The sequence below is a fragment of the Prunus persica genome, chromosome G3 (genome assembly GCF_000346465.2).
Source record: "Prunus persica cultivar Lovell chromosome G3, Prunus_persica_NCBIv2, whole genome shotgun sequence".
NCBI lineage: Eukaryota > Viridiplantae > Streptophyta > Magnoliopsida > Rosales > Rosaceae > Prunus > Prunus persica.
Window position 1 is genome coordinate 14,116,558 of NC_034011.1, and position 58,376 is coordinate 14,174,933.

General features: G+C 39.0%; 1 protein-coding gene across 1 annotated transcript; it reads right to left on the reverse strand.

Moving 5' to 3' along the window:
* LOC18765979 (26S proteasome non-ATPase regulatory subunit 2 homolog A) lies at positions 24,714-34,324 on the reverse strand. The gene is made up of 25 exons (XM_007198866.2): positions 34,131-34,324; positions 33,688-33,788; positions 32,650-32,770; positions 32,455-32,514; positions 32,224-32,291; positions 31,977-32,019; positions 31,495-31,560; positions 31,063-31,101; positions 30,886-30,968; positions 30,316-30,430; positions 30,031-30,105; positions 29,317-29,475; positions 28,437-28,544; positions 28,247-28,351; positions 28,017-28,157; positions 27,838-27,942; positions 27,331-27,552; positions 27,069-27,182; positions 26,777-26,992; positions 26,350-26,409; positions 26,152-26,265; positions 25,981-26,066; positions 25,755-25,863; positions 25,255-25,433; positions 24,714-25,174 (listed from the first exon to the last, which is right to left on the reverse strand). Exons 1-25 carry the CDS (start codon positions 34,242-34,244, stop codon positions 25,099-25,101), a joined length of 2,679 nt encoding a protein of 892 aa, XP_007198928.1. The 5' UTR covers positions 34,245-34,324; the 3' UTR covers positions 24,714-25,098.

Here is a 58,376-nt window from a genome sequence, read left to right on the forward strand (position 1 = left end):
TATTACCGTCGCTTCGTGGAAGGGTTCTCCACCATAGCGACACCTCTCACCTATTTGACACGGAAAGGAGTTAAGTTGTGTGGTCAGATAAGTGTGAGGAGAGTTTCATTGAACTCAAGACCAGGCTGACCACTGCTCCGGTTTTAGCACTTCCGGATGATAGTGGGAACTTTGTGATCTACAGTGATGCGTCTCAACACGGACTTGGGTGTGTACTGATGCAGCATGGTAGGGTGATCGCCTATGCTTCTAGACAACTGAAGAAGCATGAGCTGAATTATCCTGTTCATGATTTGGAACTTGCTGCAGTAGTGTTTGCCTTAAAGATTTGGCGGCATTATCTTTATGGGGAAACATGCCAAATCTTTACAGATCACAAAAGCTTAAAGTATTTATTCACCCAGAAGGAATTAAATTTGAGGCAAAGAAGATGGTTAGAGCTGATAAAAGATTATGACTGTACCATCGAGCATCACCCAGGAAGAGCTAATGTTGTTGCAAATGGCGACAGAACTGATTGTTCTGTAAGAAATGATGAAGCGTTAATGGTAGGTAACAGGTTATATGTCCCTAATGATGAAGCTTTAAAAAGGGAGATTCTTGAGGAGGCCCATGAATCAGCATTTGCAATGCACCCTGGAAGCACAAAAATGTACCATACTCTGCGAGAGCACTACTGGTGGCCTTTTATGAAGAAAGAAATAGCAGAGTATGTCAGAAGATGCTTAATTTGTCAGCAAGTGAAAGCTGAGCGACAGAAACCATCAGGGCTATTGCAACCACTTCCAATTCCTGAATGGAAGTGGGAGCGGATTACGATGGATTTTGTGTTCAAGCTGCCCCGAACACACAGTAAGCATGATGGAGTATGGGTCATCGTGGATCGACTCACCAAGTCCGCTCATTTTCTGCCGGTGAGAGCAAATTATAGTTTGAACAAACTGGCGAAGATTTTTATAGATGAGATCGTGAGACTTCATGGAGTACCAGTATCCATTGTGTCAGATCGAGACCCACGATTTACATCCCGGTTTTGGACAAAGTTAAATGAAGCTTTTGGAACCCAATTGCAGTTTAGTACTGCATTTCACCCCCAGACAGATGGTCAGTCTGAGAGGACCATTCAGACACTAGAAGATATGTTAAGAGCTTGTGCACTTCAGTTTCGGGGTGATTGGGACGAGAAGTTACCACTTATGGAGTTTGCATATAATAACAGTTATCAAGTAAGTATTGGAATGTCTCCATTTGATGCTTTGTATGGGAGACAGTGTAGAACTCCATTCTATTGGGATGCAGTGGGTGAACACAGATTGGTCGTATCTGAGGATGTTGAACTAACCAAGAAACAGGTGCAAATCATTAGAGAACGACTCAAGACAGCCCAGGACCGACAAAAGAGCTATGCGGACAATAGAAGAAAAGATCTTCAGTTTGAAGTTGGAGACTGGGTATTTTTGAAATTATCACCTTGGAAAGGTGTAGTGAGATTTGGGAAGCGGGGGAAATTAAGTCCTCGCTACATTGGACCCTATGAGATTATAAAGCGTGTGGGTCCAGTAGCGTACAGGCTTGCCTTGCCTTCAGATCTAGCTTGATTGCATGATGTTTTCCATATCTCCATGCTCCGAAAGTATATTTATGACCCTTCCCATGTATTAGAGGAGCAACCAGTAGAATTGGAGGTTGATTTCACCTATGTGGAGCAACCAGTTCAGATTTTGGATTGGAAGACGCAAGTGTTGCGATCGAGAGAGATTCCACTTGTGAAAGTTTTATGGAGGAGTCATACTGTAGAAGAGGCTACATGGGAACCTGAAGACCAAATGCGGGAGCAGTACCTTCACCTCTTCGAGTGACAGGTGTGTAAATTTCGAGGACGAAATTTGTATAAGAGGGGTAGGTTGTAATGACCCAAACCTAAAATTCATATTTAATTAGTAATTAATTATGTGGAAAGACAATTTTGCTCTTTGACTAAATTATGAACTCAAAGTTGACTTTTTGACCAAAAAGGAATATGACAATTTCACATACACCGTTGCGTAGAGCACGACGACACGAGTTCATAGACATGAAGTGAGCTCGAATCGGAGTTGTAGCGAGAGAGTTATGGTCAAAAGAGTCTTAGTGGCACAATCGTAAATATTTTGAAGTTGGATTTATAAAAACCAGCTCAGCCTTCTCTCTCCTCGCGCCGACCTCCCTCCCTCTCCCGCGTCCGTCCCTTCTCTCCTTCGTATCTCCGGCCACCGACCACGGCTGTGGACGGGGCCGGTACCAAAACGACCGGGACGACGTCCTCTTCCTTCCCCGACCGTTCCCCGCCGGCGACGTGACCTGTGCTGGCCGGAAATCGCGCTGGAACCGACGGTGCTCACCGGATCTTCAAGTCACTCGTTCTCCCTCAATTCTCCTCCAAATTTGTCGAGTAAGGTATGAATTTCTACCTATTTTCCGTGCTCTAGCTGATGGTTGGGTAGGTTTGGGTTGATTTTCACCGTCGCAAGCTCAGTTTTCGAATTGGGAATTCGGCCGGTTTTCGGCCTCCGTGTTCGGCCACTTCCAGTCAGTTTTTGGGGTAGGTTCAAGAACAAAAGTGACTCCAAATTGGGTGTTTTACCTAGGGTAGGAGTTTGGAGTCTTGGTTCCGAGATTTTTCGGCCACTCGGTATCGCTTTAGACACCCGAATCTGCCCACGCGTGCTGGGGCGCGTGGGCGAGGGTGGTGGAGTAACTCTGGGCAGCTTTGAGATCCTCGTGTCATCATGAGCGCGTAGGATTTCGCGGATCTCGATTCGGAGTCCGTTTGAGCCCCGAACGGATTTTCCATATCGCGCGATCCTTGGGTGCAGTGTCTTCAAATCGTCGGATCGCGCTGAATTTCGGATATGTCGGTCTACATGATTTCAGGATCGTGTAGGATTCGACGGATTGTGAATCGGAGTCCCGGATACTCCGAAATCGCGAACCCTGGGGCTAGGGTTTGGATTTTAAGCGATAACGCGATTTTGGCTAATCCGACCGTCCGTTTCGGACCAAACTCGCAGAACATGGTTCCTTCTCTGTAAGGAACCTTCAGAGGAGCCCAGATTGGCCATCGAAGACCGTGGACCCACGGGGTCCGGGATCAGCCGATCTGGCAGTATATCGCTTAGTAAGGCTTCGGGTCTCTTAAGGTCGTTCTAACTGTCTAAAAAGCTAATGTGGGCATAAGAGTAACTTTAAAATGAGTGCACGTATTTCTAGGAGCCGGGGGCAGGGTGTTTAATTTGATTCTTTTTATTCAGCAGTTTATTGATTTATTATTCATGGATAATCAGGCACCAAAGGTCCAGTCGACTTGCAGGAAGGTAATAAATGAATTTAAGCAGTTCAGTTTCAGTTATAAGCTGTTTTATGCTGTTAACTATTTTATGTTGCATGCAGCCGAGTGCAATTTCCTTTAAAGCTTGTATGAACAGATATTCTCGTTAATTATCAGATAAATGGCAGCAGAATTTTAAAGGTTACAGAAAGTTAATTATTCAACAAATTTTCTTCAGAAACTTTATATTTTCTCAAATCACCTTGTACCCAGTTATTAAATGTTGCCTTCGGTACCAGTTATTGAATGTTGCCTTCGGTTTATATTTGTTACCTTCGGTTTAGTCAGCATGCTTGACAGTTGCCCCACGAGTTCCTTGGTACTCGAACTCGTGTGGAGCGAGTAATGCGGATAAAGGTGGACTACGGTCCCCTGAATCCTGCGAGTTGCGGCTCGGACTGACTTCGTGTCACTGAGACCTGCGAGTATGTGTCATCCATGATGATGCAAGGAATTGACGGATATAAGGATTTGACGGAAATAGGGGTACACCTAGGTGATAGTTTTCAAATGTATAGTTATATACATGCATTGATTTCAGAAATAAAGAAAATAAGTTAGTTTGTATAACTGTTTTTACAGTGGGGTTAGTATGTTCATATATTATTTTCTACGCTTTGTTTTGGGTCCACTCACCCTTCTTGTTGTTTTGCGCCCCCAGGCAGTAGACGTGCACAGGAATCCACCACCGGGCCACTTCCCATCTTCCGCGCCTTTCTTTGATGTAGGATTTGTATTTTGTACAAAGATTCACTCTTTTGTAAATTCTTAGCAGTCGCTCTGATGTTTTGCCCTAGACTGAGTTTTGATCTCTTGGAATGTATATATACATATGCTGGCAGTTGGTTGTATATATGTATACTTGTTTGGCAGGTGTGAATGTTTTGGTATTGAGCCAGTTACAAGGGAAACTCTGCCGATTTTTCGGTAGAAGTCAACCTTGTCGTTTTATCGTGTTTTGTTTGGAAGGGCAAATAGGTCTTTTGTGCCCGACATTTGCCAGGTGTCGGACACGCACATGGTCTGACTCGGATTCCAAAGCGGAATTTGGATCGGGTCCTGTCACACATGGTCTATTGAGGATTCTTTCATGTGGTCTAGTCAAATAATCCCCTAGTTGGATTGCTTCCCCGGTACAAGTTTGGTAGTGGTTATATATATATGTATATTAAATATATTATATACACGTATCTATACTTTCATTCTTGTTTATCAGTGAGGATACTTCTTCACTCACCGTGCCAATGGGCACGCATTTCGAGAGAGTAGTACGGGGAAATTGGGAAAGGTTTTGAATGGGATGGTTTTGGTATACTATTACGAAATATGGGTTTCACTTTGGTTTTGACTTAACTATATATACATATCTATCACTACGTCGGTTTCGAATGCATGTCGTTTTCAGCATCGTTTTCTAAATGGTAGGGGTTATATTATGTTGTTTTCAAATCTAACGAAACTTTGTTTTTCTCCACTCACAATTTTCTGTTTTACGCCCTCCCCCCCCCAAGTAATAGATTAGTCTTGAATTGAGCCATCGTATCAAGTCGTGAACTCCGAGCCGAGCTTGTGTAGGGCAAACTTTCATCTATTCTTAATTATGTCAAACTTCATTTCGTTGTAAACTGAATTCCATGAGATATGCTCTATTATCGCCCATGTTAGGGTTAATTCTATGGTCGGAGGCCTATTATGTAAAGTGCATGTTATTATCCTGTGCATGTTGCTATTAAGTGTTAGTAAGTGGGATTGACATCAGATTAATGTCGAAAATACCACATGATTCGTCCTGAATTTTGAGAAATTCGGGGCTGATCCTGTCAGCTTAGTAACAGAGCCTTAGGTTCATTGTTCTTCGAATTTCACGCTTCCTTTGCATTTTTGAAACTAATGGCTCCTCTGTTTTCTTTCATATAGAACTATGCCTCCTCGACGTGGTAGACCGAGAACCTATTTTCCCGAGCCTGGGGAGCCCATTCCACCTCCACCACCATCTCCACCTCTACCACTACCTCCACCGGTCGGTGAGGAAGCCGGAGAGAATGAGCTAGACTTGCGTCATGTACTCAACCAGTTCAACAGAACTGTGACTACAGCTCTGCAAGGGAGGTGTAACACTGAAGCTACATATATAAAAAAGGTCAAGGAGTTGGAAGCTCATGAATTCTTTGGCAGTGCGACTGAAGTCGAGAATTGGCTCACCGATATTGAAAGAGTGTTTGAAGTCATGCAGCGTCTTGATGAAGACCGAGTATGGTTGGCGGCTTTCCTCTTGAAGGGGAATGCATATCACTAGTGGAAGACTATCCGTAGAGGTTATGTTGATCCTATTTCCGTCACTTGGGCGAAGTTTCAGCGTGTCTTCTACAAACAGTTCTATTTGCACTCATAGCAGAATGTGAAGAAATCTAAGTTCCTTCATCTGAAACAAGGGTCAATGTCCGTGCTTGAATATGAGCACAAGTTCAATGAATTATCCCGGTTTTCTCCTGAACTGATTCCCACTGACGAAGAGAACTACAGACGCTTTGAGGAGGGTTTATGGTTGGATATTCAGGCAGTGGTCAAGCAGCGGACAGAGTGTTGAAGAAGCTTAGTGCGGGTTCTGCTATGCGTTGTAGGGTCCAGTGGAGGTCCATCAAAGAGGGGCGGATCCAGCTCCAGTTCAGTAGGCAGTGGATGGTTTAGAGGTTGGGGATCCAATTCTGGTAGCGGGAGATCTGGGCCTAGGCCAGCTTGGAGTCAGCATTCTGGGCAACAGTCAATGGCCAGTACTGCTAGGGATCATTCTCATCATTAGTATGATTCCTATTTTTGGGTATTTTGCATGCATTTTGATAGATCCCAGGGCCACACACTCATTCATTGCAAGTAGCTTCGTACCCTGTGCAAGTGTCAGACCCACACCCATTGCCGGAAGCTTTAGTATTTCCTCACCTACGAGGATGTCTTTTTTGCAAACATGGTGTTAAGGGATAGTTTTGTTCAAGTGGGTGATGTAGTGTTGGAAGCCGATTTGATTCCCTTGGATTTGGTTAACTTCAATATCATCTTGGGAATGGATTGGTTGGAGAAGCATCATGCATTCGTGGATTATTTCCAAAAGGAAGTTATGCTTCGAAGTCCAAGACAACCCGAAGTCTCTTTCTGTGAAGAGTGTAGAGTTCTCCCATCATGCCTAATCTCAGCCATAACGGCTAGACGGTTACTCAAGAAGGGATGTGTGGGATACTTAGCCCATATCATCGATACTCGTGAGGTCATCCTAAATATGGAGGATGTTCTTGTTGTTCGAGAATTCCCGGATGTCTTTCTAGATGATCTTCCTAGCTTACCTCCCCAAAGAGAAACTGAGCTTACTATTGAACTCCTTTCAGGCATGAATCCCATCTATCAAGCACCTTATAGAATGGCACCAGTTGAATTACGGGAGTTGAAGACTCAATTACAAGAACTGATTGATCTTGGATTCATCCGAGCTAGTGTTTCCCTTTGGGGTGCACCAGTGTTGTTTGTGAAGAAGAAGGACAGTACTATGAGGCTGTGTATCGATTACAGATAGCTGAATAAGGTGATAATGCCTAATCGATATCCTTTGCCTCGTATAGATGACCTGTTCGATCAGTTAAAGGGTGCCAAATACTTTTCCATGATTGATTTCAGATCGGGATACCACCAACTTAGAATCCAAGAAGAAGATATTCCTAAGAAGGCATTCAGGACTCGTTACGGCCGGTACGAGTTCTTGGTGATGCCTTTCGGATTGACAAATGCTACATCAACGTTTATGAATTTCATGAACAAAGTGTTCCGACCTTACTTGGATCGCTTTGTGATTGTGTTCATAGACGACATCCTTATAAACTCACAGAGTTTGGAGGGTCATAAGAAGCATTTGAGGTTGGTATTGAAGACTTTGAGGAGAAAGCAGCTTTACGCCAAGTTCAGTAAATGTCAGTTTTGGTTGGATAGAGTGGACTTCCTTGGACATGTGATTTCGGCGGAAGGAATCTATGTGGACCCTCAGAAGGGGGAAGCAGTAGTGAATTGGGTACAACCCACTAGTGTGACGGAAGTATGGAGTTTTCTGGGGTTAGCAGGCTACTATCGTTGTTTTGTAAAGGTTTCTCTACGATAGCTGCACCTCTCACTTGGCTAACAAGAAAAAGGAGTCAAATTTATGTGGATTGAGGAGTGCGAAAAGAGGTTTCAGGAGTTGAAGAAGCGGTTAACTACCGCACCTCTTTTGGCCCTTCCGGATAACACGGAGAATTTTGTGATCTACAGTAATGCGTCATTACAAGGTTTAGGATGTGTATTGATGCAACATGATCGGGTGATTGCTTATGCCTCGAGGCAACTCAAGCAGCACGAGCAGACTTAGCCCACCCATTACTTGGAACTTGCTGCAGTGGTGTTGGCCCTTAAAATAGAGGCTACTTGTATGGTGAGACATGTTAGATCTTCACTGATCACAAAAGCCTCAAGTACTTTTTCACTCAGAAAGAGTTGTACATGAGACAAAGGCGTTGACTGGAGTTGATTAAGGACTATGATTGTACGATTGAGTATCATCCTGGCCAAGCTAATGTTGTGGCAGATGCCTTGAGTAGGACGTCTAGTGGAAGCCTAGCTCATCTTAGAATGGCCTATCTTTCATTACTGGTGGAATTGCTGAAAGATGGAGTTGAATTGGGAATGAGTCAATAGGGTGGATTACTTGCTAGTTTGCATGTGAGACCTATTCTGGTGGAGCTGGTGATTGCCACTCAATTGGAAGATCCCACACTATGTATGATAAGACTAGAAGTAGAGAATGGTACACTGATGGATTATGCAGTGAGAGAAGACGGAGCCTTGATAACTGGAACTCGTCTATGTGTACCCAAGAACGAAGACTTAAAGAGGGAAATCATGGAGGAGGCTCATTGTTCAGCCTATTCTATGCATCCAGGTAGTACTAAGATGTATTAGGCACTACGTGAGTATTACTTGTGGCCGCATATGAAGGGTGACATTGCTAGATACGTGAGCAGGTGTTTGATTTGCTAACAGGTGAAGGTGAAGCGACAGAGACCATCTGGACTTATGCAATCAATTCTGATCCTTGAATGGAAGTGGGAACATATTACAATGGATTTCATTTTCAAACTTCCACGCACTTCGAGGGGGCATGACGGAATCTGGGTGATAGTTGACCGACTCACCAAATCCACTCACTTCCTACCTATTAAAGAAACTTATTCATTGTGAAGCTTGTTAAGCTTTTTGCAGATGAGATAGTAAGGTTGCATGGAGCAACCGTGTCCATTATGTCAGACAGGGATGCTAGGTTCACATCTCGCTTTTGGAAGTGTTTACAAGATGCTATGGGTACTAAGTTACTATTTAGTACTCTTTCCACCAACAAACTAACAGACAGTCGGAAAGAACTATCATTTGAGCATTGAAATGGCCCCGTATGAAGCTTTGTATAGGAGGCAGTGTAGAACTCCTAAATGTTAGAATGAGGTGGGTGAGAGAAAACTGGAGAAAGTAGAAAGTATTCAAGAAACAACAGAGAAGGTGAAGATAATGAGGGAAAAGCTTAAGATTGCGTAAGACCGACAGAAGAGTTATGCAGAAAACAGGAACAAAGATCTTGAATTTCCATTTGGGGATTGGGTGTTCTTAAAGCTATCCCCTTGGAAGGGTGTGATGAGGTTCGGGAAATGTGGGAAGTTAAGCCCCCATTATATCGAACCTTATGAGATCACAGAACGCATCGGACCTATTGCCTACAGACTTGCCTTACCTCCAGAACTATCTCGAATTCATGACGTATTCTCGTATCTATGCTTACCGAAGTACGTGCCCGATCCTTCCCATATCCTGCAACATCAATCCGTGGAGTGTTGAGGCCCAAAAAATCCAGGGTTGGGCACGAATAAATTCCTGGCCCATCGCAATGCCTTATTAAGAAAAGACCCGATTTAGAGCACGCGAAAGTTCGTCATTCACGCTCGCACGAGTAATGATCCACGTGCCGTGCCAAATAAATATGCAATTTGTCATGCGAAGAGTTGAAATAAGCACTGGCTTTATGAGCCCAAGATAATTATCCCGTCAAGCGTCATATCCCTCTTCAAAGCGACAAAATTCAAGCACACCAAGCGACATGTAATGCCAAGAGAAAAATTATTATTATTACACCTAGCCACGCTACAAGTTTAAGTGGGCCCAAGCCAAGCAAAATGCACGGGGCTTGCTAAGTGGGTTGTGGTATGGATGGTAACGAGCTTTCATGAGGCCCATTGATGAGCCGAGAAATGGAAGTTTTGGGCTGCTTGGGAGCCTCAAAACTCAAGCCCATTTCTTGAGCCCAAATATGTGGGTAAGCATAAAGGAGAGAAATAGTCCAATACTTTAGGAAAAATTAGCCCATCATCTCAATAAAATAGCCTATCACTTTAGGACATTAACCCATTCCCTTAATGGGTTAACCCATCACCTTAAGAAGGCCCAAGCAACCAAGCAAAATATCAGCAATCTCCATCACTTAGCTCGAGACAAAAGCCACGACAAAAGCCAAAGTTGCCCATGTATGTGAACTGTTAGGAGGCTCCAGCACTTGGGCAAAACAAACCTCAAGGTAGATCGCTCAAAAAACCAGAGGATATTGGCACGCGCAAGAGAAAAGGCAGCCTTCAGACCAGCCAAAGTTACCTATCTCCTTCCTTTACTAGATCTTGCCCTGATAGCCAAAGATAGGAAATCACCACTGGAATGGCTGCGGGAAAACTCCTGAATTCCCAAAAATCTAGTCTCTATTTATTGGGCAGAGGAGAATTTCACAAAATGGGTTGGATCGAAGAGAGAGAAGAGAAATGAAATGGGAGACTTGGCAAAATTGGAGAGAGCCCATTAGGGTTTCTTGGGAAGGGGGAGCTTCCAGGGGCTATAAAAGGAGGTGCCTCCTACCCATTAAACTCAACTAGAGCAGTCGAGCAAGCTTATTCTCTAACTGCTAGAAACATCAAGCCCAAGTGCCTCACCTTCTATCTCCTTCTTCTTTATCCTAAGCAACACACATCCAAAGAGCAAGCTTCATCTCTTATCTCTGAAACCTCTGCAATTTCGAGCCCCTTTCCAACATCTCTTCCCATTTTCTCTTCTGGTAAAATCATTCCAGAGCTTGACAGAGTTTTCATCAACCTACCGGAAACTACTCAACATACTCATTGTTATCCCCACATCTCTCTCTTCAATGAACCCTCATAGAATTCCTTCTCCTCTACTTTGAAATCCCTGTTTCTCATAGGAACTCACAACACACTCTCTCTCTTTAATGCTAAACTCATGACTGCTTTGCTTCCATGGCACAAGCTTCTCATGCCAAGCTAAGAATCTATATGTAAGCAGCCATTGTTTTTATTGGTGAAGATAACTAGGGTGCTTCCTAAGGCCTCACTACCCCTTCGTAGCATTCTTGGGGTCTGATTCTTGAACTCAAACACAGGGGGTACTTTCACCTATTTGCTCCTTACGGCAGCCCAGCCCATTTGTAGCTGCCGAAATGAAAAAGCCCCTACATAAATTGGTACTTCATTGGGGATTAGGCCATTATCTTCACCGATGCCTCCAAAGAAGAAAACCAGAAGCAATACCATGGCTTCCCAAAAAGAGCTGGACCATGGTGACTCGGAGTCAAGGCAAAATGCCTCGACATAGAGAAGAAAAACATGCAAGTTAGGGAGTTTTCACCCTCACAGACCTCTTTGTAGCCATCCATGCTATGGGAGAAACCTAGAGGGAGATTGTGGACAGAATCAAAGAGCTAAAAGGCTCAGTCTCCAAGCCGAGCAAAGAAAATTAAAGACCACCTCAAGAAGAGTCTGCCGCTGCCGGAAGGGGTTCTAAACAAAAAGGGCCACTTTTTGCCACCCAAGAAGATGTCATTGCCATGCTAGAGAAAGAGCTGAACTGAAGCCAAGAGGATTGGAAGTATGTTCCTCAGCTGCCGTATCCATCAACCTTACTCCAGCAGCCGTATCCTAAAAGCTATGAGGCACCAAGCTTCGTCCTTTTTGACAGAAGGAAAGGAAGCCCGAAGGAGCATGTCAACTGCTTCATTGATGCTTTGGGACCACACGATGGTGATCATAATCTCCATCTGTGGGAGTTTCAAAAAGCCTTACCAACCGTGCTTATACGTTGTACATAACATTGGCACCAGGCTCTATTCGCTTTTGGGAAGATTTGGCAAGCATGTTCTATAAGAAATACTTCCAGCATGAGGAAAGAGTCACTACAACTCAACTCAACACACCTGCCAAAAGCATGGGGAAGACCCTGTGGACTTCGTGCCCCGATTCCGGGACCTGGCTCTAGACTGCTATGATGAGAAGGATGAGGAAGCGCTTGTTGAAATTTGTATCAGCAACATCGTGGCAGATTACAGAGTCTACTTGGAAAATAATGGTATCAGTCATTTTTCTCGGTTGTTGGAAGCAATGAGGAAAACAAGCATGTCAGTCAAACTAACTGGGCAGGAAGCTTGGAGAAGTGAAGAGACAGAAGCACACCAGACATTAGATAAGGATGCCAAATCATCCAGTGACTACAATTCATGCAAAAGGAAAGACATGGAGATGTACCCGCCACTACCATGCAAAGATGAAGAATTCCATGCCATTCTTGATACGATGTTTGCCGACGTCGCAATCAAACCCCTCAGACCCTACAAAATCCCTACCAGAGAGGAAAAGGGTGATCCTAGGTACTGCCGTTATCATCAGTTTGTGGTTCATCCAACCACTACTTGTCAAACTTTGAGGAAGATCTTGCACGCCGAGATACATGACGGAACTCTTGAGCTGCCCTCTAGGAAGCAAGCTTTTGACAAGGACCTCTTGCCAAAACGAAGGGGAAAGGAGATAGCTACTGTCATTACATGCTTTGATGACTTGCTCGACAACGACGTATTGTGCCACCCATGGAAGAATGACCCAAAGCCATCGGAGGCTATTTGGGAGCCTTGAGAAAACATGGAGAAAGCCTATTGGCATAACTATTCAAAATCCTCAAGCGATAACACCCCATGGCTTTTTGCTAATGGATGAGAGAATGGTTCCAACAGTGAAGTATTCACATTAGACATGTCCGAAGAACGCCACTCGGGGGCTTTATTTGGTCAGCGAGATAATCAGGAGACAGCTGTCGTAACCTTTCATAACCTCACAGAAGTTGAAGAAAGTGTGATGCGCTATGAGTCGTAAATCACTCTCTGATTAGTTGGGTTATGAGACGTATGCAAGGAAAGCAGCCACTGTGGCTCTGTTAAAATATCTCTGCAGACCATGACAGCCTTGTACAACACATGCCAACCTAAGCCACAAGCTTTCATGGTATTACAAGTCATGAACACCCCTTGGCCCTTTCATACTTGGGGGCTTGATTTGATTGTTGTATTCATCAATGCAAAGTGGCTCAAAGCCTTACTACTGCTGAGTTGCTTTTGCACCTATCCTTTTATTTTTTGGCTTTTCTAATTTATTTCAAAGATGAACTCCTTTTGTGTTTTCACCATATGCTTTCACAATTGTAGAATGCACCAACATTATGGCATGCCAAGGTGTAAGATGATATTTGCAATGAGAATGGAGTATTTTGGAAAAAGAAAAGAGCCTCTAGAATTCTTTCCTTGCTTTTACCTTCTTATGTTTTACAAAACATGTTCTTTTAAATATATATATATATATATATAGAGGCAATGGGGCAAACATTTTTGTGATCTTTTAAAAAAATTGGCAGCATGTACCTTGCACCTACCACAACCCAATCTTTTAAAATCGCAAGCAACTCATGCATTTCATTATTTCCAACCAAGCAAAGTGTACAAAACAAGCTGGAAATCATTATCTCAATGCATTCCAAACATCAACCAGTCATGCATTTCATTATTTCCAACCAAGTGAAGCGTACAAAACAGGCTGAAACTTAATATCTCAAGCATTCTAAATCAAAAGCTCTAGCATAAAGTATGTAACAATGCTGTGTTTCAAGGTTCCAACAACATGAGCTTTAGGCTCTCCAAAAAAAAGGGTACAACTCGAGCTCAAATGCAGTCAACCGTGCTAAAGATCGATACACCCTGCGGTCTCAAAAGGAAAAGCTACTACGCACCGAGCCAACCAGCCCCCCACAACAAAGAAATGTGACTTGCAAGGTGAAATAAGGATAGGTATTAGAGAAAGATGGTGCTGGAAGATATAGCCTTGCTAAAAAGAAATTTTATATATATCACGGTGCAAAGAATGAGAATTGGGTACCTCAACTAGATCACGGTGCATGACTAAAACAGAGCAGAAGAAGCACGGAGAGGTGATCCTTTCGATGTTTCCACCATGCGCCATTCTCAGTGGCTCATTTGTCAAGGAGTAGGTCTCGTAGCTTACGACACTGGCTCTCCAATTCGTGTTCCTTAAGGTTCAACGCATTAACGACAACTCTTTCTTAAGGGGATCGGGCATACATCTTTATGCTACAAGCAGCTCGTGCTCTAAAAACAACGTATGCTATAAATTCTTCTAAGTATCAAGCGGGAAGTCCACGCGTGTTTCTAATAAGATACATGCTCAAACCCTTTCAGTGCACTGCTGTAAGGTTGAAAACGATGTTTCATTCACGAAACATCTTCGATAGTTGGGTCTGCCAACTCCCGACCGAACCACTCTGGCCAGCCCTTAGTGATGCTACAAGGGTATTGAAAAAAAAAATCAAGAGGCCGCTGGAAACATGCATTTCTTCTATACAACATGTGAAAATGAAAGTAGCCTCCAAAGCTTACCCAGTGCCTATGATTGAGTCTTGGCAAGTTTTTCTAAGCTATGAAGGTAGTCGTCCCTTCTTCAACTCATCGTGCAAAGGGAAATAGGCCATCACTGATCACATAAGTTATTATGACTTATTACATGAATCCCTGCAAGAATTGCCAACAAAGAATATGCTGCAAAAGGGCAAAGTATAAAGCTAGTTCTTTGTGTTAAAGCCAAGCAATCTCCACACTAGCATGCAAGCAGTATGAACTTCACAAGCCAAGCAAAGCAAGCAATCTCATGCCAAGCGAAACGCATAAACAAAAAATATTTTTGAAGCATCACGCAATCCATTACTCAAGCTTATGACAAGCAAAGTTCCCATTCCATGCTCAATCAATCATTCCAACATACTTTTTTTTTTCCACAAAGTAAGTGTTACAAATTGAACACTACTTAACTCCTAGTAACCTTTTTCACCAACAACAAAAAAAAAAAAAAAAAAAAATCCCAATGAGTTACACGGCATTCTTGCAGACCCATCATACACATGTGTATATCTATCCCTATAAAGACAAAAAATAAATAGTTATCCATGTCCAAGCTCTGAGCTCATAAAAAGAAACCAAAGGTGCTTTCCTCAAGCTTTCAACAACCTCTAATCCTATGTATTAATCATGCGGTTACAAGCATACGCTCGTGACTCATATAGTTCAACAACAATAAAAAAAGGTGGTCAAGAATGTAGCACACGCAAAATATACGCCAAGCATGGCAAGTCAAACTCACACAAAAGGGAACGCTTAAGCAAATGTCCAAGCAGCATGCAATTTACCCATGGCAAGCAAAATTCTCGTTCCATGATCGACAAGCAATTGCCATGGAAAGCAAAATTCTTTCCCAATAATACAAAATTCAAGCATTGCAAAACATGCATTCTGTCAATTTCTTAACCGCCCTTTTCTCGCGACATAGGAGAAAGCCCAAAGCTAATCAAGCAGGTATTCACAAGAAAGACAAGCCTAGGCCCAAACACCAGTCTATGTCTATTCCTACGAAGTCAAAAGAAAGACTCACGATTCCAGTAAAGGAGCATAATTATTTACTGAGAAATCGAGATAGAAATCCAAATTGCCAAGTTGCAAAATCGGTACACTCAAAGCTTCCAGCAGCAAGGGATATGACGCAGGCTTCAGGCACCTTCCCCTGCCTGTGCTAGAGACGTATACACCTACATAGAAAAAGCGCATCGTGCAAAGTTTAACCTTTTCACCAGCTCAAAAAGGGCCAACACATGATAAAAATGGGGAAGAAAAATGGAGAAAAGAAAAGGATGCAATCCATACCAACGATTTCTTCACACAAAGTTCGCACTCTTCCAGCAGCTTGCAAAAAGAAAGAAATCAAAAAGGGGATAACCCCAAAAACTGACGCAAACCCTTCCTTGCTAACGATTACTCCAACAAAAGATAGATGGGTCAAAAGGAGTGGGTGCTTGGCTGCCAAAACAAAGAGCAAAACCCATGGCATGAAGAACCCCTTAATAGATTCAAGAAATTGCAACAGAAAAGGGCATACCTTGTTAATCCCCTCAAAGGATATCCTTAGATGCACCAAGAAAGAGGGAATTGGGAATTTTGGAAGAAAAGTCTACATAGAGACAATCTCGTCTAGCAACAGCAAGTGGGTTTCTTCATACGGGGGATGATGGAGTCGGGTTTGGCTCGAGCTCCCTTCCAAGCGGCTGAAGACGGGAGGCTCTTCTCGATCTCACTCTCTCTCTCTCTCTCTCGCTCTGAGTTCGTTGGAGGAAGAAAAAATGAAAGTAGAAAAAGTGATGGAGAGAAGTTCACTCTGGTACGCTTAAAGAGGAAGGAAAAGAAGAAGAAAATAACAAATGAAAAGAAGGGAGGAAGAATTTGGTGCCTGGGAAACTGCAAATAATTGCTGGAAGCCATCAAGACATGCTGTCATCGTGCATGCGAGAAGAGAAGAGTCACCCTGCAATTATAAATTTGATTTATGGATCAAGTTTAATTATTTGGCCCATTCCAGCACCTGTTCATGGCCATAATAATTAAGGGGGCCAATGTTGAGGCCCAAAAAATCTAGGGTTAAGCCCGAATAAATTCCTAGCCCAATGCAATGCCTTATTAAGAAAAGACCCGATTTGGAGCACGCGAAAGTTCGTCATTCATGCTCGCACGAGTTATGACGTGCCATGCCAAATGTAATGACCCAAACCTAAAATTCACATGTAATTAGTAATTTATTATGCGGAAAGACAATTTTGCCCTTTGACTAAATTATGAACTCAAAGTTGACTTTGACAATTCCACATACACCGTTGCGTAGAGCACGACGACACGAGTTCATAGACACGAAGTAAGCTCAAATAGGAATTTTCACGAAGACAATACGATTAAAATATCATGAGGGGCAAAATGGTAAATTGGAAAATCAGATTTTATAAAACCTGTTCCTCTCTCTCTCTCTTCAGTTCTCTCTCCTCTCTCTCTCCTCCCTCCCGTCGCGCCAGCCACCCTCCTCCCTTCCGATTGAGACAGCGGCCACCACAGGGCACGCCGATCTCCGGCGTTGGTACCAATAGCTCCGCCACACCCTCGCCGTCAAGACCCGACCGCTCTCCGCCCACGAGCCGACCGGAGTTGGCCGGAAAAAGGAGAAAACCGCCGGTTTTCGGGCTAAACTTCCAACCCTTCGTTCTCCGTCAATTCTCCTCCAAATCTTTCAAGTAAGGTATGGATTCTCACCTATTTTTCGTGCTCTAGCTGATGGTTGGATAGGTTTTCATCAATTGTAGCCGTAGATTTCCCAGTTTGTAAATTGAAATTCGGCCAATTTTCGGCCTCCGTGTTCGGCCACTTCCAGTCAGTTTTTGGGGTAGGTCCAAGAACAAAAGTGACTCCAAATGGGGTGGTTTACCTAGGAGAGGAGTTTGGAGTCCTTGTTCCGAGATTTTTCGACCACCCGAAATCGCTTAAGACACCCAAATCTGCCCGCGCGTGCTGGGACGCGTGGGCGAGGGTGGTGAAGTAATTTTGTACAGTTTTGTGACCCTCGTGTCATCACGACCGCGTAGGATTTCGCGGATCTCGATTCGGAGTTCGTTTGAGCCCCGAACGGATTTTTCATATCGCGCGATCCTTGGGTGCAGTGCCATCAAATCGTTGGATCACACTGAATTTTGGATATGTCAGTCTACATGATTTCAGGATCGTGTAGGAGTCGATGGATTGCGAATCGGAGTCCCGGATACTCCGAAATCGCGAACCCTAGGGCTAGGGTTTAGAAATTATGCGATTACACGATCGTGATTAATCCGACAGTCCGATTGACACCAATACCCTCGGGACATGTGTCCTAAATATATTGGACCTTCTAGCGGCATCCGGATCATATTGTACCCGTGGGGTTCCGGATTGACTTTTTGGACTTTAGCGCTTTTTGAGTCCCAAGATACCGCTAAACGATCCCACGTGGAAGGAAAGCTGTTATGGGCATAGGGATCACTTTAAATTGACGCACGTACTTTTAGGAGCCGGGGGTAGGGTTTTTAATTTAATACTATATTGTATTAATAGAATATTTTGGTCATTGACTCAGGCACCCGGGCACCAGTTGACCCGCAGGAGGGACCTTCAAGAGGTCCAGCGAGCTCAGACTATCAGTGAGTGGACTCTTTGTTTTCATAAATGAATTTAAGCAGTTCAGTTTCAGTTATCAGCTGTTTAAATATTTTATGTTGCATGCTGCCGAGTGACATTTCCTTTAAAGAATATAGGAACAGATATTCTTGTTCATTATCAGATAAATGGCAGCAGAATTTTAAAGGTTACAGAAAGTTAATTATTCAACAAACTTTCTTTAGAAACTTTATATTTTCTTAAATCACCTTGTACCCAGTTATTAAATGTTGCCTTCGGTTTATATTTGTTGCCTTCGGTTTAGTCAGCATGCTTGACAGTTGCCCCACGAGTTTCTTGGTACTCGAACTCGTGTGGAGCGAGTAATGCGGATAAAGGTGGACTACGGTCCCCTGAATCCTGCGAGTTGCGGCTCGGACTGACTTCGTGTCACTGAGACCTGCGAGTATGTGTCACCCATGGTGATGCAAGGAATTGACGGATATAAGGATTTGACGGAAATAGGGGTACACCTAGGTGATAGTTTTCAACTGTTTTCAAATGTATAGTTATATACATGCATTGATTTCAGAAATAAAGAAAATAAGCTAGTTTGTATAACTGTTTTTACAGTGGGGTTAGTATGTTCACATAGTATTTTCTAAACTTTATTTTTTGGGTCCACTCACCCTTCTTGTTGTTTTGCGCCCCCAGGCAGTAGACGTGCACAGGAATCCACCACCGGGCCACTTCCCATCTTCCGCGCCTTTCTTTGATGTAGGATTTGTATTTTGTACAAAGATTCACTCTTTTGTAAATTCTTAGTAATCGCTCTGATGTTTTGCCCTAGACTGAGTTTTGATCTCTTGGAATGTATATATACATATGCTGGCAGTTGGTTGTATATATGTATACTTGTTTGGCAGGTGTGAATGTTTTGGTATTGAGCCAGTTACAAGGGAAACTCTGCCGATTTTTCGGTAGAAGTCAACCTTGTTATTTCATCGTGTTTTGTATAGAAGGGCAAATAGGTCTTTTGTGCCCGACATTTGCCAGGTGTCGGACACGCACAGGGTCTGACTCGGATTCCAAAGCGGAATTTGGATCGGGTCCTGTCACCAAATAAATATGCAATTTTTCATGCGAAGAGTTGAAATAAGCACTGGCTTTACGAGCCCAAGCTAATTATCCCGTCAAGCGTCATAACCCTCTTCAAAGCAACAAAATTCAAGCACGCCAAGCGACATGTAATGCCAAGCGGAAAATCATTATTATTACACCTAGCCACACTACAAGCTTAAGTAGGCCCAAGCCACGCAAAATGCCTAGGGCTTGCTGAGTGGGTTGTGGTACGGATGGTAACGAGCTTTCATGAGGCCTATTGATGAGCTGAGAAATGGAAGTTTTGGGCTGCTTGGGAGCTCCAAAACTCAATCCCATTTCTTGAGCCCAAATATGTGGGTAAGCATAAGGAGAGAAATAGCCCAATACTTAAGGAAAAAATAGCTCGTCAGTTCAATAAAATAGCCTATCACTTTAGGAAATTAGCCCATTCCCTTAATGGGTTAACCCATCACTTTAAGAAGGCCCAAGCAACCAAGCAAAATATCTGCTATCTCCATCACTTAGCTGGAGACAAAAGCCACGAAAAAAAGCCAAAGTTGCCCATGTATGTGAACTGCTGGGAGGCTCCAGCACGTGGGCAAAACAAACCTCAAGGTAGATCACCCAAAAAAGCAGAGGATATTGGCACACGCAGGAGAAAAGGCAGCCTTCAAACCAGCCAAAGTTACCTATCTCCTTCCTTTACCAGATCTTGCCATGAAATAGGGGAGGAAAGGAGGAGAGATGATAACCAAAGATAAGAAATCACCACTGGAAAGGCTGCGGGAAGACTTCTGAATTCCCAAAAATCTGGTCTCTATGTATTGGGCAGAGGAGAATTTCACGAAATGGTATGGATCAAAGGGAGAGAAGAGAAATGAAAGGGGAGACTTGGTAAAATTGGAGAGAACCTATTAGGGTTTCTTGGGAAGGAGGAGCTCCCAGCGGCTATAAAAGGAGGTACCTCTTACCCGTTAAACTCAACTAGAGCAGTCGAGTAAGCTTATTCTCTAACTGCTAGAAACATCAAGCCCAAGTGCCTCACCTTCTATCTCCTTCTTCTTTATCCTAAGCAACACACATCCAGAGTCCAGAGAGCAAGCTTCATCTCTCATCCCTGAAACCTCTGTAAAATTGTTCCAGAGCTTGACAGAGTTTTCGTCAAGCTGCCGGAAACTACTCAACACACCCATTGTTATCCCCACATCTCTTTCTTCAAGGAACCCTCTTAGAGTTCCTTCTCCTCTACTTTGACCCCTGTTTCTCAAGGAACTCACATCACTCTCTCTCTTTAATGCTAAACTCATGGCTGCTTTGCTTCCATGCCACAAGCTTCTCAAGTCAAGCTAAGAATCTATCTGTAAGCAGCCGTTATTTTTGTTGGTGAAGATAACCAGGGTGCTTCCTAAGGCCCCACTACCCTTTCGAAGCATTCTTTGGGTCTGATTCTTGAACTCAGACACATGGGGTACTTTCCCAACCCATTTGTAGCTGCCATAACGATAAAGCTCCTACAAGGAGCAACCAATGCAAATTCTGGATAGAAAGGAACAGGTGTTGCGCTCTAGAACCATTCCAATAGTGAAGGTATTGTGGAGGAGTCAAACTGTTGAGGAAGCTACTTGGGAACCTGAGGCGCAGATGCGAGCCAAATACCCTTATCTCTTCGAATGACAGGTATGGAAATTTCGAGGATGAAATTTTTATAAGTGGGGTAGGTTGTGACACCCCGAACCTAAACCACGTTGTAGATCACATCAATACAAGTTCGTAGACATGTTATGGGCTTAAATTAGAGTTGTAACAAAGAAGTTACGATCTACGGAAGCCTAGTGGAACAATTGTAAATATTTCAAAGTTGGTTTTTAAAATTAGATTTTCCTCTCTTCTCTCTCTCTCTCTCTCTCTCTCTCTCTCTCTCTCTCTCTCTCTCTCTCTCTCTCTCTCTCTCTCTCTCTCTCTCTCTCTCTCTCTTTCTCCCTCTCTATCCCCCTGGTCTTCTTTTCCTTCACGCGATAGCCCCTACCCCAAAAGGTTCAGTCGGCCACATTCTATGCCACTATTGTCGCTTTCGACCACCACCGGCCACAATGCTGGTACCAAAACAACCACCTCCACCTCCTCTCTCCGTCAAACCCCTCCCCCGCCTCAGCCGTCAGCCCAGGTCACTGGAAAAAGAGAAAATCATACACATTTTTACCCAAAATTTCCTTCATTCATTCCGACGATTTCGGCCACCAAATTTGTCAATCCATGTATGCTTTCTCATCCTTCAACGTGTTCTAGCTGATGGTTGGTTGGTAAGTTCCAGTCACTTTTTGACCATGGTCCAAGAACAGAAGTTGCTCCACTCATTATCCTGATCACGTAGGTCAGGTATTGTTAGGTTATTTGAGGATTTTTCGATTCCTAGAATTTCTCAAGACACTCACGCACTCCTGGCTCATGTGGTGGCTCATGGGCCTTGTTTGGGGAACCCATTTGGTCCTAAAATGATCCCCATGTCATCTCGAGCACGACGGTATACTCGGATTTGAATTTGGTTATCGTTTGATGGTAGATTGAATTTACGCATATTAGGCATTATCCAGGTTTGATATATTTGGGCCATTGGATAGACTCCATTTTCAAATATGTGGACCTAGACACCTATAGGATCATGTAGGAATTTGTGGATTGAGAATCTAAGCACCGGATGCTTCGATTCAATGATTCAAAGATTAGGCTAAATGGTAACCGTCCGATTGTGCGCTCACGAGCGATTCGACTGTTCGATTCAGACCAAACTTGCAAGACATGTATAATAAACCTTGTTGGACCCATAGGAACGTTCAGATCAGAAATCCGAGGTTGTGGAGCCCGAGGGCCCGATTGTCCAAAATTGGAATGTTTGACCACTCGGTTGACCGAGCTTCTTCCGAGGTAATTCCACCATTTGGAACACGTAGTTTGACCTTAGGAACTCCTCGTTTGTCATTCACACACCTTGAATCCCAAAAAAATTAAGAATTTATTTTAAAGTTCTCGTTCGAAGCGCTTTATTTTAATCTAGTCCTCGTGTCTTTAAATAGGTACTCCGACCTAGTGTATACAATAGGCAGGAGCCTCTTCGGGTCAAGCAGCGTAGGACTATCTGTGAGTGGACTTTGTTTTTAGACTATAATCCTTATTTTCAAGGATGGAAGAATATGCATAATGATTTCTTGGATTATTGAGTTATTATGTATTTATAAATGTTGAATATACTACTATTATGAAAGTATTGGAATTATATTCGAATAATTGCGGATTATGAATATTTTGAATGGATATGTGCTATTTTTGAGAATTTCTATCTATACTTGGATGTGTGTGGTACATGGGTTTGTTGGAAAGGGATTATGGAATATGAGTTGGGTTATGGTTTATGTCAGTTTTGAGTGCTATAAGCACTACCCTATGAACCTCCTCAGATTTGGAATACTGGAATTGGATACTTGGAATTGTGTTATGCTTGGATGTATTGGAACCCGGGCACCCTTGACGGGCGTTTTGTAGACTCTTAGCGGGGTTAGTCTGCGTGCATAAGACTTGTCACCGGTGTATGAGTATTGAGGATTTTGTTGTACGTACTGGTGAGCACAATCCCCAGTTCGACGGCTCGTTCCCTAGCTACATGGTCAATTGAGGATTCTTCCATGTGGTCTAGTCAAACAATCCCCCGGTTGGATTGTTTCCCCGGTACAAGTTTGGTAGTGGTTATATATATATATATATATATATACGTATCCATACTTTCGTTCTTGTTTACCTAAACCCTAAACCCTAAACCCTAAAAAAGTATGGGGAAAATGAGAAAGGTTTTGAATGTTTTGGTATACTACTACGGAATATGGGTTTCACTTTAGTTTTGACTTAACTATAAATACGTATATGTAGCTATCTCGATTTTTTTAAATAGTGGGGGTTATATTATGTTATTTTCAAATCTAACAAAACTATATTTTTGTCCACTCACAATTTTCTGTTCTCCTCCCCCCCCCCCCCCCCCCCCCCTCCCTTCTCTCCCCAAGCAGTAGATAGTCTTGAATCAAGAAGCTGTATGAAGTCGTGAACTCCGAGCTGAGCTTGTGTAGGGCAAACTTTCATCTATTTTTAATTATGTTGAACTTCATTTTGTTGTAAACTGAATTCCGTTAGATATGCTCTGTTATCACTTATGTAGGGTTAATTGCAAGGCCGGAGGCTTATTATGTAAAGTGCATATTATTATCTTGTGCATGCTTTTGGTTGTTGTTATTAAATGTGTTTTAACATGTTGAAATTTTTTGGGAAATGTCCAGTTTTCAGAGGAGATTCTGCTGAAATTTCGGTAGAAAGTCTTGTCTCTTTTAATTAGTCGGCCCCGCATCAGATTAATGTCGGAAATACCACAAGATTCGTCCCAGATTCTGAGGAATTTGGGGCGGATCCTGTCATATAGGGACAAAAAATAAACTTTTGCGTAAAAGAAAAATAATTGAAAAATGTGAATCATTAATTTGTGTAGATGCTTTCTATTCACCTTGGACACATTGAAGTTGAGCCAAAAAAAAAAAAAAAAATTGCTTTCCAAGCAAAACTAAAAGCCTTTGGAACCTAAAAATATTGCTTCACTAATATACCTAAAATAAGGGCTGAAATTATAAAAAAATCCCACATGGAATGCACTTTAGAAAAACACTCAAAACTCATTTACTACATAAGAAATTGGTGTTGAAGTTCCCAGAAATTACGTGACTGTCATTGATCAACTTAAAAGAAGTCCAACACAAGAAAACTTTATAAGCACTTAAAACAAACCCAGCCCAATTTTATTTAAAAAAAACACCCAAACAATTCATTACAAACAAAATGTCTTGAAAACCGTAGCTTCATTAACACATCATTATGATTAATGACTGTAATGTTCCACACCTTTATTGTCATGTTGATTAATGGCTATAATGTTCCAGTCTAGGGTAATAACACAGCTTGTGTTTATGTTGATTAATGGCTGTAATGTTCCGGTCTAGGAAAATAGCACTACTAGTTTACTGTTATGTTGTTAATATTTTGTCATAAAAGTACATTGTTAAACAAAAATGAGATCCATAACTGAACTTGTAACCAAAGATAAATCGATCATGAAATCTTAAAATACATTCCGAAAATCAACTAAAATTTGAAGTGAAACACATAATTGAAGCAAAAGATCAAAAATCTCAAGTCTAAACCAAACAACGACGACGACGACGACAACGACAGCAATGACGACGACGACGACGATAACGACGTGGCGAAAGAGGAGTAGAGCTAGGAGCATCTGATTGAGGTTCGTTCGAGGTTCCGAACAATCCGGCAAAAAAATAAATGAATATAAGCATGATTTTAGAACAAAAAATCAAAGATGGAAATATTGAAAATTGTAGATCAGAGATGAAGAATATAGTTGGACCTGAGACTGAGCTTCAATAGAAGCTCCTCTTGTTCCAACATTGAGAAAGCACTAGCAAGAACGGAGAAAATGAATCTGATTTGATTTTTTGGCAAATCTGATTATACGTATTTTATTACACAAAAATAAACTTAAAAATGGCATATAACTAAATTTGTAATTTTGATAATAAAAAATTGCCTATTTTCAGTTATTCTTTCAAATTGTCACTGCAAAATATCTCTAATCCAAAACTATTTAACCACTTAGTTAAATGATTATTATTTTTGTTTTAAAAAAATTGATAATCATTTTAGTATTTTCTTGAACACCATGCTTGTCTTTTGTGGGTCACAATTCTAATGTCTACTTTTTTGTAACATCTATAAATGAAGGCTTGAAAAACAAATTGTAATAGCGCGCTCCAAAAGAAAGAACAAATCTAAATGATACCGTATTACAATCAGTTACTGAAGATAAGTTACATAAACGCTTCCATGAAATTTTTTGGCATTGAACAGCCGTTTCACATTTTCCTCATCACTGCATTCAAGTATGCGCTTTCATCTAACTCCAGTAGATGCGCTAACTTCCTGGGTGACACAAAAGAATACAAAGGCTGGAACCAACCTGCATCCGAATTCAATCCTAGAAGCCTAGTGCTGGTCTTCGCACGGACTCCGGACTTGCACGATGAACCAGAAAGCATCCATAGTGAGACGAGCTCGGCAAATGTCATGGTTAGCAAAACTAGTTATCTTCCCGGTAATCTGGATTCTCTTTCAAGATGACGAACCCTTCCAGGATGGGAGAAAGGGGGATATACCTGCATAAAAACAATTGTTAGTGTCTCAAGTGATCAAACAAGAAGTCAAACAGAGGAACTTTACAGGGAATAATTCGTACTTCTCTGTAGCCAGCTCTGCTCTATCACCGGCAGCCAGAAGAACGGGTGTCGAGTGGGTCTGGAAACCAGTGATTGTTTTGGGACGACCAGCCTGACCAACAACGTCAACAGCTTGGCCCACTCGAACAGGGACAGACAATGGTTTGAGATTCTCATCCACAGTCAACAACATTCTCGGCTAGCACACGAACAATAAAATAATTACAAAACGACCATGAGAAGGCAGCATACAAAAAAGATGGGCTTTTCACAAATAGGCCCATTCTATAATGATATTTTATGCAAAAACTCTTAAGAGAACCTATTTGGAGAAAAGGAAAAAAAAAAACCCTTAACTAGTAACTAGCCATTTTCTAATTGGTTCTTAATGTCACAATTTTTTCACTTGAAAGTACAACATGGAGTTTTTCTATGGTATTGGACTTGAAGGGCCTTTTTTATAAAATGTGATGCTAGAATGGGGTGAAAATATAAAAAAAGACGGTGATCAGACACCAACCTGCATAGCCAAAATAAGAAAGTAGAGTACATAATGATATTTCCCCAAAATGATGGCTTTCATATCAAGACATGCATGCATCAAGGTTATGATTCCACCAAGGGCCGTCCTGTAAGCAAAGAGATAATATATAGAAGTTAAGAGTAAAACAATGAAGCCGGTAAAGATGCAAAAGGCCCATTTCATGACGAGTGTTGGAACATTTTCCCACAACAAAGTTACTTACGGTGATAGCAAGAAGCGATCAGAATGATATGGATTTAGAGTTAATAAACCCTTTCCCAAATGCACAAGACCTTGAGCAATTCGCACCTGAAACAGTGGCCAAAGAATATAAATGCACACTGGAAAACTCCAAGGGCAAATGAATGAACAAAAAGACAGGAAGATGTCTTACACAGAAAAGAAGGCTGGCATCTTTGTAGTAATAACTTGAAAGATTGCGAAGCATGCCGGCTATTCTAGCATTGTTGGTTCCTGCACCTAGCAAACCTAAGGAAATCACTGCAGCCTGAAGCATCCAAATAAAACGTTAAGACTTATCAACTCGGAAACCAAGTGAATAATGGAGATAAAGCTTGCTGTAATATTTTACCATTGCTACTTCTGAATCTGTATCATGGCTAAGTCTGCTTAATGTGTCCATAACATTGACCTGGTAAAAATACACAATTAACAAAATAGTGAGAAAAGGCAAAAATTCAATGAAAGATATACCAGTAGTCCTTTAACTCTTTCAGAACCTGCACTATTACCAGCACCAGATGCAAAGATAAGCATACAAAAGCACTACAACTCGTTTGCACAATTACTGTTCCATGTTTTTTCCAACTCACAAGACATGAATAGTTAGATTTCCCGGACAGTTGAGCTAGCATTGAAGGTAAAAGTTTTGCTTTTAAAGGCTTTTAACTTTCTCCAAACTGATTCCAGATTTGAATAGGGATAAATTTGAAGGAAATCACTCATATAAACAACCACATCATTAGATATCAAAGATGCTCAGCTAACAAGATTAATACCTTGGGGTTTGATATGCAAAGGAGACCAAGAGCCAAAGGTACTGCCCGACGGATATTCTGTTCTCCATATTGTAAAAGATGCTCTAACGAACGAATTGCCATTTCAACTCCCAATTCTTCAGCCATTGCAATCATAGCAATTCCAAGCACAGCAGGTCCTTGGTGAGTTTCATTCTTCTCAAGATGTTGTGAACAATGACCGAGAAGGTTTTGAACCTGCATGAGAGAAGAGTTCCCAACTTAATACATGTCACAGAACTCAAATGAGAATTAAGCAGCCTTAAAATATTACCTTAAGAACATTGCCTGTTCCTGCATAAGCACAAGAAAGCAGAGTCATATCGCAATGCTTTCTGATTTTTTCATTGAATGTCTTTGAAACTTCAGCTGTGGCTTCAACGTTTTCCTGTAAGACACAAGTAAATTCCAAAGACAATTAGAATGGTGGAAAATGAATTGAAAACACAAGCTTTAACTGCACAACAAACATCAAAAGAAACTAAAATCAATTAGGGAAAGAAAAAGTACATATTTTTGCACAAGGAGAATGTTACCTGCTTCCCAAGGTACAGAAGTCCAAGACTGAGGGGAATTAGCCGAGCAAGGGGCTCCCCCAACTCTGAGTCACTTCGGTCCATTAATGCAAATATGATTGCCTGAGCAACCTCTTCATTGCAGGAACCAACATATATCAGCCCCAACGAGATTGCAGTGAATGCCACAACATCAAGGGGAGCTTTTGCATCATTAAGTATAGGAGTCAGCTTACTACGTATCTGAAAAAAGAAAGATAAGTTAGCTTTAAATGGAAATAAACATATTACAACAGTTCAATCCAAAGACCAACTAAATAGCAAACTTCAAATTAAGAACTTCTAATGGTCAACGCAACCAAGAGCAGTAGTGATTAGAGAACATTGCGGGTCTGATTGTGATTCTGCTGATGTAATTCTTGAGCCGAGCATGAGCCAAGGAGTAGGTCATTTTCATTTTAAAGGGAAAAGTTTGCTGTGGCCTACCTGATCTATCAACAGGAAAAAATAATTTCAAAGACACGTTACCTGCTCGTTCTGAGCACCAGCATATGCAATCCCCAGGCCCATTATTGCACCAATTCGGATAGATGGATCTTCTTTATCAATATATTCACCCAGAAGTGCCAGCGCCTGGAAAAGGTATTAAGATTTAGAGATATATTTGAAACATTATATTCAGCAGACGAAAAGATTAAGGCACCCACAGGATCACAATCATTCTTGATACTGCAATTGACAATCCCAACCCCTAACAATGCACCGGCAATAACATGGTTATCATTGCTGTGGAAGTACTTGTCAATTTGGGCAAGTCCAGAGTCGACATCCCATAGTAAAATCATACCCTGTCAAGAAGAATAACAAAGATTTTAAAATTCAGTTTAAAACTTTTAAGAAGAGGGTAAAGTAACCAGGGTTGCAAAGGCATGCATACCAGACTTGCTGCAGCACTGGTCTTTCCATGCTCCTTATTCTTGAAAAGCCAGTTTCCAGAATTACCACCACTTGAGGCATCTGATGGGACTGTCATCAACTTATCCTGCACCAAAAAGAAAAATCAAAAAACACATGTCAATTAACTCAACCTGACAACATTTAGCAGGTACCAAGTCCGAAAATCCTACCTGACCAAAGCCAGCATTTACAAAGGCGTTAACAAAAGTTGCAGCCAAGTTCTGTCTTGCTGAATCAACACTAGCACCAGCACTTGCTCGGCCATCAAGTAAGTGTGCCTTAACCAAAGTCCAAGAAAATCATGATGATCAGAGAAGGGAATGGAGAAAAAGGTTTTTAAATGGAATTGAAAGAAATATGGTTATCTTAAAATTTTTTGCTATCACTAGCCATTCAACAGAAACAGACTTATTGCCACAAATATGAAATTCCAACTAATTGGCATAATGAAGGATACCTAGAATGAAAATAAATAACATTGTAACGATTTACACATCATTACTGGCAAAAAACAATACGGAATTGCTGGTACTGTTTTGGGGAGATGAATTTGATCTTTATCTATCACATATGTAAAGCCCCTACATTGTAATAGCACAATGACTATCCTAGAAGATAAAACTGTCATCAGACGTTTCGAACCATTAGCCAGACATGAAAGGCAATTAAACATAATAATTTTCATTTTCACCAAAAATAAGCACAACTGGATACAAATTTATCATATCATTTGAAATGGAAATCACAAAAAACACTAATTGATGATGATCAAAGCTGGATAGGTCTTACCCATGATGCGTTACAAATAATATATTTTAATTAGTTGATCGTATGTTTACCACAAATGACAAGGAGGTAACATAAACCAGCATCATTACTCATTAATGTAAACTAATGTGATTACCACATTAAATGCAGTACAATCCCTCGTAACAGAAACTAACTCCACAAAATATATACAAAAAATAAAATAGAACTCTCGACATCAGTAAAGATTAATATGTATGGAAGATCCATATTAAAAAATAATAGGTAATCAAAAGTTCAAACCTTGTAGATATCCTCTGGAGTTTTGGCCTCCATGACCTCAATATCACGAGCAAGGGTAAGATAACCTTCACTTAACTTAGAGTTGTTGATAATATCCTGCAATGCCTCTCTGTCATCATCCTCTGCAACCATCTCATCATCAAGCTCAAAACTAATACCCTGCATGATAATCATAAATGCGAACAAAATCAGTACCAGTAAAAAAAAAAAAAAGCATAAACAATACACCATATGACATCAATGTCAAGCTAATAACTTTTAGGCAAGGTGAAGAAAATATTTCCAAGGCTATGGCTACTGCTTTTTTTTTTGGGGGGGGGGGGGGGGGTGTTCAACAAATGGCAATCACTTGTCCAACAGCACCTAACTACATGTGCCCGCTCATCTTAAGATACAACAAATGAATTAACCTCCATTTCTTATGCATTTGTCCCCCATAAGACCAGAGAAGCAGGGAAAGAGAGAGAAAGAGACAGAGATGCGCACACACACACACACACACATGGAACAAGATGATACAGTTCACCACCCAGAACAAGCCCATTACAGTCCACTCTCTAGTCAAGGAATTGAACTAAAATTTGACCACCGTATCATCAGATGAAAATCACTCTAATTAGAACATTGATTGGATTGTTTTAATGAGGAACATAATCATGCATTCCTTCGTATAAAGAACATAAAAAACAAAATTTAAGAAAACTTAACACTTACATGTCGAGCAAGAATGTAACAAAATTGCTTTTTACGTAGCAGATCATCACAAGATTGAAAGACCTGCCTTACATTCTGCAAACAAATACTTACAATTATTACAGCGAAACCTTCAGATGCATGTAATGCAATACACACACACACATATAAAGCAAAGTTCTCATTTCCGTAAACATAATCTTCTCCCACACTCATCAGAAAGACAATAATATGTGGGCTTACTCAGCTATAATTTATAAAACATATCATCTATTATAAAATCCAAAACTGTTACATAGCACAAACCTGCAAGTTGTCCAGGAAAAGCGCAATCTGAAGTGCATTCGGATATTCTTCAAATTTCATGTATATCAGGTATGCAATATCCAAAACTAATGTATCATCTGGTCCAGGAAGGTATCTGCAATATGTTAAGAAGAAAATGTCAACACTGGGAAATGAGAGGAGAGGTGAGGAGAATGAGAGAACAAAAATTCACATTGGCACATTACAGCTGCTTATCATACGTACATACTACATCATATGCGAAGAAGCAAAAGTGAAGAATTCAGAAACAAACAGTTTCAAGTCCTTAGGCAGGTATTTGCGCCTATAGCGGTGGGATTAGTTCAATACTTTACTGAGACAACTCAAGACATGCTTACAATTCTGATTTTTAGAATCTGAATATTTTCATCTAACTAATATATGCGCACACACAAAATTCAGCCACATCCCAAATTACGAACTTCTTTAATAAATTAAAAAGTTAAAAAGTCATGAACTTAATCAATCAAACTTCTGAGTAGTTATGAGAATTCTTCCCCAAAAGAATGCCACATGTGGACCGAAATTTCTTAACTCAAGGTCGCTTACCTTGCTGAGCTGGTGAGGTAGAGACAAGTCCTCTTAAAATTTGTCTTATCAACATGCTCAACTAACAGATCAAGATCTTCAACCTGTCATGGGTCAAGCCATCAGTCCCAAGAAGAAAAGGAAGTATAAAGGCTTTGCTGGAAAACAATATTGAAAAATTAATATAAATAATTTTACCTCCATTAAAAGGTCAACAGCTTCAGGTTCAGCATTGTGCTGCAATTCAGACAGAAGTAATTAGAACCAAAACCAATACAGTTTAGCTAGTGAACATTGTCACTGTTTACAAATTTAGAATTTTCTGTCCATCTTCCAGATGGAGAGGTACAGAGCTTTAGAAATCTACCCATTCAATTGACATCAAAGGGCTTGAAATGCATAAAAAAGAAGCATTTCTGCAGTTGCTCTTATTTTTTGCATAATGTCTCATTATCTATTTCAAGCTTTTGATTGCAACCGAACAGATACTAAGAACTAAAACTCCATTTAAAAGACAAATGAAAAGGAGCCTGATTACGGATTTTCGAACCCGAAGTATTTATGCCATACGGTGTTAACTTGATTTTCTACCCTAGTTAGAAGGAAAAAATTCCACATTACAAATCATACCTTCATGTGAAAAGCAACAATTTGCTGCACTAGCTCCATTAGATCATCAATTGGAGCCTCTTCACTCTGTAACAGATATAACAAAGCAAAATTCAGAATCAATTTTCAACAGACCATAAAGAATAGCATGAAGTATTAAAGGATTTGTCTCGATTATTTATTCACACATCTCAAAAAACAAGTTACATATAACAAGGACAGAAATGTGAAGACAATACAGCAAAGGAACTATCCAACACATGCGATATAGATCAACAAAAACAAATGACCATTCATTTTGTGTCAAGATAATAATATCATTGAAATATTATGCATTGCAATCATGCATTTCTAGATATAATTTAAGTACACAAGGACCAATGATCTGAGTTTTAGATGTGCACAAATAAAGAAATAATGGAGAACCATGTAACAAACGCTCCAAGAAGCTAAATAAACTTTCCGAACAACATTATAACACATGTAATGGATATATATCAAACCTGCCGTTTAGCATACTCTTGAGAAATTTCTCCAGCTAAGTTCCTGATTACAAGAAAGTCGACCAGTAGTGAGAACAAGATTTGGTTTTATATATGCCTCTTTTGAACACAAATTCAACCACCACCAATAAGGAACATTTGAAACCCCATAAAAACATAACCAGATTAAAAATGATGCCACTAAAATATCACAAAATGTCACTATAGGCTATGCTGATCACTATGTCCTAAACTAGATGATTCTGACCTGACATATTCATGGCCCCATGAACCAATATCACCCTCTGAACCCAACAATCTGTACTTCAAGCTTTCCTGAAAGCGGTAGGCACATAGACAAAATGAATACAAAACTTTAGAATATCACAAGAACGGTAAACCAAAAAGTAAATGAAGGATACAAGTATGGATACATTATAACTAAACCAATCAACAAGAATAATATATTAAGCAGAAGTCCTAGCATAGTCAGGCATACCCGTTCTCCCTCGGCAGACATGGTCAGTGCCAAAACTGACAATATGTCTGCTAGGTATTTCTGCAAGTAAGAGAAGAAAGATTAAATAAACTGCAGTGAATAAAATAAAAGGGGGCAGGGTAGAAAAAGATTTATTAGACCTTTTTTTTATAAGAAACAGATAAATTATCCCTTTTTTATGTGAAAAATTTATACCTTCAAATCTGAATCTGCCATTGTGTCATAGAATGCTTTTAGAGTTCCATAATGCGGACGAAGATACTTTAATGGCTTCGGAACTGAAGTCATGGAGCTAGTTGAGGTACGGATTTCCTGCCTAAGAGATGAAATATTATGTGACGTCAGGCCACAGAGAACTTAGTACACATCACTTAGTACTTAGTACACATCACTTAGTACAACTAAGAAGAGCTAAACAAGTGAAACATAACATTAATCACTTATTACACATCAATCATATGTAAATTTAATTCCAAAAGTAATAATAATAAATACACAACATAACGGCATCAGTAAAAGTTAGAAAAGCACTCTGAGGTCCATAATTTTACATTTTTTAGAGGGTCCAGTTTCAACTGCATCCTAACCATGTTTTTAAAATTAAAAAAACACTTTTCCCACCAGAGAACTTTTGGATTTACCATCTCTATGGTTCCACATTTATTGCTAACTACAAATATCTCTTTAGAGACTCACTAGAAGAATAAAATTACCCCAAAATCAACCTCTCTCTGCCTGTGCCTCTTTACCATGAAAACAAAAAATATTACAGAGAAGGGCTCAAACTTGGTGTTTCTTTCTTTTATTCAATAGCCCTGTAGATAGAAGTTCATATGTAGCAGTAAAACCTATAATAGCAGATAAAGCATCAAGCAATTCAGTACACTGAGGATATACTTGGCTCCCTCCTTAAGTGTACAAGTAATTTTTTCTCTTCAAATTTCATACAAATTCTTCCATCTTTCTTCCAGACCATTTCCCCACATTTTTCTATTCCCGTAAAAGTGGGCACAAAAAATTGAGGTAAATGAATTGGGACTTGAAAGAAAGTATAGCAATGCACACAGACAGTGATTACCAGAAATTTAAAAATTAAAAATTAAAATAAAAATAAAAACCACATAGACAGTGAAGACTACGTTATAAGCACAACCACTAGACACAAGTTCAACTTACAAAACAAGTTGCTTGAGGATCAATTACAGCAACTTCTAGGGGGATAAAATGCTATACCTCATGCTCTCTAGAGCATTCCTCTGCAACGCAGGATTAGGATCCTGAACCCTCTCCACGTACAACTCTAAGTTCTTCTTCAACTCCAAATCTTCCTCAGACTGCAGGTGAAATGGATGCAGCAAGGTAAATAAGCAAACTCACAAAGAATACTAAAACTCATTGTTCATCAGTTCCATAGTCGAACCCATCACCGTAACTTCACTTCATCAGTGTAGTTCTATTCCACAGGAATCCACAGGAAATTGTTAACAAAATGAACATTTAAACACGACAAGACTAGATTCTTATATTCGAAAATACTAAGCTTTGATACAGAAGCCATGAACAAGCCCAAAAAGTTATACTGTTAGAAATAGTCTAATGCAAGAACTTCAGCTTAAGAAATTTTCCGAGGAACCAAACAGGCTGTTAACGAAACCCTAACCCTTAGAATTGCTTACCAAATCCTCATCCTTCTTTTCGTCTTTCTTCTTGGGATCCTTGGCGGGCACTTTGACGGACTCCTCATCGCGCTTGCCGATGCCGCTTGGGGTGTTCGGATCTTGTGGCGCCATGTTCAGAGAGCTCGTGTTCTCCTCTTTCTGCTTTCCTCTTGTACAAGAAAAAGCTCGGACCTCTTGCTTTCTTTTCACTCTCTCCGCTGGTTCGAGGACTTTATAGTAATGAGTTCGATTTAACCCGACCCGTGCTATTGTTGGGTTACAAAATTCTCTCTTCCACTAGTGGGCCTCGATACAGCATTAACAGGCCCATATAATAGTACTATCCTTTTGCCAAGGACAACAATATTATCTGATAAAATCTACAAATTGTTTTGAGAAATTTGTAAAAATATCACTTTAATTATTAGGAGTGTTTGCATTTAGCACCGAGCAAAAAGATTTTGGCACCTACACTTCACCTTTTGTAGTTAAAAACCAATAAAGTGTCCAGTGACTGATCCAAGATTTTTTCAAGAAAGGGGCAATAAATAAAAGACTAAAGTTCAAAAAATAAAATAAAATTAGACAATAAAATTCCTTTAGAATATAACAAAGATTAATCTTAAAAAATCAATTGCAATTAATCTAATTAAAATGCTATCAAATTATCAATTAAATAAATAAATCATAATTGATCATACATCAAGTCATGTACTATTATATTGATCATACAAAATACAAAGAGAGAGCCCAATCAATAATAATAATAACAATTATTATTTATTATAATAATAAACATATTATAAATAAATAACAAACAAAAAAATGAAAACAAAAGAAAAGAAATGCCAGCCGTGGTGAAGAAGAAGACCTTGAGTTGAGTCAAAACTCTTATCAAGAGTTACAGGCTCCTCACTCAGCGATGATAATCAATTTAGTTAACTTAATAATTATCATTAATTCAACGCAAGGTATGGTCTGAGCTTTTTCAACGTACGGATAATTAGTAATTGCCTTGTCTTCAATTCAAATGATACGTAAGGTAGGTTTCCTATTTCTTTTTCTTTTTTAAAACTTTCCTGGCCCAAAACTACGTTGTTTTGGCCACGAATTTTTTTTAAAACACATAAGAGCCGTGCTCACAGTGCATCATCTACACTTGAAGCAAAGAACAGAACCTCTTTGAGGCATTTTCTCAAACAGGTTGTGGGCACTAGCAGAAGGGCATTTTCAGGCACTACCAAAGCTTTTTTCGGCAAGGGGGGTGCAACTGAACCTCCTTGCACCTATGTGGATCCGCTAGTGAAAGTGTCTGCTATTTTTTTATTACAGAAAGAAAGAGATGGTGTTGGTTAGGGGTGGGCATTTGAATGTGTGAATCGATGAACCGAGGAAAAAGGGGAAAAAAAACATGTTGACCAAAAAAATCAACCTAGGCTTAAAAACCAAACCGGATTGTTTTGGATCAATTCCTGTCCGGGTTATTGTCTTGAAAAAACTGATATAAACTTAACTGGACCGGTAATCTTAAATTTACTTATTCATTAATATCTAAAATTATTAGTAAGTCTAATTAATATTCTTCAGATCTTTATATTTTTATCTTTTCAAATTGGAAACCGCTCGAATTGAATTGGAACCACATAGGTCCAATTTGGTTCAATTCTTCTAGACACTTTCTATAATATAAAAAATTGAACCAAATTGGATTGTATACCCACCCGTTGGTGATTTTTTTTTGTTAGTACAAAAGACACACTAGTGTAGTGGTTTGGAGCAATTGCTCCTTCAAGAAAGGTCTTGGATTCGAGTCCTAACATATGTGTAATATGTGTGAGTTTAGTATATTATTACCCCTCTTAATACAAAAGGTCCTTTTAAAAAGTCAATATATTTTATTTGGTTGTTTAGTAAAAGCATTTGCATTTGTCTGTGTGCGTTGTTGTCTTGCTAAACAAGTATGGTATTACATTGGTAATCTTCTTATTACCTTTAGGAATTAACATTGAGAATTAATTAGTGTAGAGGTCTTTTGTGTAGCCTGACGAATGGGTCTGGGCTGCCGTAAGAGGAAAATGAACAAAAATTCCCCGAGTGCCTAAGTTCAAAAACCAAGCTCCCAAAAGAGTTTTTTGAAAGGTTTGATGAAACCTCAAAAAAAAAAACACCCTCAGGTTCTTTTCACCAATAGCTGAATAAACATAATGAATTTATTCATGGCTTAGCTTGGGCAGGTAATGTAACAGATAGAAAATCCACATCGGGTTACTTCACATTCGTGGGAGGTAATTTGGTGACATGGAGAAGCAAGAAACAGAATGTAGTAGCTTTATCCCGTGCAGAAGCCGAGTTCAGAGGCATGACTAAAGGGATTTGTGAACTTCTTTGGTTAAGAAAGTTGCTTACTGAACTTGGGTATAAACCTACATCCACAATGAATCTCTTTTGTGACAACAAGGCTGCTATAGCCATTGCACAGAATCCGGTTCAGCATGATCGTACTAAACATGTTGAGAACAATGTAGATATTAACAATGTAAACAAAAACAAAAATAGAAACTGCAATGAAAATACAATGTAGATATCAATGATGTAACAAAAATAAAAACTACAAATAAAAACATAAACATAAACATAAACATAAACTGCTAACAAAACAAAAACAAAAACTAATTTTATAAAAACAGAAACTGCAATGCAGGGTATGGGAAAAAATAAACATATTAATGAGTGAAGAACCAAAATGTAAAACCATGATGAAAGTACTAAAACAATCAAAAGACATTAATTTTTGATAGAATTGTATAAGTACCATATAATTCACACATTCATACTAAAATCCAAATGATCCCTAAGCAAGTGTACATAGAATGGAAACTGCACATAAGTTTTTAGAAAATCTAATTATACAAAAACAGAAACTGCAATGCAGAGTCTGGGAAAAAATGCACCTACTAATAAGTGAGGAATTAAAAGGCAAAACCATGATGAAAGTACTAAGATAATCAAAAGACAAATCCATTGCTGATAGAATTGTATAAGTTCCATATACTTCACACATTTATACTAAAATCCAAATGATCCCTACACAAGTGTACATAAAACAGAAACTGCGCAGTAGTTTCTAGAAAAACCAATTATACAAAAATGAAAATTGCACTGCATAATTTGAGCCAAGCACTACCAAAATCATCAACTCAAGACCAAAAACTACATGATAAAACCTAGTAAGAAACAACCTAAACAAATCAAATCAACAAACAAAAATATAAACTATAGTGTAACACATAAAAATCATCAGCCTAAAGAAATCAAAACGAAACATAATCAAAAACCAAAAAAATCAACAAAATAATGGCAAAATTATAAACGAACAAGAGATTCAAAGTACTCATACCTCATTAGCAAATTCTACAAAAATATGATTTTAAAAAAAGCCATCAAACTCAAATATGATTTTAAAAAAAGCCAAAACAAAAACAAAACTACATCAAAGAGTTGAAAAATCTACTTATAAAAACCGAAAACAACTAGAAAATTCAAATAAAAATTTGATCGAGAAAATACATACCTCAATAGCTAAAAAATTGAGCTTCACGTCAAAAAATTAAAACTCCAATAGAAGAAGAAGATCGAAAACTACAGTGCAGTTTCTCAAAAAACCAAAAGTTCTCCTATTTAAGTGGGATTTTCAATAATGAAAAAATGTAATCCTTCATGCTTCATTATTGAAAAACAAACTATATTTCATCAAATCGAATATAACTATTAATGTTCATAAGATTCTACTTCCAATGCTAGGAAATGATAAAACAATTTAGCCAATTGTAATTAAATGGAAAATGTAATGTACTGTTTGCAAAACTGCAGTGTAGAGTCAGTCTAAAAATTAAAATTTCCAAGAATAGAAAATGTGTTCGCTAAGAAAAATAGCTAAACAATTTCACTTAAACTTGTCGAGGCAAAAATGACAAGAAGAAATATGTATATATGTAATCCTATTCTCATTGAACTGCTTCCAGGTTATGAAACCAGACTCAACCTAGGAAAATGGTATATTTTCTATATTTGACCTTCATGTTACTGAAAATTTGAAGAAATCCAAATAACTCAGGACTTATTCAACCGGACATGAACTCTATCACGTAATTCCTCTCACACCAAGTGGCTACTAGCCACTCTTCAAAGAAGAGTAGAATGAATCAACATCATGTGCACAAGTACCAAGTTAGAGTGCAGAAAGGTCTAGCACATCTGAATTAGTGGCATTGATTTGAGTATTGGTCTACCTTAAGGTGTCAAGATTGATCACACGTAAAAAAAATTAGTTTCTCTAATATAGGCCCTTACAACTACTATATCCTAGACACATACCCACCTACTCTAAAATCTTTACTTAAAACCCAAATTTAAAATAGGATACCATGTAAAATAGATTTGTTTGAGTATTATTAACTAAATTACAATATATGCCATTTATTTTCAATCATGTCATTAACTGCCTTAATTGTAATTAATTATCCCTATTAATAGCATATCAAACACCTCATTTCTTTTAGTTAGCGTTACACTCTCTAACCCATCGAGAATTTCTAAACAAATTTGAACAAAAAAATCCCTTAATTATATATCCAATAAATAATGTATCTATAAAAATAATATAAATATTGATATTTTATTTTCAGAAAATATAGTACATTATTTACAATAAATAAATAAATAAAACGATGTTCAAATACTTTCGTAAAGGAAATTGTACATTTTTCATAAATTAAACTTAGGCACATAATAATTTATAGGAAATATAGATATATTATTTACAAAATAAAATATAGGTACTATTTCCAATATAAAAAAGTTTTTTTATGTCATAAAATAGGTACATTGTGCTTATTGAAAGTTCTGCACATTTTTCATAAATTAAAAATAGGTACTTCCCTAGAGAAAAATAGGTACATTATACTAGGTTGTTATAAAACTAGATGGAGAAAATATAGATAGAAGTGATATGCTAAAGATAAAGTTTCATAATGTTTTTTCTCAATTGATCTTTGGTAGAACCACCTATTTATAGGCTTACAAGATAGGAAATTGAATACCATCATTTACAATATACGTATAGGTTATAAGCACTAATTACAAATACTTAATGCATAGGTTACTGTTCACCCGTTTTGATTTTAATCCTGTGATCGTAGGGTAAAGTTCCCCATTTGCTTCACAACCATTGGTGGTCAACAAGTCAACTTTCTTTTGTGCGTGAGCGTACCACTACTAGTAGTTCAAAACCCTAGCAGACTTCTAAAAAATAGATAAATTGCGCCCCAAGTTGCTGACTTTTAAACAAGCAATTGTGAATTTGGATAAGGAATATCTCTCAATTAAGTTCTTTTCTTACCTCAGACTGGTGAGGACTTTACAATTTTTTACAGTACAAAATTGGTAGTTCTGGCCAAAATAAATGAAAAGAAGACAAACTGTTTTAGGCAGAACTGCCTATTACAAAGCTCAGAAAGAGAAAAAGCCAACTCCAGAAAAGACAACAGAGCGTTGGACTTCGATTTCTGTCCGGGTAGTTGTTTCTGATCTGGACTAGATTGGATGTGTCTGTTCTGAATTGAATCGTCAACACCTTCAACTGATGAGTTTCAGCTGGAAATCGATACCAACATTTAAGTTTGGCAGAGCTTCAATTTATTTCGAGCCATGGAAGGCTTGCTGAATGGGCAGAATTGAGGCCTCTCCAGTCTGAAAGGGATAGAAATGGCTAGATTAATGGTCACTGAGTTGGAACTGCGCTATGGTGCCTGTTCTGCTTGACCAAGGCTTTCTGAAAATTTGTTGAGATTTTCATATTTGTGAAAAACCCTGACTCTGCTTGACTTGGCTTTGTGCTGAACCAAGTTTGTAACGAGAGAAATCTCGTTTTATAAGACTGTTTCTCTGAACTGAACCGAAAACAGATATTCGAATTCTAGTTGATTTGTTTCTTTTGGCTTGATGAGCTTTGGTCACTTCAGTGTTTGAAGGCTTTTGAGATCAATTGATCATTTTGAGTTTTTCAGTTATGACTTTGAGAGTTTTTGTCTTGATTGATTTTTTGGCTGTCCTTTGATCTGTTCACCTCCTCTTATATTTATAGAAAATGCTGGAGTGGGTCTTTCATCTTAATAATGGACGACAGATCTTTCCATTCAATAACATAAAAGAAGGAAGTTATTGTTTTGGCAAATAAGAATCATCAACAATCAGCTTTCATGGAGGTCTTTTTCTTACTTTTATGAAAGAAAGACCAACTCTCTTTGTTCTCTGTTTGTTCCTTGTAAAGAGAAAGAACACAATCTGACAGGACCCGATCTAAATTTCACTTTGGAATCCGAGCCAAACCATGTGCTTGTCTGACACCTGGCGGGTGCCGGGCACAAACGACCAAAATGCCGTTCCAAAACAAATCCAAGGAATTTCAAGCTCGACTTCTATTGAAAATTCGGCAGAGTCTCCCCTATAAAATGAACATTTCCCCAAAACTTCCACCTGTCAAACAAGCATATACAAATATAACCCAACTGCCAGCATGTATCAAATTATGTCAAAAATCAAGCATCCTATTATTCTGGCCCTAGGCCTCCATAAATCAAATAAATCATTCTGCTAATAAAATTCAATTCAGCTTTCAGAATATCAATAATACATTAACAATCTTAAAGACTCCAACTCGTGGCTGCACCTTGTAACCGTAGGCTGCCTACGTACCCTTACTGAGGGATCAAGCCACACGTAGTTCTTCCCTCTACTCATATCAGTCACACATTGAAAATAAGTATGCCATACCCTGAACTCCCTTATTTTAGTTTAAGAACATCTCAGAACTGAAATTCTCTCCACCTAGGCGTACCTCTACTCCTGATCCGTCAACTTCATTAATACTGTCAATTCCATCCTCGCAGGCCGGGCAACAATCCTCACAGGTCACAGAGATACCCCTTCTAGCCTCAATCCTCGCAGGCCAAACCGCAATCCTCGCAGGCTTCGGAGAAACCGCTTCTGTCCGAGCTGCAACCTATAAATAACTATCTATTCAACCCGTAACAAGACTTAGATAACTCTTTTTCAGTCAGGACTCGTATACTATAAAACTAGCCCTAAGGTTGGCGTTTCTAGAGTGTCCGGGACTCAGTTTTATGATCCGTCGAATCATATACGATCCTGGAATTACCTAGATCCACATATATGAAATTCACTATGATCCAACGGTTCCAACGTATTAAACCCGGAAATCGCACACTAGGCAAGATCCATTTGGGGTTCAAACATTATCCGAACTGAAATTCACGAGTACCTACACGCTCGTAGGTGGCTTGATCAATTTCTGGCGACCGAATATACTCCAAAACGTCAGCCCAAACTCCTATCCTAGGTGTAACACCCTATTTGGAACCACTTTTGTTCTTGGACCTACCCCAAAAACTGGCTAAAAGTAGCCGGAATTGGAGGTCGAAAACCGGCAGATTTTCAATCGCTTATTTGATTTGCTAAATGCAGAAATTCCTCAAAACTAACACAACTAGCAGGAAGAACAGCTCGAGAGGTTGAAAAACCATACCTGGATCGAAGCAAATGATGGTCGAAATCGCTCAAACGAGCGTTGGAAATTTCTAACAAAAACCGGATAGTTTTCTACTTTTTTCGGCGTATTAAACCCGAAAATTCACTATGATCCAATGGTTCCAACGTATTAAACCCGGAAATCGCACACTAGGCAAGATCCGTTCGGGGTTCAAACGTTATCAAAACTGCAATTCGTAAGTACCTACACGCTCTTGAGGATCAAGAGATCATTTCAGAACATAATGCTAGGCCACCATGCTGCCCACGCGCCGCCACACATTCCGGCAACGCGTGGGTGGCTTGATCAATTTTCGGTGACCGTAAATACTCCAAATCGCGGGACCAAACTCCTATCTTAGGTGTAACACCCTATTTGGAACCACTTTTGTTCTTGGACCAACTAGCCGGAAGTGGACAGAATCGGAGGTCGAAAATTGGCAAATTGTCAATTGCTTATTGGATTTGCTAAACGCAGAAATTCCTCAAAACTAACACAACTAGCAGCAAGAACAGCTCGAGAGGTTGAAAAACCATACTTGGATCGGAGCAAATGGTGGTCGAAATCGCTCAAACGCGGCTTGGAAATTTCTAACAAAAATTGGGTTGTTTTATGCTTTTTCCAGTGGCTGCTGCGGATGAAAATGGTCGGGAAAGGAAGGGAAGGCAACTTGCGGTTCTAACATGACCGGTTCTGTGGTTGGTGGTTGAGTGTGGCGGTGGCTATGGCTCAAAGATCCAACCGGCTGTGCAAGGGGGAGAGGCTACGTGTGACTCAACCAGAGAGAGAGAGAGAGAGAGAGAGAGAGAGAGAGAGAGAGAGAGAGAAATTCTGGTTTTAAAAATCCATTTGGCAAAATTACAATTTTGCCCCTACTTGAATTTTGATCGTATCTCTCTCGTTACAACTCGAATTTGAGCCAATTACGTGTCTACGGACTCATCTCAATATGCTCTATGCAACAGTACAACTGAAATCCCCAAATTCCTTCCCTAACAAAAAACTAAACTTTTAAACCATTAAAATATTCCGAGGTAAAATCATCCTTTACTTGAATAAATTAATAATTAAAAATTTATTTAGGACCAGGATGTTACACAATCTACCATGATGGTCAGTTTTCTTTTCCTGTTTGAACAACTCCCTTGCTCCCTACTTATCTCTTGAGAACGTGGTCTGCTTATCTCTTGGAAAGGCCACCTACTTTGGTGCAGATTTTCTCTCTCTCTCTCTCTCTCTCTCTCTCTCTCTCTCTCTCTCTCTATATATATATATATATATATATATATATATATAAAGGGATTATGATCTTCTTCCTTTGGCTGCAAAAATGGAGAAGTCCTCCTGTAAGACCTGCCTTCATTAACTCCCTATCAACTCCTCTGTGATAGTTGAAAATTTTGACTTTTCAAACTCAGGAAGTCACGTAGGGCTCTTTTGGGAAAACTTTTTTTAGTAAAAAAAGATCAGCTAACTTGCTTTTGATATCAAGTGACGAGAATTTTTCAGAAGCTGGGTTTAATCCAATTTCTTGGAGGTTTTCGACCTGCTTGGTGATGAATTACCATTTAATTGGTAATTTTATTTATTATTTTTTGTGTTTTTTAAACCTCTGCCACCTTTGCAAAAAACGTGGGCTTCCAATGTCGATTGGGCTACTTTCTGGAGTCAATGCCCATTCTTCTGTTTTTCTGTTTATGGGCCTCTTTGTCAAAAATGGGCTGGCGTGTGGAATTCTTAGGCCCAAACAGTTACATAAAATCCAAGGGTCGAATACTAAGAGGAATGGTGGTCATCCACCAACTCATGCATTTACAACATAGGTACATTATTTAGAGAAAAAATAGGTACATTATTAAGAGAAAAAAATAGGTACATTTTTTAGACAAATATAGGTACATTATTTAGAGAAATTATTAGGTATATTATATCCAAAATACGTTTAATAAATCGGGTATATTATTTGAATAATAAGTAAATTCATAATAGGTACATTATTTTTTGTAAAAGAAGTAATAGGTACTTTATTTTTTAAACATAAAATTGTATGTAGGCTATTATATTTATAAAATAATAATATAATAGATAATTAACTTCATAAAGAAATACATAAACATTTTTTTATTAGATAAACCTATTAGGTATGTTAAATTTGAATTTATTGTTAAATTTAAAAAAGGTTTCCAAATTAATTCCTACATTCATTTGAAGATTTTTCCAAATTCCATGTGTGTCATTAGTTACAATCTAATTTAAAATTATTTTTATATTGATTCCTACATTAATATACAAAATGCAATAATGGCTTAGTTAGGGGTATTTTAGGAATTGAAAAAGTACAATAAATTTGATTTTGCGCTTGATTAGGTAACTTGCCGAGTTGGATCCTAGTCATCGGGTTTTATTTAGCAAAAAACAGGATTTTATTCAAACAAAAATAAAGAGATGGGTTATAGTTGAGGAAAAATGATTTTGAATGGGTTAAGCTGAATTTACTATAAAAAGAAATTAAATACATATGAAACTCACTTCTTGTTTGAAGTTGAAAAGTGGTGGTAGTGGACGACCATTTGGAAGGTGAGCATTGGGCTCCCGAAGTTCGTCAAAGAAAGGATGTGAACCTTGTCGGGGTTTTTGAAGAGGGAGAACTTCTCCACAGAGATCATCGAGAGCTGTTTGGGCCAAAATATTGCACACCAGCCCATTTTTTGTCAAAAGGCCCATGAACAAAACATTTTGGGCTTTTTATCTATAGGAATTAGAAATCAAACCAAGAAGCTAAATTAAGCCCATGCCTTTTTAGCAGATTGTGAATATAGCCCTAGTCTAAAAATATAAAATACCATTATTGGCCATTTTTAGAAAAATTTCACTCTACCCAAGGAAAAAGCAAGCTAGCAGATCTTTCTAAAAATAGGTTTCCCTTAAGAAATCCCACGTGACTTTCTGACCTTGGAAAAAGTCAAAATTTTCAACTATCACAGAGGAGGTGATAAGAAGTTAATGAAGGCAAGTTTTCAGGAGGACTTCTCCATTTTTGCAGCTAGAGAAAGAAGATCAAATCCCCTTTTCATATACAGAGAAGTTCTGCACCAAAGCAGGTTACCTTTCCAAGAGATAAGCAGGCTATATTTTCAAGAGATAAGTAGGGAGCAAGGGGGTTGCTCACCAGAAAAAGTAAACTAACTATCATCACAGACTGTGTTCTTTTTTACAAAGAACAAACAGGAAACAAAAGAAAGTTGGTTTTCTTTCAGAAAAAGCAAGGAAAAGACCACCATGAAAGCTGATTGCTGATAGTTCTTCTCTGCCAAAATGAATAAACTTCCCTCTTTTATGGCATTAAGAAAGGAAGATCTTTTGAAAGATATGTTGCCCATTATTAAAGATTAAAAACCTCACTCCAGTATTTCCTATAAATATGAGAGGAGGTGAACAGATCAAAGGGTAACCAAAAAATCAATCAAGACAAAAACTCTCAAAGTCACAACTGACAAACCCAAAATGATCAACTAATCTCAAAAGCTTTCAGACACTGAAGCAACCGAAGCTCTTTTATTTACAAGAAACAAATCATCTAGAATTCAAATCTCTGAGAGAAACAGTTTTATAAAGCGAGACTTCTCTCGTTACAAATTTGGTTCAGCACAAGTCAAGTCAAGCAGAGTCCGAGTTTTTACAATATGAAAACCTTAGCAAATTTACAGAAAGCCTTGGTTAAGCAGAATAGGTACCATAGCGCAGCTCCAGTTCAGTGACCATCAATCCCGCCACTTTTTTCCTCTTCAGACTAAAGAGGCCTCAATTCTGCCCGTTCAACAAGCCTTCCATGATTCGAAATAAATTGAAGTTCTACCAAACTCAAACGTTAGTATCGATTTCCAACTGAAACTCATCAGTTGAAGGTGTTGACGATTAAATCCAACATAGACATATCCAGTCCAACCCAATTCAGAGGTAGCTACCTAGGCAGAAATCAAAGTCCAACGTTCTATTGTCTTTTCCGAAGTTGCCATTTCTCTTTTGAGTCCTGTAATAGGCAGTTCTGCCTAGACAATTTGTCTTCTTTTTTTATCAATTATGGCTAGAACTACCAATTTTGTACTGTGAAAAATTGTGAAGTCCTCACCAACCTGAGGCAAGAAAAGAACTTACTTGGGAGATATTCCTCACCCAAATTCACAATTGCTTGTTTAAGAATCAGTAACTTGGGGCGCAGGTTATCTATTTTTTAGAAGTCTGCTTAGGTTTTAAACTGCTAGCAGTGGCACGCTCACACACAAAAGAAAGTTGATTTGTTGACCACCAATGGTTGTCAAGCCAATGGGGAACTTTACCCTACCATCACATGACTAAATCAAAATGGGTGAACAAGAGCATTTCGCTGGAGGATCTTCTACAGATGGTCAAGATTTGCGTCGACGACCTCCAATTGCCATCAAGATGAGAGAATAACAGAGGCAATATGAACTCAGAGGTTTGAACTCATCTTTATGTTAGATGAAAGCTTAGTTGAGAGGTTTTCCTCTCTTGATGCATATAAATGAGTTGTATTTTACACTCTTTGCACACACACCAACCCTTACGAACTAAAGTAAAAGCTAATAATATCTACAACCTAAAACAAATATCCAATCTTACAAAATATCATAAGTAACTTGGCTTCCTAAAAGCAACAACAGACAAAAGTCTCTAACAAAACACATTCGAGCATATTTTCTCAGATATAAAGCTCGAGTTGTTTTGAAAATATAGACACATTACACTCGAGCAGATTTTCTCTAACAGAAACAGCTCGAGCTCTTTTTGTCCGAAAGTTACAACAAGGACATTACACATTAAATTTAACACTACCCCTTAATGCCTTGTTGTTGAACTCTCATGAGCTTCCTTAGGTGGATGAATCTATCCTTTAACAATGTTTTGGTGATGATATGTGCAACTTGATCTTGTGTAATGCAATAAACCATATCTACTTGATTTTCTTCTACGACATCTCTAATGTAGTGAAATTTTAGAGCAACGTACTTTCCTCTACTGTGACAAATAAAATTCTTGCTCATAGCAATTGCAAATTTGTTGTCACGAAGAAGGGGAGTTTCCAATTCTTTTGTTTCTCACCAATATCCTCCATAATTCTTCTCAACCATACTGCTTGAAAGGTTGCAATTGAAGTCGATACATATTCAGCTTCTGTAGTTGATTGTAGAAATGATTTCTGTTTTTTAGAGGCCCAAGAGAATACACCAATTCCCAGTGTAAATGTGTAACCAAATGTGTTCTTCAATTCATCCACACTTACTCCCCAATCACTATGACATAACCCAATCAAGTTTGGCTCAACATTCCTTCCATACAGTATACCAAACTGCACCATGAATGTATCTTAGGATCCTCTTTGCAGCTAGTGGATACAAGTTAGCTTGTGCATAAATCTTTTTACAAGCACTCACTACCAAAAAAAAAAAAAAAAAAAAAAAAAAGAAGAAGACAATAGTCACATTTTTAAAGTAACAAAGTAGGTTTTGGTGACATTTGAATGATTAATGGCTTTGCTTACTACTCACTATTAATTTTGACTAGTTATCTCACACTTTAAAGAATTGGTGACTATTGATTTAAATATAGTAAACATAAAATCATCTGACACTTGAACAGTAATTTTGCAATATAATATTTGAGGATAATCTTCATTGGTAAAAGTAATTCAGTTAAATAAAAATAAAATGCAAAAAAAAATAGTACGTATAGAAAAACCCACAAAAATAAAACAAGAAAACTATTTGATTTTGGTTCAATAAGCAAATAAGAAAAAGACTAGTGGGGTTGGATATTTTCACACAAGTCAATGTTAAAAAGAAAATACCATGGCTGTAGGATGCGTCTCTAAACACAACAAACCCTTCTCTATAATCCCACCTCTCCCTAAAAGGACTCGACCCAAATTCCATTTTGGAATCCGTGTCGAATCCTGTGCATGTCCAACACCTGGCAGGTGTCGGGCATGAATGACCAAAATACCTTTCTTGCCCTAATTCAAAAACTGCTTTATGGTTTGACTTCTACTGGAAAACCAGTAGTCTCCCCTGAAAAAGGCTCAAAACCCAGAATCTACGTACACAACAAACTCAATTTCTCCCAAGCATTCAGTAAATTTAACTTGCAAAACTAAACATAACAAACAAATCATTAACTTGCGGCTGCACATAGGTTAGCCTAGGTTGCTTATGTACCCTTACTGAGGGATCAAGCCACATGTAGTTCTTTCTACCAAAAAATCCAATTCAGATACGTTAATATTGTTCAAGGTAAAACTAACAATTAAATTCTAGAATCATTCTTTACTTTGTTTTTAACCAGCTATATAATTGAATATCATTCCATGAAATTATGTACTTAACTATTCAATTAGTATATCATTGTACATCCAAATACTTACATAACCAAATCTTTTACCAGAAAGTCATACCTGCAATTATCCGCACAGTGCCGCACAGTGCATATATCATGTAATCACCCACCAAGGGGTATATGGGAAAACCACCAAATCCTAAGGCAACAAGGGAAGGGGAAACTAATTATCCATTTGTGTAGACAAGTCTGGCAAGTGGCTAGGGATCTTGGGCAAACCCTGTGCATATAATATGAGTAGGATGGTGAAGAATATTGTAACACCCCGTCCCAAAAATAACTATTCAATTAATTATTTATGGTGAAATTACATTTTTGCCCTTGGGTGCAGGGGCACTTTAGTCACTTTTTGTTTGGGAAGGATATTGGGGAGTTGAGTGGCATCGATGCGTAGATCTCGACGATACGAGTTTGTAGACATGCGGCACACCAATTCCGAGTTGTAACGAAAGAGGAAAGGTCTAGAAACGAAAAGGACATAATGAGAATTTTCAAATTTGTTACTACTACAGTACCGGGGCTGCTTTTTATTTTTCTCCTTCTTCTTTCTCTCCCCCCCCGGCTACATTTTCTTCTTCCTTATCTTCTCTTGTAACAATCATTGTAGCAACAGTGATTGTTTGACTTCCCGACCACCAATTGACGTCGTCGTGCACCGGTTGGCCATGCTAGCTTCACAAAAAAGGTTTCTCTCGTCTTCCTCTACAAAACAGACGCAAGACTTGATCCGATTTGCTGAGGGTGAGCTCGAATTGAAGCTGAGAAATGGTTAGGTTTTTCTGGCGTGTTCTTGCATTTTTCGTTGATTCGGGCGATGGTTTTCATCGAGCGAGGTATGAAACTGTACTCATCACACTCTACTTGTTTATGTACTTGGGTTGGGTTAATTTTGAGGTTTTAGAAATCAATTCTTAAACCCATTTTTGGCCAGCGGTTTGACGGTGTTTTTGACTATTTCCGGTTAGTTTTTTGCCGTGGTCCAAGAACAAAAGTAGATTTCCTAGTTAGTCTAAATCTATTGGCATATGTATTGGCCAGTGGTTTGTGATTTTCTGTAGCCGAAAAATCTCTCAAGACACCCACCGCTGCCAGTGGTGGGTGGCAATGCGTGGGCCACTGTGTGGCTGCCCATTGAGTTCTAAATTGTTTCATTTGTTATCCTAAGCAAGACGGTATGCTCGGATTTAGATTTGGTTATCATTTGACAGTCGAATGAAATATTGCACCTATTATGTGATATCTGGGTTCCTTAGGTTCGGACTGTTCAATCAGTTCCAATTTCAATTATGTCTTTCTCTATGCCTTTAGGATTGTGTAGGAACTTGCTGATTAAGAATCAAAGTTCCGGATACTTCGAGTCAATGATGCCAAATTTAGGCGAAATGATCGTTATCCGATCGTGCTATTGGCTTAGATTCGACTTCTCGGTCGTGATCAAACTTTCGGGACTTGTTTAGTAAACTTTGTTAGACCTATAAGAACTTTCAGATAGGGGAATCAGAGGTCGTGGGCCCCACAAGCCTAATTGACCTAGATGGTGGGCCTTGCAGGTCCGATCAAGACTAATTGGTTGGGAGGTGCTTGGGGCTTGGGGCTTGGTTATTTGATTTTAAGTTGGTATTTTGCTCTGAGAGTTTTATTAAATATTTGTGAGATATTGTTCTATTAGTTTTACTTCCAAGCATGATATATATATATATATATATGTGTGTATTTTTATATATGTGTTAAATGGATTAATAATTGGATTGTGTTGCTTTCGAAAATATGGTTGCCTTCAGAAATAATGATGTCTTCGGACATACAGTTGCCTTCAGAATGTCTTTGAACATATGGTTGCCTTCGGATTATTTTGTGTTCTCAGGTTGAGTATATCTCCCTGAATCCTGTGAGGGGAATTGACAGATTATTTGCGTTCTCAAGTTGAGTATATCTCCTTGAGTCTTGCGATGGGAATTGACGGATTTGTCTACGGGTGTATGACATTGCCCCACGAGTATCTGTGGCGCTCGAACCGTGTAGTGCAAGGATTTGCGTTCTCAGGATGAGTGTATTTCCCTGCTGCGAGGAATGCGGCTCAGGCCAACCATGGGTCCCCTGAGTTCTATGAGGAATGCATCTCGGGTTGACCTTGTGTCTCCCGGGTTTTGCAAGGATGTATGATACATGTGGCCACATGTGTGGTACTTGGAATTGACGTTATATTATTGGAATTGATGGATTATGTTTGTGGTGCATCTATGTGGAGATTAATGCAGTACTAACGTGTGGTACAATTAACAAGATATTATTAACCACCCTGCTCATATTATCTGCACAAGGTTGGCCAGGATCCCTAGCCATCTGCCGGACTTGTCTACACAGGTGGTTAGCTAGTTTCCCCATCCCTTGTTGCCTTTGGATTTGATAGTGTTCCCATATACCCCTTGGTGGGTGATTACATGATATATGTACTATGCGGATGATTGTAGGTATGTTTTTCAGGTAAAAGGTTTGGTTATGCAAGTATTTGGATGTACAATGATAAACTAATGGAACAGTTAAGTACATAATTTAATGGCATGATATTCAATTATATAACTTGTGGAGACCAAGATAAAGAATGATTCCAGAATTTCTTCGTTGGTTTCATTTTAAATATTTCTGTACTATCTTAATTGTGTCTCAAGATAGAAAGAACTATGTGTGGTTTGAACTCTTAGTAAGGATACGTAAGCAACCTAGGCTAACCTAGGTGCAGCTGCAAGTTTTTGTTTGGTTTGTTATGTTATGTTCAGTTTTGTAAAGTTGAATATGCTAAATGCTTGGGAAATTATTTGAGTTTGCCGTGCAGGTAGATTTCTGGGTTTTGAGCTTTTTTTAGGAGAGACTCTGCCAGTTTCTCGGTAGAAGTCAAACGCTAAAGCAGTTTTTGGATTAGGGCAAGAAGGGTACTTTGGTCATTCGTGCCTGCCACCTGCCAGGTGCTGGACACGTAAAGGGTTCGACACGGATTCCAAAGTGGAATTTGGGTCGGGTTCTGTCAAATATCCTGTTAAGTGTACCACAGGGTGGTACTGCACTATTCTCCACATAGATATACCTCAAACGTAATCCATTAATTTCAATAATATACCGTCAATTTCTTTTGCAGGACTCAGGTAGCTATACTTAAACCGAGAACGCAAATAATCCGTCAATTTCCCCAACACCACACATGTTGCCACATGTGTGATACGTCCTTGCAGAACTCGGGGGACATGAGGTCAGGCCAAGACGTATTCCTCGCAAAACTCAGGGGACACATGGTCGGCCTGAGACTGCATTCCTCGCATAACTCAGGGAGATATACTCCACCTAATAGTGCAAATAATCCACCTAGGTGTGTATCCCATAGAAAATCCGTCAATTCCCCTCGCATAACTGAGGGAGATATACTCCACCTGAGAATATAAATCCTCACACCACACGGTTCGGGCGTCCCCGAAACTCGTGAGCACATTATCATACGCAAGTAGACAAATCCGAAGGCAACTAAGGTGTCCAAAGACAATCCGAAGGCAACCATATGTTTGAAGACATTCAAAAGACAACCATATGTCCAAAGACATTCTGAAGACATCAATATCTCCGAAGGCAACCATATTTCCAAAGGCAACACAATCTAATTATTAATCCATTTAGAACATATATAAAATAAACATAGATATATCACGCTTGGAAAGTAAAATCAATAGAACAATAATTCATAAACAGTTAATACAATTGTCATAGCAAAAATACCAATTTAAACTCAAACAAACCTACCATAAACACCTCGTAACCAAAAGGGTTTTGATCGGGCCAATGAGGCCCACCATCTAAGTCAACTAGGCTTGTGAGGCTCATGACCTCTAATTTCTGATCTGAAAGTTCCTATAGGTCCAACAAAGTTTACTAAACAAGTCCCGAAAGTTTGATCTCGATCAAGCGGTCGGATCTAAGCCAATCGCACGATCGGACGACGATCGTTTTGCCTAAACTTATAATCATTGATTTGGAGTACCCAGGACCTCGGTTCTCGATCCGTAAGTTTCTACATGATCCTAGAGATATACGAAACAACATAATTGAAATTGGGACCAATCGAAAGGTCCGACCCTATCGAACCCGGATATCGCATAATAGGTGCAATATCCGTTCGACTGTCAAACGATAACCAAATCCAAATCCGAGTATACCGTCGTGCTCAGGACGAGAAGGGAAACAATTTAGAACTTAGTGGACCGCCACACAATGTCCCATGAGTCGCCATGCGCAGTTGGCAGCGTGAGGGTGTCTTGAGAAATTTTCAGCGACAGAAATTTCTTGAAACACCTCACAATACCTATACCAACACATCAAGCACAACTAAGGGGTATATTGAACTAGCTGAAAACTGACCAGAACTAGCCAAATCGAGGCAAAATTGTTGGCTAAAAATGGGTATATTGAACTATCTGAAAAACCTCAAAATTGATCCAAGATACTAGCATAGACACTAGAGCACGTGGAGGGGATGAAGATTCATACCTGGATCGACGAAATTGGCCTCTGGATTCACTAGAAACGATGACTGAAAGCTCGAAAATGCCGAAACTTTCTAAGCTCATCACGGCGGTGTGACGGCCTGAAAGTCACCGGCTCCTCCCGGTTCTTTTTCAACTGGTCCCATGGCCTGGCGTGGCCGGACGGCGCTGCAACCGTCATTGAAAATGACGATGTCGCGGTGGGAGAGAAAAAGAGGAGAGAGAGAGAGTGTCGTGAGAGAGAGAACCATCGCTTAGAATATGCATCTTAGTATCAATCAAGTTTTCGGAACTAAATACAACATTATTTGTGTATTATTTGTTTATGCTTTGTATTATTTGTGTACCTTCTGTGGCAACAACATCAAGATGGCTCCATTTTTTCTAGAACCAGCACCACCTTCATTGTCTGGAAAAACAAAGGCCATGTTCTGATGGAAGCCATGAACCTGAGAAAAAGAAGCATAACCAATTACCAGATGAAGTAACAGAGAAAATTAGCTATTTTAAAAGGGGAATGAGAGACCAAATCCAAGTGGGATTAGTTATTTTGAAAGTAGATCGAGATCCCAAATGCTTGTAGATATATATTTAGTTACAAGTGACTTTAATATTTTGGGGGGTTTGATCTTTATGTGTGTAAATTGTAATGAAATTGTAATCAAAGCTGATATATTTATTGCAAAAAATAAAAAGTAAGAAATATACCAAATAGAAATTGTAATTATTTTTAATAAATCTAATACACAAACGTAACAAAGATTTAAGCCTCGTCAAATACATAATAAAAAATAGGTATAAACTGAAGTTGATTGGATATATGATGGGCCCCATTGTACTTTTAGATGCTGTTGATAGTCAATCTTGGTTTGTCACGAATGGTGCCAATAGCCTATTGTCCCGGCTTCATATGTAACAAAACTCAAATTAGCAACTGCAGAGTGACTATAGTCTTTAGTCAAAAAAAGGTGACTAAAGATGCCAACAGTCACCAAAAAAAAATAGTAACAACTATTGAATATATATATATGGTGGATCCAAGATTTGAAAGTCAAGTAGGAACTAGCACGTTGCATGGATATGTGTATGGGTATGTTGATACGATGATTAAAATAATATAAATAGCAAAATTGATATTGCATCCATCATGTTATAATCATCCATCAAATAAGAAATAAAAAAAGAAAGAATCAAATGCATTTTGAAAAAAAATAAAATTAATACATGTAAAAACAACTAGCATCTATTGCTATAAAACTAGGCGCGAGTGTACAAGAAATTGGGCTTCGGTGTACAAAAAATTGGGTGTCCAAAATAATTATAGAGTCCAATAGCACTCATATCTAATCGAGTTTTTATACAAAATAGTTAAAATTTGGCCCTTACTTTCATAAATGTCAGTTTTTATAAAAAGCTTTCATACATAGCAAAAACTCCACTTAAAAAGACACAAATACCCTCAAAATTAAAGTTCACATAAACTTAAAAGTAAAAATTAAAATTAAAATTAATCTTTCGCAAGCGATCATCTCTTACCAGACTTGTCAAGTATATTGTGGGAATCGAATTTTAGCAAAACTCTAGGTCAAATATTTCCTTCCATTTAGGGATTATTTTATTTTGGGGATTCTTGCCTTGAATTAGGGATTTGATTCTCATTAAATCCCTAATTGATTTAAATCTCCTAACATCAGAAAAATAATTCCTTTCCCAACAAGGATTATTTTTGTCCAAACCCAAACCCTACGAGGCTCTATAAATACAAGGCTATGCAAGGCATGAGGTAAGCCATTCTAAGCTCACAAGAAATTTCCTCCTAGCCGCATCCTCTCTCTTTCTCTTACACAAGGCTCCGGCCGCCTGGTTTACACCATACATACATCTCCGTATCCTTTTTAACTATTGTTTCTCTATGAATCAATTGAACTAACTTAGGTATCGGAGGGCCTTTGGCCAACAGCCCTTGGTGTGGTCCTCTTATTCCGATTTATTTTGCACAGAGAAAGAGACAACAAAGAGGAAAACAGAATCTTAGACGAATATTCTCGTAGGACATATATCATCCAACAAAGGCTTATTTATGGATATGCCCTATGTACTTTCAAAAGAGTCTCAGATTACCACATGTTCTTTGAAATGTCTCAATATACCTTCACTAAGTGTCTCACGTAAGTGATTCCGTCAAATTTGAGAGAAATTCCGTTAGCTGATGTGGCCCCCACTTCTCATTTTTCTCCCAAATATGAAATCCCCAAATCAAATTCCTCATTTTCTCCTAAATCCCCCATTTTCTCCCAAATATGAACCTCCAGATTCTCCCAAATCACTGCTACAAAAAAGCAAAAAGACGACGGTGATTTACCGTCGTGTATTCGATTTTTCAATGGTCGTGGAATCCACCGTCATCTTTTCCCTCATATACCACGACGCTAAATCACCGTCGTTGTTAAAATATACAACGTCATCAACAAATACAAAACGACGTCTTTGTACTGCAAAAAGATCTAAAAAAGCAGTCGAGGATGAGAATAGACGACCAACTCTCTAAAAAAACCGTCGTTAAAAAGGAAAAATATGACACATATTAAGAGAACAAGGCCGCAAGATAGACATACAACGACGGAAATAAAAAAACGACGCCGTTAAATATCATTTTCACGACAATAAAAAATTTGACGTCTTTAAATACATTAGAAGACGACGTTATTGATACCTACTACGTCGCATATATAAAAACAGCCGTCGTAAAATTAATTTTCCACTTCGATTTTTCGATAAAAGATGACGTGGAAATAGTTGTCAGTGTCATTATTTACGACGTATGTATTTATTGAGTAGACGTTGAAAAACGAAACAACGTCGGTTACAAATATATGAGAGTCGTATTACAAAATTTGTACGTCATATTTTCAGAAACAAACAACGACGATAAATATTAGACGTTGTTAAATAAAACAACGTCGGAAAACAATAAAAACAGACGTGTTCAGTCTGCTAAAGTTCTAGAAAATAGTCGAGGATGAGAATAGACGACCAACTCAAACAAATCACCGTCGTTAAAAAGGAAAAATATGACACATGTTAAAAGAAAAAGGCCGCAAGATATACATACAACGACGACAACTAAAATTTTACGCCGTCAAATATAATTTACACGACAAGAAAAAATATGACGTCTTTAAATACATGAGAAGACGACGTTATTGAAATATACTACGTCTCTTATTTACAAACAACCGTCGTGAAATAAATTTTCCACTTCGATTTTTCTAAAAAAGATGACGTGGAAATAGTTGTCAGTGTCATTATTTACGACGTATGTATTTATACAGTTGACGTTGAAATGCGAAACAACGTCGGTTGCATTTATATAGTCGACGTTGTATTTATATCTATCATCATTACTCACGACGCACTTAATAATATAGACGACGTTGAACTTCTAAACAACGTCGGTTCCAAATAAATGAGAGCCGTATTACAGAACATATAGACGGCGTTGATTATGATGAGAGCCGTATTACAAATAACGTCGTTTAATTGTTATTAGACGGCGGTTATAATGAATTTCCGTCGGAATTCATTTCATTCCTCTTCGTTTATAAAAGAACTTGCGACGTGGAAAATGTATGATGACGTCGTATTTTTTAACGTTCAGATTATATATCTCGTTTTTTAGACGTCGGTATTATGGGATTGGAGTCGTGTTATTTTGAATTACATGGCGGTTCTTAATCCTTCCCCGACGTGATATCCTGAATAATTGCTTCACAATTGCGTCGTGGTTCTTCATTGTTACGTTGCTTTAAGATGTCGGTAAATATGCTGAATAACTGGTTCACAATAACGTCGTGTTTTATTTGAACGTAGAAAGTGAAGAAATCACATTACAATATATTACAAAATTAATGTCATACACTGCCAATTACATAAGCATCATTCAATCCATATATCTTCACACTCATCTCGAATATTTTGACCGCCTAACTCACCCACCAGTTCATCAAATGTGTCAACATTTGGCATCCCTCTAGTAAATGGCTCACACTCAATTATCACATCACCTAAGACTTCATCACCAATAACATCATTATATTCTCTATTAGGCATTGATAACACTACCGACCAACCACGATGCATCGGGTCGTTAACAAAAAATATTTGTTTGACTTGAGAAGCCAAAACAAATTGGTCATTCCTATGTCCAATTTTACTCAAATCTACAAGGGTAAATCCAAGTTCGTCGACTACAAGACCAGAACTATCTATCCAATCACACCTAAAGACTGGGATTGTAAACTTTTGGTAGTCAAGGTCCCAAATTTCTTGAATGACACCATAGAAACCCATATTTGAGAGAATTGGGTTTTTATCCTTGGCACTAGCAACTTGCATGGTATGTGCAAGTAAATAAACTCCACTATTTTGAGTTGTCCGCACATCATCTTGTGCCTTGATATTGAATTTAATACCTTTAATAAGATAGCTCCTATATAATGGCACTGACATGTTTGGACCAGCTGTTAGCCACCTTAAATTTTCTGATACGCCATGATTGTCTTCCTCAAGTTCACTTTGAACCTGCAAATTAATCATATCTTAATTCAATCTAACATATAAATAAGAAGAAAATTAAAAGAGAAATATGTTATTCAACAATATATACCTTGAAGCGTAGCCATTGAATGAAAGTGCTATTGTGCTTATCCTGCAGCCACTTTGTTCTCTTTCTAAATTTTGGATAAGCAGTCTTGATGTGAATCATATGTTGCCTACATGACACGAAAAATTCAAGCATTACGGTCCTAAATATAGAAGATAAACATAAGAAATAATTTAAAATGGAAACTTAAAGAATAAAGCTCATACGTACTCGATATAAGGTAGGACTTCCTCCGTATTCTCCAAGACATATAGATGTGCTTGATTCAACAGGTCCTGATCAACTACGCTCACTGTGCAACCTGATAATGGCTTTGAAAGTCCCATCTTTTGGCTTGAAGGCACTCCAACTGTACTAACATAAGATAAATGCTGAGTACAACACTCTACCGCTTCTTCAGCTATATACCGCTCAGCAATGCAACCTTCGGGACGAGTACGATTCTGAACATACCCCTTCAGCACTTTCATATATCTTTCAAACGGATACATCCACCTAAAATATACTGGCCCACATAGACGAACTTCTCTGACAAGATGTACTACTAGATGAACCATGATATCAAAGAATGAAGGGGGAAAGTACTTCTCAAGCAAACACAGAGTAACTACTACATCTTCTTCCAACTTATCTAGCTTGGAAACATCAACAGTCTTTGCACATATAGCATTGAAGAAGAAGCACAAACGAGTTATTGCATACCTTGCAGGCTTCTCCAAAACAGAACGAATTGCCACAGGGAGCAATTGTTGCATTAAGGTATGACAATCATGTGATTTAAGGCCAAGAAGTCTTGAATCTTGTAAAGATACAAGATTTTTAATATTTGAAGAATAACCTTCAGGGACCTTCATACCATAGAAAGAATTGCAAACCTCTCTCTTCTCTGCTCTTGACAAATTCCAAGGCCCAGGAGGCAAACGAGTACGTCTTTCTCCATACTCGGGTTGCAAATCAGTTTTGACCCCCATGTTCAATAAATCTAATCGAGCAGCAATCCCATCTTTATTTTTTCCAGGGATCTCCAGCAATGTACCATGATACTATCGCAAACATTC

Bases quoted from the DNA above. Each gene is read 5' to 3' on its own strand.
- LOC18765979 (XM_007198866.2), bottom strand. From the start codon at position 34,244: ATGGCGCCACAAGATCCGAACACCCCAAGCGGCATCGGCAAGCGCGAT. The intron at 27,943-28,016 runs GTGGGTGCCTTA...TACCTTTTCCAG, and splicing joins TCAAGAATGATTGTGATCCT to GCGCTGGCACTTCTGGGTGA. The intron at 25,864-25,980 runs GTAAGTAACTTT...CTTTGCTTACAG, and splicing joins GATCGCTTCTTGCTATCACC to GACGGCCCTTGGTGGAATCA.